The 69,503-nt window shown below is 52.8% G+C and overlaps 3 protein-coding genes across 4 annotated transcripts; 1 reads left to right on the top strand and 2 right to left on the bottom strand.

The window, feature by feature from the left end:
* Positions 1-14,328: 14,328 nt before the first annotated feature.
* On the bottom strand, positions 14,329-17,174 carry TMEM253 (transmembrane protein 253; the record flags this gene model as incomplete). The annotated part of the gene is made up of 6 exons (XM_080707391.1): positions 14,329-14,409; positions 15,720-15,866; positions 15,977-16,087; positions 16,434-16,490; positions 16,578-16,688; positions 17,067-17,174. The coding sequence occupies 6 exons, from the start codon at positions 17,172-17,174 to the stop codon at positions 14,329-14,331; spliced, it is 615 nt and encodes a 204-aa protein (XP_080563517.1).
* Positions 17,175-19,231: 2,057 nt separating this feature from the next.
* Positions 19,232-27,258, top strand: ZNF219 (zinc finger protein 219; the record flags this gene model as incomplete). Of its 2 annotated transcripts, XM_080707289.1 has the most annotated exons (5): positions 19,232-19,292; positions 24,244-24,324; positions 24,560-25,994; positions 26,276-26,407; positions 26,651-27,258. In XM_080707289.1, exons 2-5 carry the CDS (start codon positions 24,319-24,321, stop codon positions 27,256-27,258), a joined length of 2,181 nt encoding a protein of 726 aa, XP_080563415.1. In that variant the 5' UTR covers positions 19,232-19,292; positions 24,244-24,318. The 2 variants fall into 2 exon arrangements, with proteins under 2 accessions (XP_080563415.1, XP_080563414.1); XM_080707288.1 differs by lacking the exons at positions 19,232-19,292; positions 24,244-24,324 and adding an exon at positions 19,439-19,621 and having other exon boundaries at positions 24,543-25,994.
* A 1,560-nt stretch (positions 27,259-28,818) lies between these two features.
* ARHGEF40 (Rho guanine nucleotide exchange factor 40) lies at positions 28,819-58,584 on the bottom strand (the record flags this gene model as incomplete). The annotated part of the gene is given in 26 exon segments (XM_080707081.1): positions 28,819-28,860; positions 29,777-29,907; positions 30,389-30,532; positions 30,744-30,848; positions 32,438-32,615; positions 34,376-34,546; positions 35,181-35,396; positions 41,718-41,804; positions 42,114-42,348; positions 42,447-43,057; positions 43,496-43,639; positions 43,728-43,850; positions 46,671-46,797; positions 47,617-47,732; positions 47,830-47,925; positions 52,378-52,494; positions 52,628-52,705; positions 52,815-52,911; positions 53,373-53,493; positions 53,622-53,780; positions 53,879-55,127; positions 55,768-55,965; positions 58,255-58,349; positions 58,352-58,454; positions 58,457-58,548; positions 58,551-58,584. Coding segments are annotated over 26 exon segments (4,869 nt in total).
* Between the last annotated feature and the right edge of the window lie 10,919 nt (positions 58,585-69,503).

Here is a 69,503-nt window from a genome sequence, read left to right as displayed (position 1 = left end):
TTGGGGGTGGTGGCACATGCTTATAATCTCAGTACTTGGAAGGCTGAGACAGGAGAATTGCAGGTTCACAGCCATCCTCAGCTACTTAGTGAGGCCCTCTGCAACTTAGTGAGTCCCTATTTCCAAATAAAAAAATAAAAAAATAGGGCTGGGGGGGTATAGTTAGGAGGTATAATGCCTCTGGGTCCAATCTTCAGTACTGTAAAAAAAAGAAAAAAGAAAAAAAATATATATATATTATATATATGCAGAACTAGAATTCTAGAGTAGAATGCCCTGCATCCAATCTCCAGTAACACACACACACACACACACACACACACACACACACCCCAAAACAACAACAACAACAACAACAAAAACACCCTTAAAGTACTAAATATGAAAAATCGAGGGTGCCTATGGCATACTCTGGTGCTACTCCTAGGGTTTTTTTTTTTTGTGTGTGTGTGGGTTTGAGGATGGAACCCAGAGGCATTTGACCTCCGAGCTATACCCTCTGCCGTACTTTTTATTCTTTATTTATTTTGAGACAGGGTCTCACTAAATTGCACAAAAGGCCTCATCAAGGTGCTACAATCCTTGTATCTCAGCTTCCTACTTATTGGGATTATAGGCATGAGCCACCATGCCTGGCTTGTACTTCTTTTATTTTTATTTTTGCAGTACTGGGGATTGAATTAGGGGCATTCTACCTCTGAACCACACATCCAGCCCTATTTTTTGTGGTACTGGGGATGGAACCCAGGGATATTCTACCTCTGAGCTACGCTGTCAGCCCTATTTTTTTTTTTTTTCTCAGTACTGGGGATGGAACCCAGGAGCATTCTACCTCCGAGCTACACCCCAGCCCTATTTTCTTTATTTTGAAACAGGGTCTCACTAAGTTGCGGAGGGCCTCACAAGTTGCTGAGGCTGGCCAAGAACCTGTGATCCTCCTGTCTCAGCCTCCCAAGTACTGAGATCACAAGGACACATCAACAAACTCGGCAAGACTGGGTAATTCACAAATAGATATTTATTTATCATGCTCCTGGAGGCCGGATGGTCCAAAATCAAGTAGCTGGCCGGCGCAGTGTCTGGTGAGGGCCTGGCCTCTGCTTCTGAGCAGAAGCCTTGCTGCAGCATCCTGAAAAGGGGAGGAGCGCTGTGTCCTCTCCCCGCACAGAGAGCAGAAAGCACAAGAGATTGCTTTCCTCAAGGGCTTTCATAAGGGTCTAGTCTGAAAAGTTCTAAAATGACATAATCAGCTGGGAGTAGTGGGATATGATAGAAATCCTAGTATTGGGAAGACTGAGACAGGAGGATCTAAGGTTCAAGGCCAGCCTCGCCAACTTAGTGAGGCCCTCTGCAACTTAGTGAGACCGTTTCCAAATAAAGAAGAAAAATGTGGCACAGGAGCTGGGCGTAGTGGTACACACTTGTAATCCCAGCATTCGGGAGGATCGCAGTTCGTGGGGATAGCCTCAGCTATTTAGTGAGGCCCTCTGCAACTCAGTGAGACCCGGTTTCAAAATAAAGAATAAATAATAGGGCAGGGGGTGTAGCTCAGAGGTCGGATACCCCTGGGTTCCATCCCCAGACCTGAAAAAAAAAAAATGTGGCACATCCTTGTAATCCCAGTACTTGGAAGGCTGAGACAGGAGGGTCACAGGTTCAGGGCCAGCCTCAACTACTTAGTGAGGCCTTCCCCAACTTAGGGAGACCCTGTTTCCAAATAAAGAATTAAAAATAGGGCTGGGAGTGTAACTCAGATGTGGAATGCCCCTGGGTTCAATCCCAATACTAAAATAAATAAATAAAATGGGGCTGGGAGCTGGGCGTGGTGGCGCACGCTTGTAATCCCCACGCATGGGGCTAAGACAGGAGGATTGCACAGGCTCAAAGCCAGCCTCAGCTACTTAGTGAGGCTCTCAGCAACTTAGTGAGACCCTGTTTCCAAATAAAATATAAAATAGGTCTGAGGGTATAGCCCAGAGGTAAAAAGCCTCTGGAATCCACCCCCAGTACCACCAAATGAATGAATGAATGAATTAATTAATAAAATGGGGCTGGGGGTATAGCTCAGAGGTAGAATGCCCTGGGTTCAGTTCCTAGCACCACAAAAATAAATAAATAAATAAATAAGTAAATAAATAAATAAATAAATAATAAAGAAAATGACCTAATTATTGCCTAAGGCCTTATCCCTTATTTTAATCACTTTGGGGTTTCAGTTCAAACGTAGGAATTTTGGAAGAACACATACATTTAAACCATAGCAGGTTCCTTCCGACTTAGTTTGTTAATTCATTCAGCAAACATTTATCAGATATCTCTGATTTATTTATTTTATTTTATTTATTTATTTACTTTTTTGGTGGTACTGAGGGGTGGAACCCAGAGGCTTTCTACTTCCGGGCTATACTCCCAGACCTTTTTAATATTTTATTTGGAAACAGAATCTCACTAGGTTGTTTGTTGAAAGCCTCACTAAGGCTGAGGCTGGGTTTGAACCTGAGCGACCCTCCTGTCTCAGCCTCCCAAGTGCGGAGATTACAAGCGTGCGCCACCACGCCTGGCTTGATATCTCTGATTTATTTGGCCAGGTTCTGAGGTTATAAAAATGAATGGGAGCCGGGCGTGGTGGTGCACACTTGTAATCCCAGCATTTGTGAGGCTGAGTGAGATGGGAGGATCGCGGTTTGTAGCCAGCCTCAGCTACTTACTGAGGTCCTTTGCAACTCAGTGAGACCCTGTTTCCAAATAAAGAATAAAAATAAGGCTGGGGGTGTAGCTTGGAGGTAGAATGCCCCTGGGTTCTATCCTCAGTGCCGCAACAAAACAAAACAAAACAAAAAAACAAAAAGGAATTTGGGCATGGTGGCCCAGGCTTGTAATCCTACTACTTTTGAAGCTGAGACAGAAGGATTGAAAGTTCAAGGTCAGCCTCACAATTTAGCAAGGTCCTTCAGGAACTTAGTGAGACCACCATATAGGTCTGGGAGTGTAGCCAGGAGGTAGAAGGGCTTCCAGGAACCCCAGTACCACCACAAAAAAAAAAAAAAAAAAAAAAAAAATGGGCTGGGAGTGTTGCTAATAGGTAGAATGCCCCTGGGTTAAATCCAGGTATAAATAAATAAGTAAGTATAAGTAAACAAACAAACAAACAAATAAATAATAGGGCTGGGGCTGGGTGTGGATAACTCAGAAATAGAATGCCTCTGGATTCAACCTCAAAAAAAGAAACAGACATCGTTGCACATGGTTGTAATTCCAGTACTTGGAAGGCTGACAGGAGGATTGCAGGTTCAAGGACAGCTTCAAGAGGTAGAGAGACTGTCATTAACCTAGTAAAATCCTTTTAAAAATAAAAATAGCTGGGTGTGGTGGCTCATGCTTGTAATCCCAGCATTTGGGAGGCTGAGACCTGAGGATCACAGTTTGCGGACAGCCTCAGTTCCTTACTGAGGGCCTCAGCAATTTAGTGAGACCCAATTTCAAAATAAAGAATAAAAAAATAGGGCAGGGGAGGCTTCATCCCCAGACCCACAAAATAAATAAATAAATAAATAAATAAATAAATAAATAAATAAATAAATAAAATAAAACAGGGCTGGGGGTGTAGCTCAGAGGTTAGAATGCCCCTGGGTTCAATTTCCCAGGGGTAGAAGCTAGACATTAAATTCTCTGTGTGTGGGTGATTTTGTTCGAAGCACCCCCTCTTGTTACCCCTGGGTGACATGAAGCTGTAACTGTTTTCTGTATTTCTATCTTTTTAATAAACTTCTTTAAATCTTCAAAAAAAAATTCTGTGTGTGTGTGTGTGTGTGTGTGTGTGTGTGTGTGTTTGTGTTATCAGCGACGGAATCCTTTTTCAGCTGGGCATAACTTAGTGAGACCCTGTTGCAAAATAAAATAAAAAATAGGGCTGGGGGTATAGCTCAGAAGTAGAATGTCCCTGGGTTCAATCCCTAGTACCAACCCCCCAAAAAAAAAAAAACCCAAAACAAAATAAATAAACAAACAAAAAAACCCAAAAAACAAACCTTTTTCATCATATCCTTCTAGAGCTGCTTTTCAAGGTGGAGTGGGTGGGTGATTTTGCTCCCCAAGGGTCATGTGACAGTGTCTGGACACATTTTTGGCTGTCATGGAAGGGCGAGGGTGCTACTGGCATGAGATGGGAGAGGCTGGGGATCTGTGTAGCATTCTACAAAGTACAGAACACTCACGACAAAGAATTATCTGGTTCACAGATCAATGATGTCTTGGAGCCAGGCGTGGTGGCGCACGCTTGTAATCCCAGCATTTGGGAGAGTGAGACAGGAGGATGGCGGTTCGAGGACAGCCTCAGCTACTTAGTGAGGCCCTTTGCAACTCAGTGAGATCCTGTTTCAAAGTAAAGAATAAAAACAGGTCTGGAAGTATAGCTTAGAGGTAGAATGCCCCTGGGTTCCATCCCCAGTATGGCCAAAAAAAAAAAAAAAAAAAAAAGAAGAAAAAGAAGAAAAAGAAAAAAAATATCTTGGTTGATAAACGCTGTTCTAGGGACTAGAGGTACAGGAGCCACCTTATTTTACAATTTCCCAGGGCCAGTCATTCAGATTAGAGAGTATGGCTGGGTCAATTAAAACGCATCACCACTGCTGAGAAACTAATAGAATACAAATGTTGGAAGATAAATTAGGTCATTTAATTCTACTGGAAACAGTGGCCCACTTCTGTAATCCCAGGTACCTGGGAGGCTGAGGCAGGAGGATCATAAATTCAAGACCAGCCTTGGCAATTTTTTTTTTTTTTTTTTTTTGCAGTACTGGGGATGGAACCCAGGGGCATTCTACCTCCAAGCTACATCCCCAGCCCTATATTTTATTCTTTATTTTGCTACACGGTCTCATGAGTTGCAAAGGGTCTCACTAAGCAGCTGAGGCTGTTTGCTAACAGAGATTCTCCTGTCTCAGCCTCCCAAATGCTGGGATTACAAGCATGGGCCACCATGCCCAGCTCTAGCCTAGACAATTTAAGTGAGACCCTGTCTCAGAACAAAAAATAAAAAGGGATATAGATGTAGCTTGGTGGTAGAATACTTCTGGGTTCAACTCCTAATAACATTCAATCAATCAATAAATATGTTACTGGCCTGTAATCCCAGTACTTGGGAGGCTGAGACAGGAGAATGGCAGGTTTGAGACCAACCTCAGCAATTTAGCCTTCAGCAACCTAGTGAGACCCTGTCTCAAAATAAAAAATAAAGCTGGTGTGGTGATGCAGTCTTGTAATCACAGCACTTGCAGGGCTGAGACAGGAGGATCGCAAGCTTGTGGCCAGCCTCAACAATTTAGCGAAGTCCTTCACAAGTTAGACCTTGTTTCAAAACAAAAAATTAAGGGAGTATAGCTCAGAAGTAGAATGCCCCTGGGTTCAATCCCTAGTACCAGTACCACACACAAACATACAATAAATAAAATATAAGTAAATAAATAAATAAATAGGCTAGGGTGTAGTTCAGGGTTAGAATGCCCCTGGGTTCGATACTCAGTACAAGTAAATAAATAATGATAAATAAAAGTCATCTACAAACATTCAGTTGATGTTTGAATGTTTGATTCAAACACCTGTCGGTACATGAGAAAGTATATTGTACAATACACCTCTAGTGTATTCAAAGTTTGGGGACCCAACTTCAAAGAAATAGAAATGTGTTCTGTTCCTTCTCTCTTTTTGTCTAAAATTGGCCTCTTATAGCAAATAACAATTGGACCTAGTTTTACTTCTTAGGTGTACAAAGAACAGCTTCCCTTCATCATAATTATCTTTGAGGCTTATAAAGGCATAAATTCCATTTCTTTAGTAAGCCTTATGCTTTTATGAGCCAGCACCTAGAATTCCTTATCCATAAAGGGATCACATCATTACAAAGAGGCTAAACAAGTTAAATTATATTTTGGGAGCTTGGACTTGGGGAAAAACATTGTAAACAAGGAAACTTTACAATGGCAAGAGAAAATGGACAAGAATCAACAAAGAAAGCTCATTAACTCTGAACAGAATTTAGGAAAAGCTTATGATAAGAAAAATATACCAAAGATTCTGCTAACAAACGGAATCAAGAAAATTACACAACAACAAAATATCAGTGAAATTAGGCTGGAATGAAAAAGTAGGCATGGAAGCTGGGCCTGGTGGTACTTACCTGTAATCCCAGTACCTTGGAGGCTGAGACAGGAGGATCACAGATTTGAGAGCAGCCTCAGCAATTAGCAAGACTCTGTTTCAAAACAAAAAATAGAAAAGGGCTGAGGGTGTAGCTCACAAGTAGAATGCCTCTGGGCTCAATCCTCAGTACCAAGGTGGTGGTGGGGGGGAGTAGGCAAGGAAGAAAAACCATGAAGTAAACAGAAGCTGACTCCCATTAAATAAATGGTTTCTGGGGCTCAGGGTGTAGCTCAGTGGTAGAACACTTACCTAGCCTACAGCAAGGCCCTGGGTTCTATCTCCAACACAGAAAAAAAAAAAAAAAAAAAAAAGGAAAAGTAAGCTGGGCATGGTGGCATGTGCTTGTCATCTCAGTAGCTGGGAGGCTGAAACAGGAGGATCATAGTATTGAAGTCAGCTTCAGCTACTTAGTGAGGCCCTCTGTAATTTAGTGAGACCTTGTTTCACAGTAAAGAGTAAAAATAGAGCTGGGAGTGTGGCTCAGAGGTAGACTGCCCCTGGGTTCAATTACCAGTACCACAAGAAAAAGTAGGCTGGGTGTGGGTAGAACACATTTGTAATCCCAGAACTTAAAAGGCTGAGACAAGATCTGTTCACAACCAGCCTCCATAATTTTTTTTTTTTTTTTTGCAGGTCTGGGGATGGAACCCAGGGGCATTTTACCTCCAGGCTACACCCCCTGCCCTATTTTTTATTCTTTATTTTGAAACCGGGTCTCACTGAGTTGCAGAGGGCCTCACTAAGTAGCTGAGGCTGTCCGCGAACCGCGCGCGATCCTCCAGGTCTCAGCCTCCCGAATGCTGGGATTACAAGCGTGCGCCACCACGACCGGCTTCCATAATTTATCGAGACTCTCATCAATCTCGTGAGACATAGCTCTGAGGTAGAATTCCTGTGGGTTCAATCCCCGGTAACACACACACACACACACACACACACACACACACACACACACACACTACATACACAAATAAGTATAAAAAGTATTTTTAAAAGTTTATTTATTTATTTATTATTTATTTATTTATTTTGGTACTGGGGGTGGAACCCAGGGGCTTTTCTACCTCCAGGCTATACTCCCAGACCTATTTTATACTTTATTTGGAAACAGGGTCTCACTAAGTTGCTGAGAGCCTCACTAAGTAGCTGGGGCTGGCTTCAATCCTGTGCGATCCTCCTGTCTCAGCCTCCCAAGTGCGGGGATTTTGAGCATGGGCCACCACGCCCGGCAATATAAAAAAAAAAATGTAAAAATAGGGTTGTGTGTATAGCTCACAGGTAGAATGCTCCTGGGTTATATCCCTAGTACCACAGAGAGGGAGACAGAGACAGAGACAGAGAGGGGGGGAGGGGGAAGGGGAGAGGGAGAGAGAGGAGGGAGGGAGGGAGGGAGAGGGAGAGGGAGAGGGAGAGAGAGAGAGAGAGAGAGAGAGAGAGAGAGAGAGAGAGAGAGAGAGAGAGAGAGACGCAATCACGTAATACACACCAGCTCAGTAGCAATCTGTCTCTAGGCACAGCTGTTCTCGGCCTAAGGCTCTTTGAAATTACAGAAGCGGGTCCTTCCCTCCGCATTAGTACTAAGGGAAAGCAGGTTAAAACACCAAAGGCAGTCAGTCCTCCTTCCCAGAAGACTGGGCTAGGGGACGGAGGAGAAGGGGAGGGGCGCCGGCAGTTCTCCAAGTGCGCGTTACCAACGGGAAGGTTTTTAACTGTATACAAGTTATAATATGAACATTGGAGTAATTTAAACTAATTAGCACCAAGTAAAAACCTTTTCCGGCCTCCGTCCTGAGCCGAGCCGCGGCTCAGGGCCAGCCGCCCGGCAGCTCCAGGCCGACCCGCCCGGCGGCTCCGCCTCGCTCGGCTGCGGGCGCCGGGACGGCGGGTAGAGCGTGCACCGGGGGGGGGGGGGCGACCGGCGGGTAGAGCGTGCACCGGGCGGGGGGGGGGACCGGCGGGTAGAGCGTGCACCGCGGGGGGGGGGCGACCGGCGGGTAGAGCGTGCACCGGGTGGGGGGGGGGCGACCGGCGGGTAGAGCGTGCACCGGGTGGGGGGGGGGCGACCGGCGGGTAGAGCGTGCACCGGGGGGGGGGCGGCCGGCGGGTAGAGCGTGCACCGGGGGGGGGGGCCCGGCCGGCGGGTAGAGCGTGCACCGGGGGTGGGGGGCCCGGCCGGCGGGAGGGAGCCCCGGCCCGGGGAGGCCGCACGCCATTACGGAGGGAAGCGCTGAGTGCCGCGACCCCGACCCGGGCAGCCAGAGGCCGCGAGATGGCGGCAGAGGACGCAGCCCGGACGCGGAACCCGAGCCATCTTGCAAAAAGGGCAGGACGAAACGAAAAAGAGTTCGTTTGGGAAGACATCGTGAGTTGTCTGTAATCAGGTATTGAAAACAGAATAAAAGACTGAATTTCAAAGAAACGAGGCGAAGTCCATGAACACGGGGACGTTTTCAACTGCCACAGAATTCAGCTGCAGGTGACGTCGCCCATCATGACCAGATGTTTCTGCAGTGCTTAAAAGCAAGAGCCGGGCAGCTTGTAATCCCAGTTACTGGGAGGCCGAAATAGGATCACAAGTGCAAGGAGAGCCACAAAAAGTAGGGAACAGCTCATCAACCTAGCAAGACTCTGTTTTATTTTATTTTTTATGGTAATGAGGATGGAGGGGCTTTTCTACCTCCGGGCTATACTCCCAGACCTATTTTATACTTTATTTGGAAACAGGGTCTCACTAAGGTGCTGAGAGCCTCACTAAGTAGCTTTGGCTGGCTTCGAACCTGTGCGATTCTCCTGTCTCAGCCTCCCAAGTGCGCTGGGATTACAAGCTTGCGCCACCACGCCCGGCTCAAGACCCTGTTTTTTAAATTTATTATTATTATTATTATTATTATTATTATTAATTATTTCATTTATTTTGGTGGTACTGGAGTTCCTGGAAGCCCTTCTACCTCCGGGCTACACTCCCAGACCTATTTTATATTTTTGAAACAGGGTCTCTTAAGCCAGCTCTGCTGGCTTCGAACCTGCGTGATCCTCCTGTCTCAGCCTCCCAAGTGCGCTGGGATTACAAGCGTGTGCCACCACGCTTGGCTCAAGACCCTGTTTTAAATTTAAAAAATACAGTAGGGTTAGGGGTATAGCCTGGGCATAGAAGGCCCTGGGTTCCACCCCCAGTACCAAAAAGAAAAAAAAAAAAAAGTTCTTACTTTTCAGGAAAGGGTCATTTTGCTCCCCAGAGGATAGTTTGAATATCTGAAGGCATTTTTTGCTTTTTTTGTGGTACTAAGGGTTGAACCCAAGGTCATTCTACCTCCAAGCTACACTCAGCCCTATTTTTTAATGTTTATTTTGAAACAGGGGCTTGCTAGGTTGTTGAGAGTCTCACTATTGCTGAGGCTATACACATACTGGTGACCATCCTGTCTCAGCCTCCCAAGTACTGGGATTACAAGCATGCACCGCCACACAGAATTTCTGACTTCTACACAACGAGTGAAGCTATGGCGCTTCCAAGTCCAGTCCCAAAGGACAATAATCAGTGGACACATATTCATTTAAATAGAATGCGTGAAGCCGGGCGTGGTGGCGCACGCTTGTAACCCCAGCATTTGGGAAGCTGAGATAGGAGGATCTCTGTTAGCGAACAGCCTCAGCTACTTAGGCCCTCCGCAACTCAGTGAGACCCAGTTTCAAAAATGAAGAATAAAAAAATAGGGCAGGGGGTGTGGCTCAGAGGTAGAATACTCTGGGTTCCATCCCCAGTACCGCAAAAAAAGAAAAAAAAGAAAGGAAGAAAGAATGTGAGTCGTCAGTTTGTCGCAGTTCCCACCAGTCCCTATTACCTCATACCCATCTGCTTCACTCATTTAAACCATTACTTGCCTCTACAGGCAATTTATTTTTAACAGCTGAAGGACCTTACAGTTTTTGGTTTTTTTTTTTTTTGCAGGTTTGGGGCATTTGACCTCCGAGCTACACCCCCTGCCCTATTTTTTATTCTTTATTTTGAAACCGGGTCTCACTGAGTTGCAGAGGGCCTCACTAAGTAGCTGAGGCTGTCCGCGAACCGCGATCCTCCAGGTCTCAGCCTCCTGAATGCTGGGATTACAAGCCTGCGCCACCACGCCCGGTTTACTTTACAGTTTTTTTTTTTTTTTTTGGTGGTACTGGGGGTGGAACCCAGAGGCTTTCTACCTCAGGGCTATACTCCCAGACCTATTTTATATTTTATTTGGAAACGGTCTCACTAATTTGCTGAGAGCCTCACTAGTAATTGAGGCTGGCTTTGAGCCTCCTGTCTCAGCCTCCCAAGAGCAGGGATTAAAAGCGTGCGCCACCATGCCTGGCTAAGGACCTTACAGTTTTAAAGTACTTTTCCTTATGTGTTTTTTTTTTTTTTGCCTTGATTCTCCAGGAAGATAAATAGGATAAATACTATAATTATAACCTCTATTTGAGCAACATGAAGTTTAAAAAGGTTTGACCTGCTCAAGGAACAGAATCAGAATCTAGTTTTCTTGACACTGTCATTACTTTTTGAGGAAAAATTTCTATTAAGAACTTCACTGGCCAGCATGGTAGCATATACCTGCCCAGTACTTGGAAGGCTGAGACAAGGGGGATTGCAGGTTTGAGGCCAGCCTCAGCAACTTAGCAAGACAGTGTTTCAAAATAAAAACTAGTGCCAGGCTTGGTGGCGCACCCTTGTAACCCCAGCATTTGGGAGGCTGAGACAGGAGGATGGCGGTTTACGGACAGCCTCAGCTACTACTTAGTGAGGCCCTTTGCAACTCAGTGAGACCCTGTTTCAAAATAAATAATAAAAATAGAGCTAGGGGGTGTAGCTCAGAGGTAGAATGCCCCTGGGTTCCATCCCCAGAACCACAAAATAAATAAATAAACTAAATAAATTCATTTAAAAAAAACAATAAAAGGGCTGAGGTATAGGTCAGAGGATGCCTCTGGGTCCAATCCCCAATCTCTCTCTCTCTCTCTCTCTCTCTCTCTCTCTCTCTCTCTCTCTCTCTCTCTCTCTTTCTCTCTCTCTCTCTCTCTCTCTCTCTCCCCCCCCCCACCCCCTCTTCCTCTCTTTCTCTCTCTCACACAAATTTCACTTACAGGTTCATGGAACCAAACCCGAGAAACAGGAATGGGCATAACTGCTGGAAGAGATGAATTCCGCCTGCTAAACTGTTAAGAATCACCACATATGAAAACAACTAATCCTTTTTCTCTTAAAAAGTATTTCTGCTTCCTTTCACTCATGCAAAAAGAGTGCTCTTCCTGCCTCCTTGAAGTTGAGCCAGGCTCTATGACTTGCTTTGGCCAATGAACTGAGTGGAAGTAATGTGTCCTTTTGGGGACATAAAAGTTTATACTTACTTCATATTCTGAAGGGGGTATCCCTGAGCCTCCTGGTGACACCATCTTCAATGGTGAGGCTCATCAGCTTAGGTACTTGAGTCTCTTACAGTGAGCAGAGCCCCTTGCCAGCCTACTTTGGACACTTTGTATGAGAAATAAACCTTAATGGTCTTGTTTTTTTTTTTTTTTTTTTTGCGGGTCTGGAGATGGAACCCAGGGGCATTTGACCTCCGAGCTACACCCCTGCCCTATTTTTTATTCTTTCTTTCTTTCTTTCTTTCTTTCTTTCTTTCTTTCTTTCTTTCTTTCTTTCTTTTCTTTCTATTTTGGTGGTGCTGGGGTTCCTGGAAGCCCTTCTACCTCCGGGCTACACTCCCAGACCTATTTTTTTTTTTTTTTTTTGGTGGTACTGGGGTTCCTGGAAGCCCTTCTACCTCCGGGCTACACTCCCAGACCTATTTTTTACATTTTCATTTTTGGAAACAGGGTCTCCTAAGCCAGCGTGCGCGGCTGGCTTCGAACCTGCGCGATCCTCCTGTCTCTGCCTCCCAAGCGCGGGGATTACAAGCGTGCGCCCGGCTCCCAGACCTATTTTTACATTTTTTTATTTGGAAACAGGGTCTCCTAAACCAGCGTGCGTGGCTGGCTTCGAACCTGTGCGATCCTCCTGTCTCTGCCTCCTAAGCGCGGGGATTACAAGGGTGTGCCACCACGCCCGGCTTTATTCTTTATTTTGAAACCGGGTCTCACTGAGTTTCAGAGGGCCTCACTAAGTAGCTGAGGCTGTCCACGAACCACGATCCTCTGGTCTCAGCCTCTGGAATGCTGGGATTACAAGCGTGTGTCACACCCGGCTTGTTTTTTTTTTTTTTTTTTTCGGTACTGGGGATGGAACCCAGGGGTATTCTACCTTGGAGCTATACACCAGCCCTATTTATTTATTTATTTATTTATTTATTTATTTATTTATTTATTATTGTGCTACTGGGAATGGAACTGAGGGGCATTCTACCTCTGAGTTACACCCCCAGCCCTATTTTCTTTTTTATTCTTTATTTTGAAACAGGGTCTCATTGAGTTGCAGAGGGCCTCACTAAGTAGCTGAGGCTGTCCTAGAACCGAGATCCTCTGGTCTCAGCCTCCCAAATGCTGGGATTACAAGTGTGCGCCACCACCACGCCTGGCTTTCTATATGATTTCTGATGTCGTCACTAAAAGCTGGAAGCCAGAGCAAATTGTTGATATTTTTCCTCTAGCTCCCTCATCTACATCTTCTGATGTTGAAGAAAATTCTCAGCAGGAGCCCTCCATATTCTGAGAGATTGGGGGAGGAGGGAGAGTAGGCCCGAATCTTGTTTTCTCCATTCCACGGCTGATCCCAGTGCTGCCTCCACCCACTAGCACTCACACTTTGTCCTGGAGCCACTACCACCACTCCCAAGGTGTCCACAAACAAAAAGGAGCCGCAGCTGGCGCCACTGCAATGTCAAGGCAAGGCGCCAGGCTGCGCTCTACCCTCTCTGTGCCTGGGCTCGGCCGAGCCCGGAGCCGCAGCATTCTCTAGGGAAAGACGCCTTCTCAAGTGGAAACAAAAAATGAGTGTGCGGAGTGCACCCATCCCGGGCACTGTGTGAATTTGGGGTGAGTTCTCTTAGTACTCCAGCTCTGGTCAGTGTTCTGGCCGGTTAGCAAGCTGCCCGGCTGGTGCTACGGGGACTCCCAGTTTGCCTGGGCTTTTCCCCAGCCCGCCCGAGCTTGTTATCTTTGTGCACTTGCAAAGATCACAAATGGAGACGGTAGAGTGCAGCCGGAGCTTCTGCCACCCGAAGGCGGCCGGGGATCACAAGGTCCGCGGCGCTGCCCAGGGGCTGAGCCTGCGCAGTTCCGCGCCCGCCCTGGAGCTCGGCGCCCCGGCGTGCTCGGAAGAGGCGGGAAAGCGTCAGGCCGCGGCCGCGTCCTCCCGCCGGCCGGCCGGGCCCACCGCGTGCCCAGGGGCCGGTCCTCCGGGGCGCGGGCCGGGGGAGGGGAGCGGGAAGGCCCCGCTCCTGACTCATCATCGCCAGCTCCTTCTCGCGCGCGCTCCAAGTCTCAGGACTCTGAACCTGGGCGCGGCGCGGGGGGCGCGGCGGCGGGCGCGGGGCGCCGGCTCTGCCCAGCGTCGCCCCCGGCCTGCGGCGGGCGCGGGGTGCGGGCCGGCGGGCGTGCGGCCGAGCGGCGACGGCGGCTCCCTCCCCGCGGGCGCTGCGGCGCGGGGCCCGGACGCCGCCGCCCGGCCTGCTCCTCCCCGCCCCGGGCAGTGGTCGCGTCCGAGGAGGCGCTCGGCGAGGCCGCGGCGCCCCGCCGCCGGGAAGGCTCTTTATTTCCCAGCAGGTCGCGGTCGCAGGGCATGCCGGGACTGGTAGGCTCCGGAGTACGCGCCCGCCCGAGGACTGCGCCCCCTGGCGGCAGGGCCGGCGTGCGCAGGCGCCGCGCTCCGGACGCGCAGGCCGAGTGGACGGACCGCGGAGGCCGGCGGGCCCCGGAGGCGCTGGGCGAGTGGGGAAGGCGGGAGCCGCTCTCCACGGAGGACTGTGGCCCACGCTCCTTCTTCTAGCAGGGAAGGCGAGGGAGGTTTTGTTGAGTGAAAGCCGAAGGCTCTCCTCCGGAGTTCTCGGTCGTCCCAGGAGTCCGGCTGGCCCCGAGGCTGCGGGGTGGGGTGCGGGTCTAGAGAGTGCGCCCTTGGGTAGCAGGGCAGGAACACCGTCTGCTCCCCCATCGCAGACTCGCTCACTCGTTTGTACCAGTCCCTGTGCTGGCCACCATGGGCCCATTCTCCAAACTCGGAACATCCTCCACTCCGGAGAGCCCCTAAAAAGCAGACATTGTGTGAGCAAATTGTACGGAGGAGTGAGAAAGGCGAAGCCCCAGATGGAAGCAAATTTCTACTACTCCATCCTGTGTGTGTGTGTGTGGTTTTAGGGATTGAACCCAGGGGCATTCTACCTTCAAACTACACCCTCAGCCCTGTTTTCTTATTTTGAAACAGGGTCTCACTAGATTGATTAGAGTCTCTACCTTCTGAGGCTGTCCTTGGAGCCTGTGATCCTCCTGTCTCAGCCTCTCAAGTACTGGGATTACAATCATGCACCACCATACCTGCTTCTAACCTATCTTTTCTTATAGCCCTACCAATATTTTTTTTTTTTTTCTTTGCAGTACCGGGGATGGAACCCAGGGGCATTGTACCTCCGAGCTATACCCCCAGCTCTATTTTTTAGTCTTTTTATTTATTTTTCATTTTTTTTGCAGTACTGGGTATGGAACCCAGGGTCATTGTACCTCCAAGCTACACCCCCAGTCCTATTTTTTTAGGTTTTTTTTTTTTTTTATTTTGAAACAGGTCTCACTCAAACCGGGCGTGGTGGCACACGCTTGTAATCCCAGCATTTGGGAGGCTGAGACCGGAGGATCGCGGTTCGCAGACAGCCTCAGCTACTCAGTGAGGCCCTCTGCAACTCAGTGAGACCCGGTTTCAAAAAAAAAAAAAAAAAAAAAAAAACAGGGCAGGGGGTGTAGCTCAGAGGTCGAATGCCCCTGGGTTCCATCCCCAGACCTGCAAAAACAAAACAAACAAACAAACAAAAAACAGGTCTCACTCAGTTGCGAAGGGCCTCGCTAAGTAGCTGAGGCTGTCTGTGAACTTTGATCCTCCAGTCTCCGCCTCCCGAATGCTGGTATTCCAAGCGTGCATCACCATGCTTGGCCTCATATTTTTTTAGAAAAAAAAAAATTTTTTTTTTTGAAACAGGATCTTCTAAATTGCAGAGGAACTTGCTAAATTGTTGAGGATGACCTCGAACCTGTGATGATTCTGTCTTAATTTTCCAAGTACTGGGATTACAGGCATGAGCCACCAGGATGGGCTACCCTTCCAATGCATAGTTTGGCAGTTTCCTAATATTCACCCACTCTTCTATGTCAATCATTTAGAAACCCCATTCCTTCTTACCCACCAATAGGGGGGGAACATTCAAAGCCAGAAAGCCAATCAGCTTCAACTACGGCCCTCATTTCCCTCCTGCCCCATTATTTCCCCGGAAGTGCCATAGATCAGGATAGCCAGTGGGAAAATTAGCTGGCAGCCGGCTGCTCCATGCTTCCCTTCCTGCCCCTAGTACCTCCTGCAGCTCCTGGTAGTGCAGACTCTGGCTCCTGAAGCATCCTGGCTTCCTCTGTCTCAGCAAGAACAGGGCATATGCTGAAGCCAGTACTCCCGTCAGGGCGAAGGCCTCCGTGCTGAGCTCCAGTACCAGCAGGCCCGCCAGCTGCAGGTTGACAGGGTTGAGGATGCCGTGGGTGCCAGCACCTCACTTTCCCTGCCTTTCCCCCCTCTCCATCTCTTGCTTCCTTCTCCTCCCACCTCCTTCACCAGTACCTGGGAGGGGGCAGTCTGGGAAGGCCCCAAAGCTGTCTTCATCACCTCGACCACCAACACGATGAAGCCCAAGATCAGGTTGAAGGTGTTGAGTATCATCATGGCCCGCACCTGCCGGCGAGCCAGTTCAGCTGCCCGGCCTAGGGGACCAGTCCAACCTCAAGTCCCACCTGAGTCCAGCTGAAAGCAAAACTCAGCTCCTGTTTCTCTCCAAGTAGGACCGTTAGTCCTCTAACTTTCTTTTTCTCCTAGTCTTTTAGGCCAGTCAGGAACAGACACTGGGAAGATGAATCAACACTTAAAAAGCCACTTACTTCCTAGGCTGAGGAGAGAGAGAGAGAGAGAGAGAGAGAGAGAGAGAGAGAGAGAGTGTGTGTGTGTGTGTGTGTGTGTGTGTGTGTGTGTGTGTGTGTGTGTTAGGGGTGAGAGAACAGCACTGCATTGTCTTCCATCTCACCTTCCAGAGTCGGGGTGCTCTGCGAACCTCAAGGGTGACAGTGCCAGTGAGGAGACCCTGAATGGTGAGAGGGGCAAGTGTTAGACTCGGGTCCCAGGGGGCTCGCCAGGACTTCCCTTCCACCCGCCCTGTGGTGGGACTTACTGAGACTCCAGGCCCCAGTGGCAGTGCCGTGGCCATGTGACAGTTCGAGTTGAGGCAGGAAAGTGAGACAGCGAAGGGCACCGTAGCTATAGCCAGCCAGAGCTGGCTCACCTGGGGGCAGAGCAGGGTCATTTAGGGAGAAGCTGTCCAGGGACTCTCTTCCCTCCTCATAACCCTTGCCTCTTCCAGAGATCAGTAATTGAGATGACTGCACTGGGAAGGAGTCAACCAAGGCTAGCAAAGGAAGTGATATTTAAAAATTCAATACCGTTGAATGTTGTAGTTTGCTCACCTGTGTGCTTCCCCCACACGACAGAAGCTACTTGGAGATTAAGGGTCTCGCCTGGTTTCTTTCTGGTGTTACCCCCCTCCCCGATTCAGCGCTTAGCCCAGTTGCCAGCACACTGCCCACGCTCGCTGCATGTGGATGGTAGCGAACTGGGTGGAAGTAGAGGCACTGAGAACCGGGGTGGGGCAGCCTGGCCTCACCGCCAGCACCAGGAGCCGTGCGCTTTGCCTGTGCCTCGCCCAGTGCTGCAGCTTCTCCAGGCGAACACTGGGTCTGTCCTGCTCTGGCTGATCAGCTCTGTCCTCCATCACTCCCTGGACCACAAGAGCTGGGTGCTTCCTAGGTCGGAAACATTCATTTTGGGCCTTTCTCAGGAGACAGGACACATAACATCATCGCTCTAGGACACCCTTCTGGCCCCTCCCACTATCCAGGGAATTGAGGCGAGGACCCCACACCCACCTCTTCTGAGGCAGCTACTCCACAGGGATGAGGCTCAGTTGGGTCCTGGGGCTCCTCAGGAGCTTGGCGTTCAGAGCAGACTACAAACTTGTCTTGGCAGAGAAAGGCTGGCAGGACGGGTGTGGTGGGGCAAAGGTCCCCCGTGAGGCCTCAGGGTCCAGGGAGTGGGTAGACATAGCCCCGCCTCGCTGTTTCCATTTCCGGCTGCCCCCATTGCTGCCCATTCTGGGTCCACTCACCTCATCCACTGGAAGCTACTGCCCCCCAACATCACTTTCCCCATATTTCCACTTAATCTTTCTCCTTTTTTGGCGTCCTCCTTAAATTACCCACACTGCCCTAATATTGCTGTCTAGATTGCTTATTACCACTTGTGGCTTTGTCCCCAGACCAGGCAAATCTCAGTTCCCTACTTTTCCTATCTCTCCCTCTCCTGAAAGTTTCTTCCCTCTCCTTCCTGTCTTGAATAATTTCCTCTGCATTGGCTGGGAAAGCCCTGTTGCTAGTGGATGGGAAGCCCTGCTTAGTAAAGTAGGATGAGCTTTGACTCAGTGATAAACCTGCACCCACACGTGTATATAGGACATGGCCCCCAAATGGTTGATCTCAGGACGATTTCTGAAAGAAAAAGTTCTTTCCGGTGTGGCTTGAATCACAGCTCTTAACACTTTTCCAGCTGTGTGACCTTGGGCACATTGTTGTGACTTTATTTTACCTATTTGAACCTCAGCTTTTTCACTGATAAAAGGCAGCTTACAAAATGCTTCAGGGTGAGCGGTTAATAACCATTAATGGTGTGGCTGCGGTCATACTGATGTGCCTGCTGCCTGTATACTAATGGGTTTATTCAGAAGCTGAGCTGGGGACATTTATTTGTACAGCAGAAACAGCTGGGCCTGAATCTATACAGCTCAGAGATAGAAAAGGCCTATCAGTACAGAGCCTGAGGTCTGGAGACAACCACCAGACCTAAGTTCAAGCCCCAGATCTACCTGGATGACCTTGGGCAAGTTGCTTAATCTGTTTCCTTATCTATTAAGGGAAGTTAATACCTATCTCAAGGGGTTGCCTTGAGCATTTAAAGAGAAAATACATATAAGCCCAGCACCGGAGCACAGAAGTGCTCAATAAACACTAGTGGCTATTGTTATTGATGGTAGGAGAGACTGAGTCAGAAAACCCCTGGGAGTTAGTTTCAAGAAATGGAGTCCCGAGAAGCAGGTGGCCTTCCTTATAAGCCGCTTTTGCCCACAATATTGGAGTGCCATATCCACTCTTTCTAGGGGTACTGAAATTACATTTTAAAGGGATCCAGAACACTGTTGTGTCCCCACTTGAATGATTTTAACTTAATGGTGCTCTGACGTGGAGTGTTGAGCTTGCACGGAGGATACTTAAACTCGTAGGCCAGCGGGGAAAGAGACTCCTGGAGCTTGGTTTTTCTTACCTGTAAATGAGAAGTAATTATATTATGGGATTATTGCTAAGGATTGTATACTATTAAATACGTGGGCAGGCACTCAGTAAATATTGACTAAATCTGAGCATACTACTTAAAAGTGTGTGGCTGTCGTGCAATCTACAGTCTTCTGGAGGGAAGGTGCCTGCCAGCCCCCCATCTGTGCATCCCCCACGGCGCGGAGCACAGTGCTAGGTACTTGGTAAGCACTCAGTAAATATTTGTTGTATTGAAGAGCCATTAAAGTGTCTTAAAGAATGGAAACGAGAACTCGAGGGGAAGGAATGAGAATTGTTTATCAAGAACAGAAAGGACCGAGGAGCAACTTTAATAATGTTTCTTATACGGCAGACATTTACTATCTCTATAATCGCCCCTCCTCCTCCCCCAAAAGAGAGACAGAAATTGTAAGGGAGAGGCTTTGAGATAAAACCCCAGGAAGAACTTCCCGAGCCTGAGCGTGTCGGGGCAGCGCCGGCGGCGCGGCCGGCTCCTTCCCTGGTATGTCCGGGTCGGGGTGGGAGGGGCGCGGGCCTGGAGGCCGGGGAAGGACGGGATGACCTTTGCGTCCGCGCCCCCCGCCCGCCGGCCCCCGGCCCCGGCCGAGCGCGCTCCCGCCCGCCGCGCCGCCCCCCGCATGCTAATGCCGGGCCGCCTCCCGCCGCACACAATGCGGGCCGGGGCCGGGGGCGGGGGCCCGGGGAGGGGCGGGGGCCGGGCCGGGGGCGGGGGGGCCGGGGCCGGCGCATCTCCCCCGGCCCCACGTAACGCTGACGCCCGCGCCGCCGGCCCGCCGCCCGCGCCCGCCGCCCGCGCCGCCGCCGCCGCCCGCCCGTGAGTAGCCGCCGCCCCCGGCCCCCCCCCCCCCCCGGCCCGCGCCCCCTCCCCGCCCCCGCGGGGGGGCCGCGCCGGCCGGAGCAGGTGCAGGGGGCGGGCGCGGGGGAGGGGCGCCGGCGCGGCCCGGCAAACTTCGCCCAGAGCGCCTGGGGGGCGGGGTGGGGGCCGGAGCGGCGGGGGGGGGGGCGGGGGCGGCGGGGAAGGCGGCGGGCGGGCGGGGGCGCGGGCGCCTTTGTGGGGGCCGGAGGCAGGGCGCGAGGGCCCGGTGCGCGCCGTGGGGCCGCGAGCCCCGAGCCGAGCGCCCCCGGCCCAGGTAGGGCAGGTGGGGGAGGGGAGGGCGCAAACTCTCCGGAGAGGGGGCGGGGAGGGGGGTGGGGGTGCTTCCCTCTCCGCGTCCCAAACAAAGTGTCACAAAGAGCTGTGCCCGCGGCCGCGGCGAGCCGGCTGTTACTCAGCTTTTGTTCTCCTGGCCGGGGGTGGCGGAGCCCTGGCCTCCTTATCTCCCCACCCTGCCCCCATCATCCTTCCCGCTTATCTTCCCCGGGAGGGGTCTGGGGTGCTGCTGGAAGAAGCTCCCGCACGGGATCGCAGGGCCTAGCCTCCTTGCCAACCTATTTCTGGGAGGGGGTTTTCCCAGAGCCTCTCCTGCCCGCCTCCCACCTTCCAGACTCAGGACCGAGGCTCCTGTGGGCCTCAGGGCTGACTTTTCTAGGGTCAGCTCTAGTCAGGGGATTTGGGGCTGGATACGCGTCCCCCTTCCCCAAATCCAGGTCTTCCAGAACTTTCAAAATCGGGGTCAAGTTAGGACACGAGTGTTAAAAAGATTCGTGGCGGTGGGGCTGCAGCAGGTGTACCGTCCTCTCACCTCCTGCTGCGCTTAGGAGCCCGTGACGAAGCTTCCATGCCCCCAGCTCAGGGCAGTGGGAAGGGGCAAGGAGGTGTTAGCAAGAAAATCTCAAAGGTGGCAGGCCGCGGTGTAGGGTGCATTTAGAGGAGCTCCGAGCAGTGAGGTTCAGAGGGCAAGGAGCGGAGACCCTGGAAGCAGACTGTTGGCACATCTGTGTGATGAAGGTGGCCTTGATTCAGGACCACCTAAGACGCCCCCTTTCCTTTTACTCTCATCTAGTGCAGTGCTTGTCATAATTAGCAGACTCTGGAGGTGTAGGATTCTCAGCAGAGGGACAACATCAAGTGGTCGAGATGGCCAGAGACAGAGGCCTGACAAGCCCCCCAAATCCTACACCCTTGCTCCTTACGCCTTGATCCTAAAAACTTTTGAAGCACAGGGCTGGAGGGGCAGTCAGCTTAGTCCTCCATTTAGCACATGCTTTTGTGTACCTGTCTTTGTTGTGTGCAAGTGTTTTCACCAAGGCCCACCCTTCCCCACTCAACTGCGTGATGGTCCACACCCTGTCCCCTAGCTGTCCAAGCTTGGAAGAGTAATTGGCCTCTGGTTTTGGAAATAGCTCTGATCCCTACCCCTTGCCTATTCCTATAGAATCCAAATAAAAGCACGATAACCTTTGATTCCCAATGGGGTGGAAAGTAGGTCAGTGCTACTGTCTGCCCAAGTCTCCTGGGTAGTGTTTAAGGCCTGAGTATAGAAAGCTGTGGCCTTTGTCCACTGGGTGTACATGTATGACCTAGGGTCCCAGTGCCCGTTGGTGCCCTCCCCTGTGGAGATCAGACGCCTGGACTCTGGATTGGCAGGACGTGATTGAGGTGGTCTGACTCGGCCTAGCAGGCCTCATTCGGGGCCACCTCTGGGGAAGCTCTCCCTGCTGAGGAATTCAGCCTCAGCGTGGGCTTTCTTATATATCTCTGTATTTCCATCCTGGCAACTGGTGTGTACAGAGTGGGATTGTTGTTGTTTGGGGGGAGGAAGCTTTGCCTGCTCTGCTCCTGCTCTGCTCCTGCTCTTTTTCGCCTTGGGTAAGAGGCCAGCTTCTCGGGAAGTATTTTGCTTTTTATTCTCCAGGCAGTTTCAGAGGCCCTAGAATCTTCTCAGAATCAGAATATGTGCCCATAGGTTAGTCAGCTATGACCATGCAGTATTCCCAGCCTCCCCCCCCTCCCGGCCATCTGCTTCCTCTGAATATACCAGATTGGCTGTACACCAGGATGTTCCGGGAATCCCCAGGAGAGCAACAGAATGTGATGGACCCAAATACGATGCCTCAGTAACTCATTCCAGGATGAACAAACTGTAACTGTGAGGACACTCCTTATAGCTAATTAAAATTTTTCTAGTTACATCTATTTTCTAGTACCTCTGTCTATTTTCAGTGACATCTAAAAGGCCAAAATAATCCCTCTGGTACCACTTTTTTTTCCTTTTTTTCTTCCTGCTATGATTCCCAGATCGAGGGGGGAAAAAAGGCTTTTTTCAGTGTCTTATCTGAGGTGCTAAAATAGCAAAAACATGGCCCCTCCAGCACTTCATAGCTCTCTGTGGTACTGAGGTGGCCAAGGTGCCTTCTCTGGTAGCCCACTGCACTCTCCATGGTACTGAAGGAGTGACCATTTGTTTCAACGTTTCTCTGGGGTCTCCAAGAATCTTTTACTTAGAACCACAGAACTTTGGAGGGAGAAGGAATCATCAGTATAAATTTGTCCATATTTTACAGATGAGTGAAGTGAAAGTTTAGGTGATTAGTGAAGGTTGTAGAGTTATCACTGATGAGACTGGGCGTATCACTGATCAGTATGGGCCTGTACCACATACTCCTAGTCTAATTCACCTATGGGGAAATTATTTGGTGAACCTGGCTAGGCTCTTGGCCCTAGGACAGGAAGTGTGTTTGGAGAATCCAGAGGATGAGAGCATATGCCCGAATTTAGAACCACAGAAATATACACACGTTAAATGGTGGCAGAGATCATCTAGTGACCTTTGGACAAGGACGTCAATCTGTTATCACTCCCAGAGACCAGATTCTCCATGTAACAGGTACCTGCCCCATCATGGAGTCTTAACCACATCCATTAACTGTTAAAATTTAAGGAAGTCATGGACTCCCAGAGCCTCCTCTCTGCTGATAAGCAAGGCTGATTCCTGTCCCAGTTCTCATCTATTAAAGATCTATAAGGAAAAGAATGCTTGCTGAGTCCTTGAGTCCTTTTTTTTTTTCCCCTCAGTAACCCATTTCATTTAATACTGCCTATTGTAAGGAAGTTAGTTCTTTATATTTCAACTATTCTTTTTTCTTTTGAGGGGGTTGAACTCAGGGGTATTCTCTTTCTGAGCTACACCCCTTTTCTGTTTTTTATTTTGAAGCAGGGTCTCACTAATAATTTTGAAGCAGATTCTCAACATAAGAGAATCTTATGTTGCTGAGGCTGGTCTCAAACCTATGATCCTCCTTTCCCAGGCTCCCAAGCCACTAGGCCCAGCTTATTCTTCCTATCTTGGGTTAGAAAGGTTAGGTACACATTCATCCAGCCATGACCAGATACAGTTTTATATGGGGGCAGGAAGGTAGACCAGATGACTTCTGGTTATCCTCTCAGGCCTATTTCCATGAATTTTAATTCTGGGTTGCCTCTGAGTCCTGAAGCTGATGTCCTCTGTAGCTCAGAATCAGCACCCCCCTCCCATCCTCTTCCTCTCAGTGCTCTCCTTCCCCAGCCCAGCGTGCCTCAGGCCTGGGGAATTTTAGCTGGAGAATTTTAACCCCTTCCTGCTCAGAGCCTGCATGGAGCCCCTATCTGTGCAGATGGCCCAGCCCCGCCCCCCGTCCCTCACTCCAGCCTCTTGAGCTCAGAGCCAGTGTAATCCTCCTCTTGTGTGAGGAAGCCTCTCCCCTGCAGAGAGGAGGAAAGCTTGCCTCGGAACAGCCCTGGACAAAGGGGCTGAGATGCCCCATCACACTGCAGGCTCCAAGGTTTGAAACAGGGGATGAATCCTGGACGGTATTTGCCGTTTTTAACCCCTTCCCCAGACTGGCAGTGCCCCTTAACTTCACTCCTCCCCCAACTCTCTTCCTTCCCTCTCTGGCTCTCTCCCCCTTCATGCCCCTCCCCCTCTGTCTGTCTCCAGACTCTGCTGCTGCTGGGAGGTGTTTCTCTCCCATGCATGAATGAGTCTCTGTAATGAATGGAAATGAATGGATCAGGAATCCAGGCGGAGGGAGGGAGAAGGAGGGGGAAAGACCGAGAGGCAGGAGAGGCAGGGTAGGGGCCGAAGCAAGGATTGTGGAACCTGGGAGGATGTTTGGCTGGCTGGTCAGTGAGGGCCTGAGAGTGACTGGTCCGGTTTGGATCACTGGGGCACATGGCAGGATCTCCCCATCTGCTTGCCAAGCTGTGCAGCCCCGCTCCAATGGAAGAGGGATGTATGGCGATGGTGTCCCCCACTGCCAGGGGGTGAGGTGGCCGCGGCTCTGCACCAGGCGTTAAAGTGTGTAACTCGGAGGAAGAAGTCTGGGTTTTCAGGAGCCTTTGGGGGTTTGGCAGATCAAGGGTACAGTTTTTTAGGACAGCAAACCCCCACGCCTCAGGATGCAAGTAGGAAGAAGGGAAAGGTTTCAGGAATACAAGGTGGGAAGAGTCTGGGCTTGGGGCATCTCCACTGCTGAAAATCATCTTTCCTCCAAATCTCTCTTGCTTTAGAGCCTCAGCACCTGTTGCCTTGGTTAGCAGCTTTTCTTCCTCTTCCCTGTACTCCCCAGAACCAAAGAATGTGAAGGGGGTCCATGGAGGTGAGTGGAGCTCTAGCCTGAACCTACAGATTCCCAAACCGGTACTTCCCCTCCCCTCTCTCGACCTTTTATTGTAAATTACCTCCCTGGCCCCAACATCCAATTCCTGCCCACACCCAACCTCCGGAGGTGAGTGGTATCCCCGAGTTCCTGGGTCAGGCCCCAACCCACCCTGTTCTGGCCTTCCCCCCAAGCTTGCCTTGCACCCTTTGCTCTAGTGCGTCCTCTTCCACAGGGCTCACGTCCCCGTGTCCCCAGCGGCCACTTAGCGCCTTCACCACCAGCCTTCGACGGCGAGCTGGACCTGCAGCGCTACTCCAACGGGCCGGGCGTGAGCGCGGGGTCGCCCGGGATGGGAGCAGTGGGCTGGTCTGAGAGCCGTGCAGGTGAACGCCGCTTCCCCTGCCCTGTATGTGGGAAGCGCTTCCGCTTCAACTCCATCCTGGCCTTGCACTTGCGAGCGCACCCGGGCGCCCAGGCCTTCCAGTGCCCACATTGTGGCCACCGCGCAGCGCAGCGGGCTCTGCTGCGCTCGCACCTGCGAACGCACCAGCCTGAGCGCCCACGCAGCCCCGCCGCGCGCCTGCTGCTGGAGTTGGAGGAACGTGCGCTGCTGCGTGAAGCCCAGCAGGGACGAGCCCGAAGCTCGGGGGGCATGCAGGCCACACCTGCCACTGAGGGCCTGGTGCGGCCTCAGGCTCCTTCCTCGTCTGCCTTCCATTGCCCCTTCTGCAAAGGCAAGTTTCGCACCTCCGCAGAGCGGGAACGCCACCTGCACATCCTGCACAGGCCTTGGAAGTGCAGCTTGTGCAGTTTCGGCTCCAGCCAGGAGGAGGAGCTGCTGCACCACAGCCTGACGGTCCACGGGGCTCCTGAGCGCCCCCTGGCGGCCACCTCTGCCACGCCCCCGACCCCGACCCCGCCTCAGCCTCAGCCGCAGCCGCAGCCTCCACCCCAACCAGAACCCAGATCAGCCCCAGAGCCTGAGCCGGAACGTGAGGCAACCCCTGCCCCTGCCCCTGCCGCTCCAGAAGAGCCCCCAGCACCTCCAGAGTTCCGCTGCCAAGTGTGCGGCCAGAGCTTTACACAGTCCTGGTTTCTCAAGGGCCACATGCGCAAGCACAAGGCCTCCTTCGATCATGCGTGTCCCGTGTGTGGCCGCTGCTTCAAGGAGCCCTGGTTCCTTAAGAACCACATGAAGGTGCATGCCAGCAAGCTGGGCCCTCTGCGTGCCCCGGGACCCGCCTCTGGGCCTGCTCGGCCCCCCCAGCCTCCTGACCTGGGCCTATTGGCCTATGAGCCGCTGGGCCCTGCCCTCCTCTTGGCCCCGGCGCCCACCCCAGCGGAGCGGAGGGAGCCCCCGAGCCTCTTGGGCTACCTGAGCCTGCGCGCTGGCGAATCCCGGCCCAACGGTGAAGGAGCTGAGCCCGGGGCCGGGCGAAACTTCGGGGGCTTCCGCCCGCTGCCCTCGGCCCTCCCTGCGCGTGCTCGGCGGCAACGCACAGAGGAACCCGAGGAAGAGGAGGTCGTGGAGCCTGAGGAGGAGAGCTGGGCCCGGGGCAGGTCGCTGGGCCCTCTGGCTTCCCTGCACCCGCGCCCCAGCGAGGGCCCTGGACACTCTGGGCCTGCCGCCGCGGGGGCCCAGGCCCGGTCGACAGCCCCTACGCAGGGTACGTAGGCACTGTGCGCCCCAGGTGTCCACGTGGCAGCTCCTCTGCTGCCACTCTGCAGCTTCCTTCTGAAAAGGACCCTTTTCTCCCCTTTTTAATTCCCCCCCTGGAAGCTTTGCCACTTTCAGAGGGCACTAACTCCTTAACTCACATTAAGCTCAGGTTTTTAGGTTCCCAAACCTGCTGTTTCCCCCCTGGGGTCCTATGGGGGGTGTGGAGGTGTGTGACCTGAACAGGGCAAAACAAAACCTCTTACACCTTCCCCCTAATGTTTATTGCAGAAGAAAATGGGCTGATGGTTGGAGGGACCCGGTCTGAAGGGGGCCGGGGGGCCACCGGCAAGGATTGTCCCTTCTGTGGAAAATCCTTCCGCTCAGCGCATCACCTCAAAGTGCACCTGCGAGTGCACACAGGTAAGGGGCAGCCTCCTGTGTGGGGAGGGGCTGAGGGCAGGCCCCTTCAGCAGCCCTTGTTCAGATGAGATCTGTTGGGAAGCGCTCACATTAGAGCCAGTGGGCGAGGCAGTGGTGGCCCCTGGCCCTGGGACCGAAGGCTGTAAATGGGACAGTGTGAGCAGGGTAGGGTGTGTGCGCAGTGACTCTAACCCCGTGAGTGCAGTGACTCCAACCCCGTGACACCCCGCCCATTCTCTCCAGGTGAGCGCCCCTACAAGTGTCCACACTGTGACTATGCGGGCACCCAGTCCGGCTCTCTCAAATACCATCTGCAGCGGCACCACCGGGAGCAAAGGAGTGGCGCAGGCCCAGGTCCACCCCCAGAGCCACCCCCCTCTGCCCAGCGGGGCTCAGCCCCATCCTCAGGAGGCGGCAAGCAGGCTCAGCAGCCTGTGACCTGGGTGGAAGGTGCCGCGAGCCCCCGGCCTCCTTCCAGCAGCGGAGGTCAGGGCTCCCGTCGGAAGCCCGCCAGCCCCGGGAGGACCCTGCGCAATGGGCGAGGCGGTGAGGCCGAACCCCTGGACCTGTCCCTGCGGGCGGGGCCGGGAGGCGAGGCCGGGCCAGGGGGTGCCCTCCACCGCTGCCTCTTTTGCCCCTTCGCCACTGGAGCCCCTGAGCTCATGGCCTTGCACCTTCAGGTGCACCACAGCCGTCGGGCTAGGGGCCGCCGGCCGCCCCAGGCTGACGCCTCTCCTCCGTATGGCCGAGCACCATCAGGAGACACCCCTCCCAGTCCTTCACTGGATGGGGAGGAGGGCCCTGGGCTGTCCAGATCTGGAGAAGCAGGGCTGGGGGGGCAAGAACGGTAGGGAACCCTCTTAGGGTGATTTAGCTTAGTGAGCTTACCCCGCAGGAGTGGGGGAGCGCTAGAGGTAGTTGGGTAGAGCAGCCAGCAGGGGGCAGAGTGGGACCCATATCCCAGCCCCAGGCAGACCAGAGGTGGAGGGGAAGCAGCAGCGGTGAAGGAGGGCGGGCAGGCGGTACCCACCCAGCCCAGGGGAGTCACAGTGCCTTAGAAGTGGCAGAGGTGAGGGTCAAAGAACGGGGTCCCAGGGCTGGCAGAGGGTGGGGCTCCTGCTGAGGGGCTGCTCTGCCAGCTTTTGCTGGTCCATAGGCGTGAGAGTTTATTTTTGTACAAGGGGTGGGGGTGGGGGCACTGTACCCTTCTAGCCCCATCGGGGGCCCTGTAGACGTTGCTATTTTTGGTACGATTCCTGTCATTCCTGTCTCAGTTGTGTCCCCAATAAACAGGTGTCTTGTGGCACAGGGCTTGGTGTCTGTTTGCTCATGTCCTGCTCCCCTCCTTCTTGGGCCTTCTAAGAAACAGTCACCATTTCAGGCATGTAATGACCAAATTGCTGGGTGAGAATCTTGGACTTTAATCCCAGACTTCAGATTCAGGATCTTTGGGGCCTAAGACCTGGCATTTGACAAGCAGCCTGGAGGGTTCCTGGGCCCTCCCTGCGGGAGCTCACTGGAGAACTGCTAGCCGTGCTGGACCCCAGCTTAGGCCAGCTCAGCCGCAAGAAGTGGGTGTGCAGTCTAGGGAGCGGGAACTTCAGAGACTTCTTGGAGCCCCTGGGAGCCTCCGTGGAGGAGACACTTCCCTCAGGGCCTTGCACCTTCAGCTTTGGGCCAATAACGTCTACTAGTAGAGGGCCTTGACTTTTGTGTGTTCTAGTTAATGGTTGAGGGGAAGTGCTGAAGTTAGTTGATAGACCTTACTCCAGAGGACAGCTGTGGGTCATGGGAGGCAAAGCATGAGTAAATATATTTAATATAACAATAGCATTATAATAACAGTAATTACATATATAAAGTCTGCAAGTTCCCACCCCACTCTCCTACAACTGTTTGCACAGCTCCATTTCCCATGACACCTCAGAACAGAGTCACCAGGAGCTCCAGCTGGCCTGGCAGAGCTGAGTCTTCTCTGGGAGAGCCAGGGGATAAGGGAGAAGAGACAGGCTGTCAGCAGGGCAGGAGGGTCCTGTGCAGTGGCCTGGGATGGGGAAAGACTAGAGGAGGGTGGTTTCCCCTCCTCCAGGGCAGGAAGGCAAGCAAGTGGCCACTCTTCCTGCAGGACAAGGCACCAAGCAGAGGGGAGCTAGAGACAGCAGTGGCAGGGATGCTCTGGTCCTGAGCCCTCTGTCCAGGAATCAGAGGGACCATGTTCCACTGCCATCCCAGCCCAAAACGTGCTGAGAGGAGGGGCTGCAGCCAAGTTCTGCATCTTCTCTAGAAGCCAGAAGAGAAGAGGGAGATGGATTAGGAGCGGGAGGAAGCTGACTCCCATGCAGCTAAGGTTAGGAAGGTACTAGCAAGAGGGAGGCATGCTGGATGTGGGGGCCAGAGGCCACTCACCGAGGTCACAGCGGTGTGGTGGGGTCGCTCAGGGCTCGGGCATGAGTCTGAGGGCAGAGAAACTGCTGTGAACTCAGAGACATCTCCTGGCCCTATGCAGATTTCTTCCCTATGCCTTGTTTTTTTTTTTTTCCCTCTGGGGATGGAACCCAGAGGCATTCTAGCTCCGAGCTATACCCCCAGCCCTATTTTTTATTCTTTATTTTGAAACAAGGTCTCACTAAGTTGCAGAAGGCCTCACTAAGTAGCTGAGGATGTCTGCAAACTGCTATCCTCTTGTCTCAGCTTCCCTGGGATTATAGGACCCTTTTTTTTTTCTTTGTGGTACTGGGGATAAAACCCAGAGGTTTTCTGCCCCCAAGCTATACTCCCAGACCTATTTTTTTTTTTATATATATTTTATTTGGAATCAGGGTCTCAGTTGCTGAGAGCCTCACTAAGTAGCTGAGGCTGGCTTCGAACCTGCGCAATCCTCCTGTCTCAGCCTCCCAAGTGCTGGGATTACAAGCATGCACCACCACATCCAGCTCTAGGCCTGTTTTTTACTAAAAGATCCTTTTTCTCCTCTGGCCTTGATGCCTCTTAGCCAAGCCTGGGGTAGGGGAGAAAGGCAGACTGGACACTGGAAGCAGAAGATCGCTGGTTCAGCCGGGCGTGGTGGCACATGCATGTAATCCTAGCATATGGGAGGCTGAGACCAGAGGATCGCGGTTTGCGGACAGCCTCAGTTGCTTAGTGAGGCCCTCTGCAACTTAGTGAGACCCTGTTTCAAAATAAAGAATAAAAAAAAAAACAGGGCAGGGGGTATAGCTTGGAGGTCGAATGCCCCTGAGTTCCATCCCCAGACCTGCCCCTCCCCCCAAAAAATCACTGGTTCACTGTGCCCTCTAAGGCGTTCATGTTCAGAAATGCCCGCCTACATAAAGTGACCCCCCCTTCCCCAACCTTACTTCTAGGACTTACCTGCCTAGATAGCCCAAAGATCCCTCCACTGGCCAGGGTGGGAGTGCTGCTCCCAGGGTGGGTGGTCTGCAGGCTGGGGCTGTTCCTTGGTCCTGGGGACACATCTCCAGAAGAGTCAAGTGTTTCTGGGGCTAGAAGGGAAGCCAGGGTGAGAGCATAGCATAGATCCCCTGCAGGTTACCTTAAGCAAACCAAGCTGTTCTGTCAGCGAAAAAAGCTGAATAGCAACAGGAGGCTGTGAGTCGCCATAGCAACCCAGTTGCAAGAGAAGCCCCCCCTACCAAGAGGCAGGAAACTGTCAGCAGCACCATTAGAGCAACCAGGGAAGAAGCGGACCAGGAGGGTACAACAGGAAGCTGAGGCAGTTTCCATAGAAACCCACAGAGAGCTAGAGAGAAAGGTACAGAGGAAGTGCTTCTTAGCAACAGGCTGCTGTAAGCATCATCCTAGCAACCAGATGGAAGGCTCTTTTAGCAATGGGGAAGCTGTACATAGTTGTCATGGCAACTGGGCTACTTGGCTAGAAAAAGGAATTGCTCAGCAGCAGGCAGCCTGAACATCACCACGACGACAACCCAGCTGTTGGGAGCCACCCCTTGAGAGGTGCCTCACCCAGGGAAATTTGCTTGACGTCCAGATCCCAGGCCTCCTCCTCGACGCGGGCAGGTAGGGAGCAGGCTCCCGGTGAGAGGCCGGGGAGGGAGGGGCCGGCATGCTCAAAGGATGAGACGGCCACGGAGGCCCGGGTGCGGGCGGCTGCAGAGAGTGGGAGTGGGGGGGGTGCCCGTGTGGGAAAGCCCTCCTGGCTCCCTGAACCACTCTCAGTCTCATAGAGGGCCTTCCATCAGTCCCACAGGCTTTGGGAAGAGGCCCACTTGTGACCCTGGCTCCACCATGCCTCCCAATTGTTCTTGCATGGTGAGTCAAGGTCTGACTCTGGGGACAACCCCAGCATCGTGTCCCTCACCTCTTCCAGTGAGCAGGGCACTCAGCGTCCGCTCCCCAAGGGCCTTGATGTCCAGGAATGGTTTATTCCCGATGCCCATGGAGACCATCTGCTGCACTCGGAGTTCTAGGGAACAGAGGCCCTGTTAGCAACCTCCTGCCGCCTCCTCTCAGCTCCAGCTCTCGCGGGTCGTGATGGCTGACCCTTCATTTTGCTCCTTCCCAGCTCTCCTTCCTCCCTCTTCCTCCTTTGGTATGTACCAGCATGCCCGGCTCTTCCTCTGCTATTGCTTATTACTCTTCCTGTTGACTGCCACGACAGGCCCGGCCATGTAGTACTGACTTGCTCCTCACATTTATGTCTCCTCTCCCATATGTTGCATCCTGCCCATTTTGCATCCTGGCTGCCCAGTTTTTCTTCTAATGCTCAGCTTCCCCGTATCTTGGGCACCAAGAGCAAACTCACAATTTTACAGTTAAAAAAGTGCCTCCTTATGTATCACTTTAATTAATCCTTATCAACCGGAGACACAGCTCAGTAGGAGACTACTTGTCTAGCATGGTGAGGTCAAGTCCCTGGGTTCAATCCCCCTGTGCCACAAAGACAAAAAACTTCCCTGTTATACTAAGATGAAGATACTGAAATTTCACTTTTCAGATTAGTAGAGTAAGGTTCAGAGAATCGAGTCAAATCAACAACCACCCCAAAACCAAAACAGCAAACAAACCCAAACCCCCAGGTCATAGAGCAAGTAAGACGGCTTCTCAATCCCCAATCCTGCTGGCAGTTCCTTGTTTTCTTTTCTTTTTTCTTTTTTTTTTTCCTTTGCAGAACTGTAGATTGAACCTAGGTGCACTCTACCTCCAAGCTACACCCCCATCCCGATTTTTTAATCCTTTATTTTAAAACAGGGTCTCACTAAGTTGCAGAGGGCCTCACTAAGTAGCTGAGGCTGGCTGTGAACCTGTGATCCTCCCGTCTTAGCCTCCCGAATGCTGGGATTACAAGTGTGCGCCATGCTCGGCTTTCCTTGTTTTCTTTTGCTCAGCCATTTGCTCTCACTTCCTGAAACTTACTAGCTTTCTCTTTCCTTTTTTGTACCTTACTTTGACCTCAACAGTGTCTCTTAAGACAGTTTTTAAAACTTCTCTGAAGTCACTCTTTTTTTTTTGGTACTGGGAATTTTGTGTTTGCGTATGCGTGTGTTTGCGTGTGTGTGTTTAAGGGGGTGTTCTTGGGGTGAAACTCAGGGGCTACCTCTAACCCCTAGCCCTCTGTTTTATTTTTTATTTGGAAACAGAGTCTTGGTACGTTTCTGAGAGCCTCAAAGAGTTGCTGAAGCTGACTTCAAACTCATGATTCTCCCGTCTCAGCCTCCCAGGTAGTGGGATTACAGGCATGCCCCACCACTCCTGGCTGGCACTGACGATTGTACCAGGGCCATTTTACCTCTGAGCTACAACCCTCACCAACCCTATTTTATTGTTTATTTGGAAACAGGGTCTAAGTTTCTGAGAGCCTTGCTCAGTTGCTGAGGCTAACTTCAAGCCTGCAATCCTCCTGTCTTAGCCTCCCAAATACTGGGATCACAGGTGTGTGCTCCATGAAGTCATCCTTATTTCTTCATCCTGTTTTCCCAGGCAGTCTCCGTACTCTCCGGAACACCCCCCAAAGCCTTTCGATTCCACGCACACTCCCTCAGCTGTGCCCAGTACCCTTGTTGTGGGCTGCCTGTCTCCACAGCAGCTGGGCGATGGAACTTGTCCATTTGAGCTTGACCTCTGGCGAGGTTGCCTGCAGAGTATAGGCCTCTCGTGCCCGGCGCCGCCGAAACCACAGTTCGAAACACAGTCCGCTGTCCCCGATGTTTTCTGTCAGTCCCATGTCGGCAGTCTGAGGAAGAGCAGAGGGAGTGGGTGAGGACACGTGTCCTGGCTAGGAGGTATCACATGGGCAGCACTACACTCAGCCTGGCATCGGGTAGATGTTCGGTCAACATTTGCCCAGCACCTCCCACGTGACAAGTGCGCTATGCCTCATCTTCATAACAACTGTACTTCACAGGAGGGGAAAGAGGCCCAGACACGTGAAATACCTCACCCAATTATCATAGATTATTAAAGAGTAAGGATTTGAACCCATGCTATGTTATTCTGAATCTACGCATTTTGTCCACACTACGTTCACCCCGGCAGAGCTGGAACTAGCGTAGGGGGATAGAGTTTAGAAACATACATTTAAGTCGGGCGTGGTGGCGCACGCTTGTAATCCCCGCGCTTGGGAGGCTGAGACAGGAGGATCGCACGGGTTCGAAGCCAGCCTCAGCTATTTAGTGAGGCTTTCAGGAACTTAGTGAGACCCTGTTTCTAAATAAAATATAAAAAAGGTCTGGGAGTACAACCCGGAGGTAGAAAGCCTCTGGGTTCCACCCCCAGTACCACACACACACAAAAAGAAACATACATTTATTAATTTATTATTTATTTGTTTATTTTTTGTGGTTCTGGGGATTGAACTCAGGGGTATTCTACCTCCAAGATATACCCCTAGACCTATTTTTTTTCCCTCCCTCCCTTCCTTCCTTCCTTTCTTTCTCCAGGGATGGAACCCAGGGGCTTTTGACCTCTGAGCTACACCCCCTGCCCTATTTTTTTTCTTTATTTTGAAACCGGATCTCACTGAGTTGCAGAGGGCCTCACTAAGTAGCTGAGGCTGTCTGCGAACCACGATCCTCTGGTCTCAGCCTCCTGAATGCTGGGATTACAAGCATGCGCCACCACGTCCAGCTTTATTCTTTATTTTTGAAACGGGGTCTGGGTCTCACTAAGTTGCGGAGGGCCTCACTAAGCAGTTAAGGGTGGCCACAAGCTGTGATCCTCCGTCTCAGCCTCCTGAATGCTAGGATTATAAGCGTGCGCAACCACACCCACATCTGGCTTATTTTTGTGTGTGGTACTTGGGATTGAATCCAAGGGTGTTCTGTTCTGAGCTACACCCCTACCCTATTTTACTTTTTAAAATTTGAAACAGGGTGTCAGTTGCTGAAGGCCTCACTAAGTTGTTGAGGCTGGACATAAGCATGCGATCCTCCTGTCTCAGCCTCTCAAGTACTGGGATGACAGGCCTGTGCCACTGTGCCTGGCCAGAAACCAGGCTATACAGTGCGGGATCACTGCACTGCCTGTTCGAGGACCATAGGCTGCTCTCGACATTTATCTGGCTAGTTCCCTAAAGCAAGCCCCCTCCTTCTTGGGTTCAGTAAACTATATATAGTCATCTCTATAACTATATATACTTGATTAAATTAATATAAATTAATTTATATATAGCGTCCTTTTCTCCTCATACCCCAGGAACCATCTCTCACTCAAAAGGTATGAGTCCTTAAGGAAAAGGTTCTCTTCCATTCTGGCTTAGAATGCCTCCTAGGTCCATTCTAATAGTTTTTATGACAGTCCATGAACTATCATGGAGTAGACCAATGGCAAAGCCCGTCATCCTGTGACACCCTAACTTGACAGTTGCAGGCCAAAGCCTACTCTAGACGATGCAGCTTCTGAATCTGGGTTGGGGTTGAACTTCTAGAACATTCTGAGTTCTCAAGTACAATCAGTTCCCATCCCCTCCATCCGCCTCAACTCCAGGCAAGGTACCTTAAAAGCCTGCTTGTAAACGAAGGTCTCAGAGGCCCCCTCGGAGCCCTTGAGTTTGCTGAACAGAAGGAGGTGCTCGAAGAGAAAGACATGGCGAAGGCACTTCTTCCGGCCACAGATGACAGTGAAGGGGTCCCGATGCAAGAGCTGTCCCTGTTCCTTCAGGTCTATCTGGGGAAAGAAAAAGAAAGGCGGCTGGGCTCAGGGGCCCTTTGTATTTCATGGGGAGTGAAAGTAGACTTCTAGAGCAAGGGAGTCTGATACACCAGTTCCCAGCAGAGGCAGGCCAGGCGCAGGGCCATCCACCGGTCACCACACACAGCATGCGTGGCCTGGCGGCACAGCCCTGCCTCTCCAGGCGGGAAGGCACATGGTATAGTAGGCTCTCAGCCTCCCCTGCAGAAGCCTTTGCACAATGGAGGCCCAGGAAGAGAACTGGCAAAGAACAAGAACAGGTATTTCTCACTGGAAGTAAGATTCCAGCCTGTTCTGGTGTCTCAGGGCGGGTAAAGTACTAGGTAAAGGAGAATATGGTACATGTCCAGGTGTTGGATGCAGGCGGAAGGATGGAGCCGAGAGGGAAGGATGAGAGCAGGAGAACACAGGCAGATGAAGGCATGGGAACCGGGCAGGACATCGCTTCTTGATTTACAGATGAGGAAACTGAGGGCTGGTTCAGTGGCTCAGCAAAGGTTGGTTAGAAATGAGAGACTCAGACCTCAAGTCTGGCTCTTTGTCACCTGCCAACTGCCTCTGAGGCCACAGGGCCAGGTGTGGGCAGAAGCGGCTGGAGCCGGGGCCTTACCTCACAGCCTCGCACCGCCTCCACGGCCAGCAGGTCTCGGCCACGGGCCTCTTGTTCACGGAGCAGCTGCACAGCAGCCCCGAGGGCCTGGCGCTCGGAACTCAGCTCCGGCCCAGCTTCCCGCAAGAGCTCCTCCAGGAGCCGCCCATACCGAGCCAGCTGCTCCAGAGGCTGCTGCAGGGCCCGGGGCAGGTAGGGGCCACCCTCCAACAAGCCCTGCGGTAAAGAGGGAGGAGAGGAAGGGTTGGAGCCTGTGGAGGCCAAACTCTGGGAGAGGTGGGTGGTGGGCTGGGCCCTGGCTTCTGGGGTGTATAAAGCCCAGATACTAGCAAAGGAGAAGGCAGGCATGGGGCCCATAGGAGAGCAACCATTCTCTGTAACTTAAGGGAGATGGCAAAGAAAACCAGGTACTGACCCCTGAGATTCCCTGGCTTTTAGCTTTTTTTTTTTTTTTTTTTTTTTTTTTTTTTTTTTTTTTTTTTTTTTTTTTTTTTTATTTTTTTTTTCATTTATTTTATTTATTTTTTTTAATTAATTTATTTTTTAAATTGGTGCATTGTAGTCATATATCAATCACATTGGAGTACAAGACTTGAGAGGATATACAAGCACACATCATCCAATTAGCCCTCCTCCAGCCACCGTCCCATTCCCTCCCCCTCCCTCCATCCCACACTTCTTTGGTGATTTACTTTGATATATTTGTTTATGTACCTCCTGCATTTTAAAGAGGCTCCGTCCTCCAGTATTACATACCCTCTGATTGATCACATTAGTTGCTTCACTATAGGGCCCTTTCTATAGCTCAACCTCTTCCTGTTGCCCTTTTCCTCCTAGTTATTGCTGATTAAGAGAAGCGTCTGATTTATATTTTCTGCGATATTTCTCTGTGCATGCTGCGTTGCAAGTACCAATCCCACTCTTGATGGTCCCAGTAGTGGCCTGGCTACTCAGTGGACTGATCCAGACCTCGCTGGCTCACGCAGCGGCCTTGCCTCATGGGAGGACCCAGTTCTGGTCTCGCTGGCCCCTGAACCGGTCAAACCCCTAAGCTGGCTTTGGTACCAACCTTGGAGGCCGCAGGAGTGAACTTGCCTCACGCCAGGCTCCGATGCTGGCCATTGGCCCCTGCACCGGTCTAACCCCTTGGCAGGATTCCAATCCCGGCCTTGGAGGCCCCAACACTGGTAATGCCTCACGGCAGGCTCCGATGCCGGCCTCACTGGCCCCAGCACCGGCCTAACCCCTTGACAGGCTCTTAAACTGGCCTCAGAGGCCCCAGTACCGGCCTTGCCTCATGGCAGGCTCCGATGCCGGCCTCGCTGGCCCCAGCAGCGGCCTAACCCCTCGGCAGGCTCCGATCCCAGCCTCGGAGGCCCCAGCACTGGTCATGCCTCAAGGCAGTCTCCGATGCCGGCCTCGCTGGCCCCAGCACCGGCCTAACCCCTTGGCAGGCTCTTATCCTGGCCTCGGAGGCCCCAGTACTGGCCTTGCCTCACGGCAGGCTCCGATGCCGGCCTCGCTGGCCCCAGCACTGGCCTAACCCCTCGGCATGCTCCGATCCCGGCCTCGGAGGCCCCAGCACTGGTCATGCCTCACGGCAGGCTCCGATGCCGGCCTCGTTGGCCCCAGCACCGGCCTAACCCCTCGGCAAGCTCTTATCCTGGCCTCGGAGGCCCCAGTACCGGCCTTGCCTCAAGGCAGGCTCCGATGCCGGCCTCGCTGGCCCCAGCAGCGGCCTAACCCCTCGGCAGGCTCCGATCCCGGCCTCGGAGGCCCCAGCACTGGTCATGCCTCAAGGAAGGCTCCGATGCCGGCCTCGCTGGCCCCAGCACCGGCCTAACCCCTTGGCAGGCTCTTATCCTGGCCTCGGAGGCCCCAGTACTGGCCTTGCCTCACGGCAGGCTCCGATGCCGGCCTCGCTGGCCCCAGCACCGGCCTAACCCCTCGGCAGGCTCTTGTCCTGGCCTCGGAGGCCCCAGTACCGGCCTTGCCTCAAGGCAGGCTCCGATGCCGGCCTCGCTGGCCCCAGCAGCGGCCTAACCCCTCGGCAGGCTCCGATCCCGGCCTCGGAGGCCCCAGCACTGGTCATGCCTCAAGGAAGGCTCCGATGCCGGCCTCGCTGGCCCCAGCACCGGCCTAACCCCTTGGCAGGCTCTTATCCTGGCCTCGGAGGCCCCAGTACCGGCCTTGCCTCACGGCAGGCTCCGATGCCGGCCTCGCTGGCCCCAGCACCGGCCTAGCCCCTTGGCAGGCTCTTATCCTGGCCTCGGAGGCCCCAGTACCGGCCTTGCCTCACGGCAGGCTCCGATGCCGGCCTCGCTGACCCCAGCACCGGCCTAACCCCTCGGCATGCTCCGATCCCGGCCTCGGAGGCCCCAGCACTGGTCATGCCTCACGGCAGGCTCCGCTGCCGGCCTCGTTGGCCCCAGCACCGGCCTAACCCCTCGGCAAGCTCTTATCCTGGCCTCGGAGGCCCCAGTACCGGCCTTGCCTCACGGCAGGCTCCGATGCCGGCCTCGCTGGCCCCAGCACCGACCTAACCCCTCGGCAGGCTCTTATCCTGGCCTCGAGGCCCCAGTACCGGCCTTGCCTCAAGGCAGGCTCCGCTGCCGGCCTCGTTGGCCCCAGCAGCGGCCTAACCCCTCGGCATTTCCGATCCCGGCCTCGGAGGCCCCAGCACTGGTCATGCCTCAAGGCAGGCTCCGATGCCGGCCTCGCTGGCCCCAGCACCGGCCTAACCCCTTGGCAGGCTCTTATCCTGGCCTCGGAGGCCCCAGTACTGGCCTTGCCTCACGGCAGGCTCCGATGCCGGCCTCGCTGGCCCCAGCACCGGCCTAACCCCTCGGCATGCTCCGATCCTGGCCTCGGAGGCCCCAGCACTGGTCATGCCTCACGGCAGGCTCCGCTACCGGCCTCGTTGGCCCCAGCACCGGCCTAACCCCTCGGCAAGCTCTTATCCTGGCCTCGGAGGCCCCAGTACCGGCCTTGCCTCACGGCAGGCTCTGATGCCGGCCTCGCTGGCCCCAGCACCGGCCTAACCCCTCAGCAGGCTCTTATCCTGGCCTAGAGGCCCCAGTACCGGCCTTGCCTCAAGGCAGGCTCCGATGCCGGCCTCACTGGCCCCAGCACTGGCCTAACCCCTCGGCAGGCTCTTATCCAGGCCTCGGAGGCCCCAGTACCGGCCTTGCCTCACGGCAGGCTTTGATGCCGGCCTCGCTGGCCCCAGCAGCGGCCTAACCCCTCGGCAGGCTCCGATCCCAGCCTCGGATGCCCCAGCACTGGTCATGCCTCAAGGCAGGCTCCGATGCCGGCCTCGCTGGCCCCAGCACCGGCCTAGCCCCTTGGCAGGCTCTTATCCTGGCCTCGGAGGCCCCAGTACCGGCCTTGCCTCACGGCAGGCTCCGATGCCGGCCTCGCTGGCCCCAGCACCGGCCTAACCCCTCGGCATGCTCCGATCCCGGCCTCGGAGGCCCCAGCACTGGTCATGCCTCACGGCAGGCTCCGCTGCCGGCCTCGTTGGCCCCAGCACCGGCCTAACCCCTCGGCAAGCTCTTATCCTAGCCTCGGAGGCCCCAGTACCGGCCTTGCCTCACGGCAGGCTCCGATGCCGGCCTCGCTGACCCCAGCACCGGCCTAACCCCTCAGCAGGCTCTTATCCTGGCCTAGAGGCCCCAGTACCGGCCTTGCCTCAAGGCAGGCTCCGATGCCGGCCTCACTGGCCCCAGCACTGGCCTAACCCCTCGGCAGGCTCTTATCCAGGCCTCGGAGGCCCCAGTACCGGCCTTGCCTCACGGCAGGCTCCGATGCCGGCCTCGCTGGCCCCAGCAGCGGCCTAACCCCTCGGCAGGCTCCGATCCCAGCCTCGGAGGCCCCAGCACTGGTCATGCCTCAAGGCAGGCTCCGATGCCGGCCTCGCTGGCCCCAGCACCGGCCTAGCCCCTTGGCAGGCTCTTATCCTGGCCTCGGAGGCCCCAGTACCGGCCTTGCCTCACGGCAGGCTCCGATGCCGGCCTCGCTGGCCCCAGCACCGGCCTAACCCCTCGGCATGCTCCGATCCCGGCCTCGGAGGCCCCAGCACTGGTCATGCCTCACGGCAGGCTCTGCTGCCGGCCTCGTTGGCCCCAGCACAGGCCTAACCCCTCGGCAAGCTCTTATCCTGGCCTCGGAGGCCCCAGTACCGGCCGTGCCTCACGGCAGGCTCCGATGCCGGCCTCGCTGGCCCCAGCACCGGCCTAACCCCTCGGCAGGCTCTTATCCTGGCCTCGAGGCCCCAGTACCGGCCTTGCCTCAAGGCAGGCTCCGATGCCGACCTCGCTGGCCCCAGCACCGGCCTATCCCCTCAGCAGGCTCTTATCCTGGCCTCGGAGGCCCCAGTACCGGCCTTGCCTCACGGCAGGCTCCGATGCCGGCCTCACTGGCCCCAGCAGCGGCCTAACCCCTCGGCAGGCTCCGATCCCGGCCTCAGAGGCCCCAGTACCGGCCTTGCCTCAAGGCAGGCTCCGATGCCGGCCTCGCTGGCCCCAGCAGCGGCCTAACCCCTCGGCAGGCTCCGATCCCGGCCTCGGAGGCCCCAGCACTGGTCATGCCTCAAGGCAGGCTCCGATGCCGGCCTCGCTGGCCCCAGCACCGGCCTAACCCCTCAGCAGGCTCTTATCCTGGCCTCGGAGGCCCCAGCACCGGCCTAACCCCTCGGCAGGCTCTTATCCTGGCCTCGGAGGCCCAAGTACCGGCCTTGCCTCATGGCAGGCTCTGATGCCAGCCTCGCTGGCCCCAGCACCGGCCTAACCCCTCAGCAGGCTCCGGTCCCATCCTCGGGGGCCCCAACACTGGCCTTGCCTCACGGCAGGCTCCGATGCCGGCCTCGCTGACCCCAGCATCGGCCTAACCCCTCAGCATGTTCCGGACCCGACCTCGGAGGCCCTAGCACAAGCCTTGCATCATGGCAGGCTCCAATGCCGGCCTCGCTGGCCCCAGCATCGGTCTAACCCCTCTGCAGGTTACAATCCCGCCACGGAGGCCTCAGTAGTGGCCCTGCCTCACAGCAAGCTCCGATGTCGGCCACTGGCCCCGGCGCCCGCCTAACCCCTCAGCAGGTTCCGATCACTGTCTCTGTGGTTAGTATTTCAAAGGTTCCAGTTGTAATGTATCAGATCTCTGCCTCCCCCGAATATTGGCCACTGGCATTGCCACTGCCTCCACCGTTTCAAATCCTTCCCAGGCTCTTTTTCCACTCTGAATGTTGTCCAGTGTTCCTAAGCATGCGTGATGGTAGCATTCGACATTTGGTGTAATTTCTCCAAAAAAATAAAGTTGGTAAGATCCGGTTTCTGCTTCTCCTGAATACAAGTCTCTACCACCATTGCGAAGAATTCTTTCAACACCGCATTTCTCCTTGGTCTCCGCTAAACTCTCTCCTTATATGTGATGTCTGAGATTCTTAACAATATAGAGAAATAGCAGTCCTCTTTCACGGCGAATTTTTCCATAAGTTCCAGTGCATTTAGATAAGTTTTGTCTGCATCTCCAGTGTCCTGGCATCCATAACGGCTTTCTTACCACCTCTCCGATATTTTTCTTTATCTTTTTCTGTTCTGGGCCCGGTTTCTCCAGGGGTCTGGCGTGCTACTCGCAGTTCGGCCGGGACCCAGAGTCCCGCGATCCGGGCCCCAGCTGGCGTGCCCTGTGCTAGACCCCCGCCCAGAACCCAGCGTCTTACTGGGCCTTGTTTCTCCAGGGGTCTGGCGTGCTACTCGCAGTTCGGCCTGGGGCCCAGAGTCCCGCGACCCGGGCCCCATCTGGCGTGCCCAGCCCGCGACCCCTGCCCAGAACCCAGCGTCTTACTGGGTCTGGTTTCTCCAGGGGTCTGGCGTGCTACGCGCAGTTCGGCAGGGGCCCAGAGTCCCGCGACCCGGGCCCCATCTGGCGTGCCCAGCCCGCGACCCCCGCCCAGAACCCAGCGTCTTACTGGGCCTTGTTTCTCCAGGGGTCTGGCGTGCTACTCGCAGTTCGGCCTGGGGCCCAGAGTCCCGCGACCCGGGCCCCATCTGGCGTGCCCAGCCCGCGACCCCTGCCCAGAACCCTGCGTCTTACTGGGTCTGGTTTCTCCAGGGGTCTGGCGTGCTACGCGCAGTTCGGCAGGGGCCCAGAGTCCCGCGACCCGGGCCCCATCTGGCGTGCCCAGCCCCGGCTTTTAGCTTTTGAAGACACTTACTCATCTTTTGATGCGAGGTGTTTTGATCCTCAGAGTGCGCTATGAGTTAGAGTGAATGCTGCCCTCGGGTACCAGATGTAGAAACAGAGGCCCAGGAGGAAGCAAGAGTCTTGCCCAGGCCCCACCTCAGGAAAGCCGGGTTCCTGATGGGAACCAGGCTCACGTGGCTCCTAGGCCAGGGCTTGCCCACCCTCAGCAATTCTGGGAGGTAACTGGTAGCAGACATGGCTGGGTCCATCTAGGTCAGCTCTTTCTCCCTGAGGGATTTTGAGGTGTTCTTAGGTCTTCCCAGCTCCTTTTACGAGGGCTGGAGTAAACTTTACCTTGGCTGGTGGGCTGAGTGCAGCCAGACCATTCTCCAGTTTGTGTCGGTGCTTCACGTACTGGGCGTAGAGGCTGAACTGGTCTCCCTGTACCAACGAGAGGTAAGGCATCCTGGTGAGGAGGCATCCTGGTGAGGCCCTGCAGACCCCACCCCAGCCATGCTCACTGCAGAGGGCCAGGGCGCTAGGGAGCACCCCGCTGCCAGGAGCGAAGGGCTCCCTGCTGAGAGAGTGAAGTCAAGGGAGCACCTGAGGACAGGGACACAGAGGCCGAGTGGGGTCAGAGAACAGCACTGGGCCTGAGCCCCGGGCCACTCAAGAGGGCAGGGAGACAGGTGGCGGGTCTGGAGCACGGGATGGGAGAAGACTTGGGAAAAGCCAGCGAGGATCACTCACGTGGCGAAGGAAGCAGGCCCCAATGCGCAGCGGGTGGGCGGCGCAGCCCTGAAGCTCCTGCAAAAAGTGTGTCCGGTGGAAGCTGCGAAGTCTCTCCCGGGCACTCAGGATGGCAGCCCAGGTGCCCCGAAGCTCGGGGGTCAGCTCGGGCCCAGGGGGTGGCACGGGCTCACTCAGGGTGGTCACATACTCCTGTTCACAGGCAATCAGCTCAGACACGAGACGCTGCTGGGCGCTGCAGGCAAAACCGGAGCGGCAGAGGAAGCGTCACTGGCATGGAAGGGAGCCCCCCGCCACGGTTGTGTCTTTTCCTGCGGGGCAGCTGGGTCTCACCTGATGCTTCGCTTGCGCTCCATCCGGGGGGTTCCTACCCCCCACGGCCCTTCTGGCCCCCCAGCCCGGCCCAGAAGCACATGTTCCCGTGGCGAGCAGGTTCTGTCTACCACCTCGGTACTAGTGACCTCCAGGCCTCGGATTAGCACGGGCCTGGGGGGCCTGCCATCTGCTTCTGTGGCCCGTTCGGGGCCTTCCTCCTCGCAGTCCTCCCCGCATGGGGCCAGGGAGCAGTGAGATGGGGCTGCACGTGGCCCAGGACTGCTGGGGAGCAGCAGGGAGCCGAGGCTGGGAGAGGGGCTGTGGGAGCCCCGCTGCGCCCCTGCACTGCTGGCACTGTCTGCCCGGCGCCGCCGCTGGCCTCGAGGGCTGGCCTCCTCTCCCAGCTGTTGCTGAATCCTTCTTTCCAGCTCTTGGCAGCGGGCCCGGCAGCGGCCCCATTCCCGCAGGGCTGCTGGGCTGCCCAGGTCCAGGGCCAGGGCCCGCATCTCCTGGAAGGTGCCGGCGCTGGGCTCCGGGGCCCGCCGCAGGGCGAGGGCTGCCAGCACGGCCTCCCGACCTGACCCTGCGCCTGCCAACCTCGCAGAGCCCTCGTCCACCCACTCGTTTGCCTGCAGAGCCAAAGGGGAAGATGGAAGAGAGAAAGGTGAGGGTCCGTCCCACTCCCAAAGGCACAGTGGCTCTTGTGTCCTCTGCCTCCCTGTCCTCTCACTGTCCCAGAATCACTGTCTAACCCTGTCCAGTGAAGATGACACGGAGACAGGGGAGCCTAGGCAAAAGGAGAGCTAACGCGTCCTAAGTGCAGGCTGCGTTCTACATGCTCATACACATCCTAATGCAATCCTCACGGCCGCCCTCGGAGGGCACACTCAGGCTTAGTATCTTGTCTCTGGTCATGCAGCACTTTGGTGGCTGAGCTAAAAGTCACAGTCAAAGAGATGGATGGGCTCCTGAGTCCCTGCTGTTAACCACGGCCTCATCAGCCTCTCCAGGCTGAAGACAGGAATGGTGGGCGGAAGGAAGACAGGAGGAGGCGGCTCTGTACGCACCTGCTGGAAGAAGCGCTGCAGCCTCAGGGCCCGATGGAGGTTGCTCTCAATCTGCTCCAGCCGTTGCTCAAAGATATCCAGAACTTTCTGGGAGGCACTGCTCTCCTCCAGAGCCAGGGCCTCTCGTGCCTGGGCCAGGCGTGTCTGGAGAAGGAAGGCTGCACTTGGTTCTCACGCTCAGGTGGTCTCCCGGGCTCGGGTGGTCTCCCGCAGGTCCCCTCCCCCTTCTCACCTGCACCTCAGCTGTGAAAGCCCTGAATCGCAGCTCCACCTCCTGCAGGGCAGACAGGGAGTCCCCGGGCAAGGCGAAGCTGTCCAGCTGCTCCTCTGCTGGGCCCGAGAGCCAGTCCAACACCTACAGCAGGAGGGCGGGAGAGCCGGGGTGAGAGGAGGCCCTGGAGTGGAAGGCAAGGACAGAGGGTGACCCAGCTCCTCCACCACCCATGTTATCTCATCTGCAATGTGGGGTTGCTAAGGAATGACAAGGTTCCACAAGGGTCAAGTGAGAAACTGGGCAGGGTCTTTAGTAAAGTGCCAGTAAAGGGCTAGTTAGGAGGGTCAGAGCCCCAGGGACAGGCCTGGAGAGCGAGACAGAAGTAATTTGTGTGAACCAAAGGCAAGATGAAGGCCATTGGGATAGCTGAGGGCCAGGAGAAATCTCATACTCCCTGTGCCCTGGCAATTGTAGGGTCCTGGCACCATGCCTGGAGAGTGTGATTGTGTATCCAGGTCTAGTGGCCTGTAATGGACTATAGGAACTCTTATGCTGGTTTTTTTTTTTTTTTTTTTTTTTTGCGGGTCTGGGGATAGAACCCAGGTGCATTCAAACTCTGAGCTACACTTTCTGCCCTATTTTTTATTTTTATTTTGGTGGTACTGGGGTTCCTGGAAGCCCTTCTCCCTCCGGGCTACACTCCCAGACCTTTTTATTTATTTATTTGGAAACAGGGTCTCTTAAGCCAGCGAGGCTGACTACAAACCTGCGCGATCCTCCTGTCTCCGCCTCCCAAGCGCAGGGATTACAAGCGTGCGCCACCACGCCCGGCTTTATTCTTTATTTTGAAACAGGGTCTCACCGAGTTGCAGAGGGCCTCTCTAAGTAGCTGAGGCTGTCCACGAACCGCGATTTTCCAGTCTCGGCCTCCCAAATGCTGGGATTACAAGTGTGCGCCACCATGCCCGGCTCCTCTCATGCTAATTCTGAGATGTGAGACCAAAGAAATGGTAAAAGCTGGGCTTGTGGTACATGCTTGTAATCCCAGCATTCAGGAGGCTGAAGCTTCTTAGTGAGGCCCTTTGAAACTCAGTGAGACCCTGTTTCAAAATAAAGAATGAAAAAAAAAAATAGGGCTGGGATTGTAGCTAGGAGGTAGAATGCCCCTGGGTTCCCCTCCAATACATAATAATAATAATAATAATAAAGAAATGGTAATTATTTTCTCTGAAGAAAAGCTGGACGCTGGGTGGGGCTGGCTGAGGACAAGACGTCTGAGAATGTCCCTAATGGCCAGTGCCAACGACAACCACTTTTATAGAGGCCTTTGCCTCACTGCAGACGAGATGTCACCCGAGGTTCTGCCAATCAGGGTGGTAGGACGGAGCTGGGTCTCTGCCTGTCCTTGCCTTTCTATTGGAACACCTCCTCACATCACCCCAACTCATTGGATTATCCCACCCACCTGTGTGTATCACTATCCCCATTCTATAGAGAAGGATGTGAGGATTCAGAAAAACTTCACAAGTTGTCCAGCACTTTAACACAAGAACTCCAGCTGAGCACTTTAACCTACAAATCCTGTTTGTAAATTATATTGGAACAGAGGAAGCCAAAATGCAGCAATCCCAGGAATCAGAAACCGTGGTGACCCAAGACTGACCCCGAGAGAGACTTCCCCTGATGCCCACAGGCAGGCCCACGAGATGTGCACGCATGCATGGGGCTAAGGAGGAACAACCAGGCCTGCCTGCCTGCCTGCCTGCCTTTTCTCTCCCTCCCTCCCCTCCCCCCATCTTTGTCTTGTCATTGAAGATTGAACCCAGAGGGATTCTACCTCCATGCTACACCCTCAGACTGATTTTTATTTCTTATTTGGAAACAGGGTCTCACTAGGTTGCTGAGGGCAACCTCAGCTAATTTGCTGAAGCTGGCTTTGAACCTGTGATCCTCCTGTCTCAGCCTTCCAAATACTGGGATTATAAGCATGTGCCATTACACTCAGCTTTTTTTCTTTTTTGATACTCAGGATTGTATCCAGCACTCTTTTACATTTATTTATTTATTTATTTATTTATTTATTTATTGTGGTACTGGGGGTGGAACCCAGAGGCTTTCTACCTCCAGGCTATACTCCCAGACCTATTTTATATTTTATTTGGAAACAGGGTCTCACTAAGTTGCTGAGAGCCTCACTCAGTAGCTGAGGCTTCGAACCTGTGCAATCCTCCAGTCTCAGCCTCCCAAGCGCGGGGATTACAAGCGTGCACCACCATGCTCGACAGTTTCACTTTTATTTTGAAACAGTCTTGCTAGGTTGACTTGCTGAGGGTGTCCTCAAACCTGTGATCCTCCTGTCTTAGCCTCCCAGGTATTGGGATTACAAGCATGTGCCACTGTGCCTGGCTCAACCAGATTTCAAAGCCCTGTCTACCCCTCTCAATGGGGTGGAGAGCAAATCCCTATGGAGCTCTTAACCCCAAGATAGAAGAATCAAGGTTCAGAGAAGCCAGGATCATTCCTGAATCTTCCCCACAGAGAAGCCTGTGGTTCCTCCCAGGGGCTCATAATGTCTCTCCTTCCAAGGTGGAGGGAGATGGCACCCTTTCAGCCTTAGATTTGGGGAATGGCACTGAACAGATGCTGGGGCAGCATTTGTGGCAGTGTTGCTAAGAAGCTGGTATGGAGAGATATTTATTACTTTTCGCTAAGGAGGTAGGCACGCTCGTCAATCAGCTCTTTCCAGAATCCTCTAGAACACCCCCTGACCACCTCTGAGGGTCCTGATTGGAGGAGAGAGCTGGCTTCAGTCCTCAGCTGGTGCTGAGATGCTCCCGCCCTCTTGTAGGAACAGCCTCTGGAGCAGAGGGTGGGGCGCTCAGCCCAGCCAGGTGAGAGACCGCGGAGAATGCTAAGCATCCACAGAGAAGGGGGTGGCGAGGAAGGCGGGTCCCAGCTCACCTGCTGGAGCTGGTGCAGGCGCTGCCTTCGCTCCTGCTGCTGCACGTGCAGGTTGGAGAGGCGCACCAGCTGGTGAATGGCTTCGTCCACTGCCTGATACAGCGTGGCCGGGCCCGGGCCCTCCAGCCTAGGGAAGGAGGGGCAGGTGAGCCTCTACCCCTGTCAAGTCCCGCAATTCTGTCTTTGCATTTGTAAGGACAAAACCATGAGACTACACAGCACTGTGGGTCAGGCTATAGGGCACGCTCAGACTGCCTGCACTTGAGTCCTAACTCTCCCACTACTAAATTAGCCTGGCCAAGACAGTGCACATTTTTTTATTTTCTTTTTTCTTTTTTCTTTTTTTTGGTGGAAAAAAGAAGCCCTGGAAGCCCTTCTACTTCCAGGCTATACTCCCAGACCTATTTTATACTTTTTTATTTTTTGGAAACAGGGTCTCTTAAGTCAGCGAGGCTGGCTTTGAACCTGCGCGATCCTCCTGTCTCCGATCCTCCTGTCTCCGCCTCCCAAGCGCGGGGATTACAAGCGTGCGCCACCACGCCCGGCTCTTTTCTTTTTTTGTACTGGAGATTGGACCTAGGGGCATTCTATTTCTGAGCTACCTCTCCAGCCTGTTTTACTATTTATTTTGAACCAGGGTATCCTTAAGTTGCTCAGGCTGGCCTCCAACCTGCAATCCTTTTATCTCGGCCTCCCAAGTACTAGGATTACAAATGTATGTCATGGTGCCTGATGATAGTGAAACACTTTTGATCCTCCAAACGTCCTTGTCTGTAATCATAACAGGCACACAGGGATGTTGTGAAGGTTGTGATACAGTAAGTGTAAAAGCAAGAAATCTTGCCCAGATACGTGGGCAGGAGGACTGTCTGGCAGCTCGGTTCCCGGGCAGCCCTCTGCCGGTCTCCCGCCCACCCCCAGCCGCCTCTGCACACATCTCTCATACTTGCTGCTGTGGGTGGAGCGCAGCCTCATTAGGATGGCGCCCCCGTCCCTCTGCAGCGCCGTCAGGCGAGGGTCTGCCAGCACCTTCTGCAGGGGGTCAGGCATGCTGCCGGCCTCCTGGGGACAGGGAGCAATTGACAGTTGGGGTTCCATGAGAGACGGCTCCCTCCAGCCCATCCCATCGCATCCTCAGTTGCCCCATCTCATTTCATACTTCTGCCTCCAGCTCCAGGGCTCCCTCCAGCTCCTGAGTGGCCTGCTGTACAGCGCTCAGCACACCCCGGCACAGGCGGCACAGCCTCGTCACTTCCTGGAAGCCACAAGCAGACGTGGAGTTGAGGGTCAGAGTTTGAGATAAGAAACCCAAACCCTGGGGTTAGGGTGGGTGCCACAGAATGGTAAGTGGAAGAAATGTTGGTTCAGCTTCTGACTCTGCTGCTTGCTAAAACCGAATCACATTGGGCAGGTCCAAAAGCTCTGAACCCCATTTTCCTCAACTGTAAAGTTAGGATAGAAATTATTTGAAACAGTATCTTGCTAAATTGCTGAGGGTGGCCTCCAATCTGCTATCCTCCTGTTTCAGCCTCCCAAGTACTCGGATTGCAGGAGTGTGCTATCACGCCTGGCTAGGATCTTGTGGGTTTTATTTATTTTTTGTGGTACTGGCAGTGGAATCCAGGGGCTTTTCTACCTCCGGGCTATACTCCCAAACCTATTTTTTATACTTTATTTGGAAACAGGGTCTCACTAAGTTGCTGAGAGCCTCACTCAGTAGCTGAGGCTGGCTTTTAACCTGTGCAATCCTCCTGTCTCAGCCTCCCAAGCGCTGGGATTACAAGCCTGCGCCACCATGCTCAGCCCTCTTGTGAGTTTCAAAGAGCTGATACCAAGCAGGCATGGCAGTGGTACATGCCTGTAATCCTAAGTACTCAAGAGGCTAAGACAAGAGGCTCACAGGTTTGAGGCCAGCCTCAGTAATTTAGCCAGGTTCTCTGAAACTTGAGATCCTAATTCAAAATAAAAAATAAAATAAGAGCCGGGCGTGGTGGCACATGCTTGTGATCCCAGCATTCGGGAGGCTGAGACAGGAGGATCGCAGTTTGCGGACAGCTTCAGCTACTTGGTGAGGCCCTTTTCAACTCAGTGAGACTGTTCAAAATAAAGAATAAAGGAGCTGGGTGTGGTGACACAGGCTTGTAATCCCAGCGCTTGGGAGGCTGAGACAGGAGGATTGCACAGGTTAAAAGCCAGCCTCAGCTACTTAGTGAGACCCTGTTTCCAAATAAAGTATAAAATAGGTCTGGGAGGATAGCCCAGAGGTAGAAAAGCCCCTGGGTCCCACCCCCAGTACCACCCCCAAACAAACAAACAAACAAACAAACAAACAAAAACTAGGCCTGGGGGTGTAGCTCGGAGGTAGAACGACCCTGGGTTCTACCCCCAGTACCACAAAAATAAATAAATAAATAAATAAATAAATAAATAAATAAATAAATAAAGTTGGAGGTATAGCTCAGAGGTAGGTAGAACATCCTCCCTGGGATCAATCGCCAGTAACATACACACACATACACACACCAGCCAGCCAGCCTTTAGCATGGGCCTGGCACATTTTATAACTTGGTAAATGTGAGTTTCCTTTTTATAGGGTGAAGACTATGTCTTCACCCTATAAAACTCTTTTTGCTACCTCTTTAGACCCACTACCCTTTTCTTCCTTCTTTCCCTCTTTCTTTCCCTCTTTCTTTCTTTCTTTCCGTGGTATTAGAGACTGAAGCCAAGGTACTCTACCACTGAACCACATCCCAACCCTTTTTTATTTCGAGACAGGGTCTCTTGCTAAGTTGCTCAGCTGGCCTGAAGCCTGTGATCCTCCTGCCTCAGCTCCCCAAGTAGCTGGGATTACAGGTGCATACCACAAGGGCTCAGGTCCCCTTCCCCCTTGATGCACAGCTCAGAGACCAGACTCCCACTCATACTCAGCTCACTCACGCTCATGCCTCTTCCTGAATACTCACAGCACTTAGATTCACAGCATCACAGAACATAAATGCTGGAAGGACCTTTGGAAATCATGCAAAGCAACTTAAGAGATCTTGTTTCAAAATAAAGAATAAGCTAGGTGTGGTAGTGCACCCTTGTGATCCCAGCATTTGGGAGGCTGAGACAGGAGATCTGGGTTCATGGCCAGCCTCAGCTACTTAGTGAGGCCCTTTGCAACTCAGTGAGACCCTGTTTCAAAATAAAGATAAAAAATAGGGCTGGGGTGTCACTCAGAGGCAGAATGCCCCTGAGTTCCATCCCCAGTACTGCAAAAATAAATAAATAAATAAATAAATACATAAATAAAATAACAAAAGAAAAAAGAACAAGCCAGGTCTGGTGGTGCTTGTAATCCCAGTACTTGGGAGGCTGAGACAGGAGCATCACAGCTTCAAAGCCAGCTCCAGCAAATTAGGAAGGCTCTCAGCAACCTAGTGAGAACTTGTTTCCAAATAAGAAATAAAATTTTAGCCAGGCATGGTGGCACATGCTTGTAATCCCAGCATTCGGGAGGCTGAGACCAGAGGATCTGGGGGATGTGGTTCGCTGACAGCCTCAGCTACTTAGTGAGGCCCTCTGTAACTCAGTGAGTCCCAGTTTTAAAATAAAGAATAAAAAATAGGACAGGGGGTGTAGCTCGGAGGTCGAATGCCTCTGGGTTCTATCCCCAGACCTGCAAAAAAAGAAAAGGAAAAAAAAAAGAGAAAAAAAAAAAAAAAAGAAAAAAAGAAATAAGCCGGGCGTGGTGGCGCACGCTTGTAATCCCTGCGCTCGGGAGGTGGAGACAGGAGGGTCGTGCTGGTTCAAAGCCAACCGCGCTGGCTTAAGAGACCGTGTTTCCAAAAATAAAAAAAGTATAAAATAGGTCTGGGAGTATAGCCCAGAGGTAGAAGGGCTTCCAGGAACCCAAGTACCACAAAAACAAAAACAAAAACAAAAAAACAAAAAGAGAAATAAAATTGGGCTTGGGGCGTAGCTTGGGGATAGAATGCCTTTCATCCCCAGTGCCAAAAGAAAGAAAGAAAGAAAAAGAAAAGAAAGAAATCATATTGTGATCACTGTACTTTGTGGGGGAAGACCTAGAGGCTGGGATACTGGTACAGGGAACAGGTACAGGAATAGCACCATTTGAGGAAGTAAATAAACTTTTCCAAGGTCGTAAGGAATAAAAACCAACTTTCTGACTTAGCACCTTCTGGAAGCCCAATGACACTATCTTGCATTTTTGTCTAGTTGTTTAATGACTTAATCACCCACCAAAAACCATGTTATTTGGTGTCATTTAAAGAATTTAATAAGCCAGGCATAGTGGTGCACACCCATAATCCCAGTGCTTGCGAGGCTGAGACAGAAAGATCACAGCTTCGAGTCCAGCCTCAGCTACTTAGTGATGCCCTCTGTGACTCAGGGAGACCCTGTTTCAAAATAAAGAATAAAAAATAGGGCTGGGGTCTAATTCAGAGGTAAAATGACCCTGGGATCCATCCCCAGTACTGAATAAAACCAAAATAATTTAAAAAATCCAGAAACTAAAAAGGGCTGGGGGGTGTAGGTCAGAGGTAGAATGCCCTTGGTTCAATTACCAGTTAAAAAATAAAATAATTAAGCTGGGTGTGGTGGTGCACACTTGTAATCCCAGGACTTGGGAGGCTGAGACAGGAGGATAGCAGGTCGGCAGCTAGCCTCAGCTACTTAGTGAGGCCCTCTGCAACTTAGTGAGACTCTGTTTCAAAATAAAGAATAAATAAGGCGGGGGTGGGGGGCCCACAATTGTAATCCCAGCATTTGGGAGTGGAGACTGGAGGATTGTGGTTGGCGGACAGCCTCAGCTACCTAGCGAGGCACTTCACAATTCAGTGAGACCCTGTTTCAAAAATAAAAGGACTGCCGGGGGTGGTGGTGCATGCTTGTAATCTCAGCATTTGGGAGGCTGGGATTGGAGGATCATGGTTCGAGGACAGCCTTAGCTACTCAGTGAGGCTCTCTGCAACTTAGTCAGACCCTGTTTCAAAATAAAGAATAAAAAAATAGGGAAGGGGATGTAGCTCGAAGGTCAAATGCCCCTGGGTTCCATCCCCAGAACTGCAAAAAAAAAAAAAAAAAAAAAAAAAAAGAAAGGAAGAAAGAAAGAAAGAAAGGAAAAAAAAGAGAAAGGACTGAGTAGGTATAGCAGAACACCCCTGGGTTCAGTCTCCAGTACCGCGTAAATAAATATGTACATAAATAAATAAGTAAATAAATGAATTTAACATACCCCACCATCTCTTTCCAATGATGGCACGGTGCACATTATTTTGCTCATGGTTTATGAGCCATAAATAGTAGCTGAATTGAAAAGTAAAGAGAGCCGGGCATGGTGGCGCTCGCTTGTAATCCCAGCCTTCGGGAGGCTGAGACCTGAGGACCAAGGTTCGCGGACAGTCTCAGCTACTCAGTGAGGCCCTCTGCAACTCAGTGAGACCCTTTCAAAATAAAGAATAAAAAATAGGGCAGGGGGTGTAGCTTGGAGGTCGAATGCCCCTGGGTTCCATCCCCAGACTGAAAAAAAAAAAAAAAAAAAAAAAAAAGAAAAAGAAGAAGAAACAAAACTAAAAGAAAAGAATGGCAACCACTTTTTCCCCAGGCCCATAGCTGTGTCTTGGTTCTGCCTTCTCTCCTACGATGTCCTCTGCTGGGTCATTCCTGATTCCCAAGCATAGGTGGTAAAGGGAAAACTTACCTGATGTATCTCCACCCAGTGGCTGGGAGAGGTGGCCCTGTGACCTCCTAAGTCCCACTGCAGCTCCTCTGGCTTGGCCACTTTTTTCAGATCATTCTGTGTCAGCAACTCAGCGCCCTGTAGACATGTGAAGACAGGCTGTTTCTGCCTGGGCAGCCAGGGAGTTAAGAGACCAGCCTGGGGCACCTGCCAGCCTCTTCTCCTCTCTCCACTACTGATGAGGAGCCAAGTGTGACCAAGGGGCTCAAACCTGAAATCCACAGAGTTCACTTGGAGGGTCGCCCTGGGTGAGAATCAGCAGCCGTTGAATGAGAGGGTCTCCTGAGTCCTAAGAGCACAGAAGAGAAACTCTACAGTGTGAGGACTGGGCGGCCTGGGATGGTCACTAGGGAAGAGTCAGGACCTAGGGGAAGTGGCTGCCTCGAGGGGTTGGTTACCTGAAGTTGATTCAGGGCAGGAATGAGTGCTGGAGGCAGAGGGGGTGCCTTTCGAAGGTCAAGAAGGACAGACAACCCCACTGATTGTAGATCAGGCCTGTGGAGGAGGAAGAACCAAGGAGGCTGCAGTGTGTGTATGGGGAAGATGGCAGAGAGGGCAGGGCAGAGGCTCAGGCCTCAGGAGAAGTTAGTTCCTGGTATGTTTGGAGAGCAATGGGCAAAGAGCCAGTCTGGGATGTGTGTCTGAGAGGTGGTGACCAGCAACCAGGGGTCTACATTCCTGGATACTGGGTCAATGGATTAAGGTCTGAGAAGTTTAGAATTCCGCATTCTGGAACGGTGTGAACAATGCCAGCTGGTTGAATGGTGTCTAATAGGTGCTCGGTGAATAATAAGTGAACCAAGGTCCTAAAAACCTAGGTGGTATTGTAGGATGCTGAAGTCAGTATCAGTGACATCAGTGATTTGGGGGATCAGCGGAGATATCCTGGGAGTCAGGGTCAGAGGTCAGGTCCTCACGACTCAGGAGGTGAGTGTCCAGGGTCCCAGTGTTGTTACCTGAGCAGTGAGTGGAGGTAACGCAGCGTGGAGCTCAGTGTTTCTTGGGAGGGTGGGGGCTCCTGGGAAGGGCACGGTGGCGTTATGGTCAGCAGAGCGCGCCCGCTCTGGTCCACCCCTCCTGAAGACACAAAACAGCCAGGCTATCATGGCTGGGAGCAGCCCACCCTGCCTCCCTCCCACTCCCAAGCCCAGTCGACTGCTTCTCTTTCCCCGAGTCCCTCTCCCTTTGTGCAAAGGCCCACTCACCAGTCAGGACAAGGAATCCAGACGCCATCAAGTCCCAGGCTACATCAGGGCCATCAGAGATGGAGACCGGAGGGGCCTCTTCTGGGACGCTGCCCCCCTTTACTTCCTGCTCTGTCTCCAGGGCTTGTGTTGGGGGGTCAGACGGGATCCCCGCTGGGTCTGTGGATCCTGCAGATATAAGTAGAGCTATGGGCCTGACCCGAGGCTGGGTCTGGCTGCTCTGCTCCCCCCACCCCCGGGCCCCTGGATCATCTCACCTGCAGCACTTGCTGGGCTCGACCCGGCCTGCTCTCTCTCTCCAGCCCCCTCTTCCGTAGGCACACAGTCTTCTGAGGGCGGGGGCTCCTTCTCATCTGTGGGCGTGAGCTCCTCCTTCAGTTCAGAGTCTAGTTTTCCAGAGCCTCCGATTGCCTCCTTCTCCAGGCAGGATTCTAGAAGCTCCTGTTCATTTGGTGAGGGTGGATTGGCAAGGGCTTCCTGGCGGCTGGCCTCTTCCTTGTCCCCAGGGCTGAGAGGGGCACTGTCCCCTCCTCGGTTAAGAGCGCCTCGGCCTGCAGCTCGCTTCTTCCGCCTGTTTCCTTTGCCAGTTCTCCGAGGGGTACCGGGTGGTCCTTCAGGGCCCTGGCCTGCTCCTCCAGCCTCAGCTGGCCGCGGAGGGGTGGCCTCAGAGGCTTCACCCAGGGCCTCTGCCGGGGGCTCAGGTGCCTCCAGGACTGCGGCCTCTGGGACGGCTTCGGCTCCCGGGGGAGACCCAGGAGAGGCTCTGGTGCTGCTCCCCTCGCCAGGCGGGCGTGCTCCGCCGTCCTGGTCTCGGGCTCCAGGGCCCTTCTGGTGCATCCATGCCCGGTGTCTGCGGTGCCGGCCCTTCCCTCCAGCACTCTTGCGGGTGGGCACTGTTCGGGTCCTGGAGAGGCCCGAAGAGCCCTCAGCATCTGTGGGGCTGCCCCTCGTCGGCAGGGTCACCTCCAGTAGCTCTACGTACTCACCCTCTGGGCCTTCAGCAGGAGCGTTGTGCCCATCCCCAGGACTCCGGGTGCCCAGCACCTCTTCAGGGAGCGGAGGGCTGGGGAGCCCTGGTGGGGGTCCAGATGGCAGTTCTGGGGGCAGCGTACTTGGCTGATGTCCAACCATGAGGCCCTCCTTATGCACAAATTGTGGGCAGATGAGTTCGGCCCAGGGCAGCCGCTGAACCCCTGAGGGCGCAGACAGGAGGCAGGTGCTGAGGCGCCCTGTAGGCCGGTCCTTGTTGATGCCTTGCAACCACTCAGGTGTGAACAGGTAGGCACAAGCCTCATTGGGCACGGGCAGCTCCTGGACCCGTCCGCCCCCTGGGGCCAGACACTTGAGAGCCAGACGGGGTGCTTGGGCTGCGGAGGGCACCACTTGCAGGTAGAAGTCTCCTGGGCGCAGCAGCTGCCAGGGCAGAGCTGCTAGCTGCACCACCACCTGCTCGTGCAGGCAGAGTGGCCAGCCCTCGTGCAAGAAGAGGAATCCGCTGTACTGGGCCTGGGGAGAGAGGTTGGGAGGCAGTGCTCAGGCCTCTGCTGAAGAAACCAGCAGGGGGACAGTCAGAGTGGGGTGCACCCTGGGCAGGCACTAGCTTTATGCCTCAGTGGGGTATATTCCCAGGGGAGCAGAAAAGGAGTGGTTGGGGAAGAGATTGGGACAGATCAGTCTTCTGGTGGTAGGAAGCTTCTCTGGAAGTTGGTTCCATATGTGGGAGGGCAAGAACTGTGTCATTACAAAGACATGGTCAGCACATGCTATTGTCTTGGGGGAAGCAAAGACTCTTAGGTCTTTATAGCTGAAGAAATAAAGGACCTCTGCTGAGTCATGTCTGGGGAGTTGGTATTTTGAATAATTCTCTGAGGAGGAAATGTCTGGAATTGGGTCTGGAAAGCCAGGGTCTTTGGGAGTCAATGTCTCTTAGGGGCCCAAATTTGGTAAAGATGAGGTGCAGGTATGTGTGTTAGCATCTGAGTGGTGAGTACATTCCAGGGTCAAGGTTGGTGGGAGGTCAGCAAATGAAGCCTCTGTGCTATCTGTACCAGGGGAAGCTGCCTGGGTGTGGGGAAATCGGCCTGGCTAGTTGAGAGGGAGGCAGTGGATCTCAGGGGAGGCAGAACACAGATGCACAGCCACTCACACAAGCTTCCTGCTGGACCTTGGCAAGCAGGTGTTTGGCTGGTACCAGGAAGTCCAGCGTGTACCTCAGCGCGTCCTCCCGATACGTCCTCTCCACCACCTGGAACACCTGACCCAACAGGGTGGGGGCCGTGGCTTCAAACGGTGGGTATAAGGCAGCGAGTGTGCTCTGCACACAGTCTTCCACTGGCTCAGGCTCCTGGGGGAGATAAGACCAGGCTGCAGACTCCTAGATAGCACCCAAGCATAATCTCCAGGGCTCTCCTTGTACCATGTGCACACAAAATGAAGCTCAGGAAATGTTGGCTGGATGAGCCAATAATGGCAACCGGGCTGGGCCAGTCAGAGGGCACACAAGAGCCTAACAGGACTTCACACTCAAGCTCCCAGGTTGCCTCCCAAGATCCAGGGAGAATTTGTTGGGAATGTCTCTGATCAGGGATGTTCCTGGTGCTTGAGAATCGGGGGTGATTGCACAGGCCCCCCCTTGGGAGGCAGGAGACAGGCTCCTGGATGGTCAGGGCACTGAACGGATGGTCACAAACTCTGAAGGGGCTCTGGGGGTCTGCCACACCGTCATCATACAAATAGTTTCCTCCCAAGGCCCATCATCCAGGGCCCCCCATCCTAAGTGGAGGTGAGGCCATCCACAAGCAGTTTCATCCCAGAAATGGTCTTGGTGGAAAAAAGAGTGATGGGAAAAGCTGTGGCTCTCAGGACTTTATAGTACTGGACTCTTCCAGAGCGGCTCTAAAGCAACCATCCACTCCCAGAGCCTGTGGGATGGGGTTACAAAAGAACTGGGTGGGGGCATTTCAAAGAAGAAAAGGGCACAAAGGATCATGTGTGGAAGGGAGGAGGAGGCCTTGATGGTATGCATTCCAGCAGAAGTCTTTTCTGATTCCTGGGGACCTCTCGGCCAACCTGGACCTGGAGTCGCCATCTCAAGTCAGAGCCCAGCCAGCCCCTCCAGCCTCGCTAAGTGAATCAAAGGACCGTCTTTCTCCATCCCACACCTTAAACCACAGCCCCTCGGGCTATTCCTTTGCAAGCTTCTCTTTCAAGAGGGCCTTTGAAGTTTCTTTTATCAGATTTCTTGGCTGTAAAAGGGGGAGGGGTGCTATTTACCGGGCAGTATTTACCTAGTTTTCTGCCCGCCCCGATGTCCTGCATTTGCTCCGAAGACAAAACAGCTATTTTACTGAGTCCTTCCAATTGGAGTAGCGCGCTAGAGTCTGAAAAGCTTGGGCAGCTACTCCACAAGTCGACCCTCAGTGCGTCAGCGAGCAGGCCCGGCCCCAAGGCGTGGGTGAGCAGACAGACCCCAAGTGTTCCCGGGACGCGGGCGCCGAGCGCGTGGGTGGGGGTACGGTGCCGCGGAGTAGGGGTGCGGCCGAGTGGGCCGGCGACTCCAAGGCCGGGAGGGGCGAGCCGGCGCCGGAGCTGCGAGGCAGCTGCAACCCATTAGGGGCGGTGAGCTCATGGCTGAGCGAGTCTCAGCCACAGGAAACGGCAGCGGCAGGCGGGGAGGAGGGGTCTGGGGCGGGAGGCGGCGGGCGGGAGCCCAGACACCCGGCCTCCCACCGGCGGGGCCCAAAGACCAGACCAGAGAGACTGAGTCAGCCCTCCCTGGCCCAGTTCCTCTTTCTTCTCGCTCCAACCTCTCTACCAGGGGGTGGCCGTCCCTTGGTGGAGGAGCGCGGCCCCTGGGGCTCCGGCCCCTCCTCCGCTGCCTGCGGGAGCGCCCCCGGGCAGGGCCTCCCCTCCGCTCCGCAGAGCGCCCCCTCGGCTCACCCCACCCCCGGCAGCGGGCGCGCTCCACGGCAGCGCCCAGTCTTGCAGTGGTTCTGCAGAGTACTTCTGAAAGTTCTCAGCACTGTGCTCACTCCTGTTGACGTGGGCGCCCGTGCCCTGGGGCGCTGCTCCCAGGTCCCCATCTCGGCGGGGCCGGTGCTGCCCTGGGCGGCAGCAGCGCTTCTGTCCCTGCAGCGCGCGCTCCGTCCTTTCCCCTCCGTCGCGGTCAGCTCCGGCGGCGTCACACCCCCGGTACTCCCCTCTCCGCCCTGTCCACTACCCCAAAGCAGCCCTTTTCTCCGCGGGAGTTTCCCTCTTCGGCCAAGCCCCTGGCCCTGGCCCAGCCACCGCTGCGGCCGGTCCCCCAGGGCCGGATGGGTGGGCCGGCTCACCGGGCTGGGGAGGGACGGGGATGGAAAATGGTGGTTCCAGGCAGGTCAGTTCTCACGACCCGAGGTAGTGCCCCTTCCAGGGCCGCGGCAGGACCCAGCCGCGGGGCTCCGCCGCGGTCAGGAGCGGAGATGGGGGGTCCCGCCCGAGGCGCGGGTCTGGACGGAGGAGGGCGGGGTGTGGGCGAGGGGAGACCCGGAGCGGGGGCGGGGGGCGGCGGGCAGCGCTGGACGGCGGGGGAGGGGCGGGCGCGGGCTGGGGGCTGCGCGGTGGCCGGAGGGCTCGGGGCCGGCGCGGGACTCACCATGGCCTGGCGCTCCGCGGGCCGGCGGGCGGGGGCCGGCGCTCCTCCGCCTCCCTCCCGCCGCCGCGGCTCTCGGCTCTGGCCGGGGACAGCGCGGCCGCGGTGGCGGCTCGGCCGCCGCGCTCCAGGCCGCGGGGCCCCGCCAGGGAGGGCCGAGACGGCCGCCGCCCCGCCCCGCCCCGCCCCGCCCCCGGCGCCGCCCGCCCGCCCGGCGCGGGACCCCCGCCGCGCCCCCCGCCCGCCCGCCGCGCCCCCCGCCCCCCCGTGGGCAGCCGCCACCCTGACCCTCGGAGGCCCGCCCGGCCGAGGACGCCCCCATCTTCCCGACATCGCCCGGCTCTCTAAGGGATCAGTTTAGTTCTGCTCGCGACACCCCAAGTCAGGGGAGTGCGCGGATCCCCCTTAGTCTCATCCTGGGACTGGGGTCGTCCGGCGGCCCGAAGCCTCTTAAGCGGACTTAAGAGCCTCTGCTCGATTGTCAGACTTTGGAAGGACCCGGGGCTCAGACGACACCTCTTGCTCCCTTTAGGTAGAGCGGAGGGCCGGGAATCAAGGGGCTCTCCCAACCTCTCGGGGGTTTGCCCGCCCGCCCTTCCCATCTCCTTCCCGGGCCTCCAGGCGACGACAATGGGCCCTTCTGTGCTGTGCAGGGGATGCGGGGGCGTACGGAGTTATGGAGAGGGGAAGGCTTAGGATGGGGCGGGTTTCAGGATCCTTCTGCAGATCCTGCACTTGGGGGACTTTTTCTGAGTTCTCCCCTGGCTGGCCACCGCATCCCTGACTCTAGAAGAGGAAAAGCACCAGCTCCCGGGTCGGACCCACGATTCGAGGCTGGACGCCAGACCCTTCCTTCCTGGGCAGTAGTGTGCCCCACGGCCGCCAGGGTTCCTGACGATGGGGACAAGAATCTGACTCAGCAGACAAAGGGGACTAAGCCAGAAAGTTGCGGCCCCACCCATTCTGCTCACGCGGAAGAGCCTTGAGCATCCTCCACCGGGCAGTGAAGGCCAGCCTGCCCGGGAAGCCCGGCAGCACGGTGGCCTTTCCAAAGGGCGGGCGCTGGGGAGGGGACCTGAAAGCCAGAGAGTCCCCCGAGATGGGCATGAAGGCTTTTGCCATTGCAGCTGTGTGTGGGTGGGGTGTTCAGGAAACATCCCTCATAGAATGCAGTTCCGAAGAGGCCGAGAGGCCAGAGGCTTTGGGCAGTTGTTGGAGCAGCAGGAGAGAAGGCCGGGTGACAGGCCTTTCTTTCACCCACCTCTTAGGATGCTAAGCGCCCTGTCTACACTGGCTGGGTCTGGAAAGGAGAGGAGGAACTGTTATCCTTCTTGGACGTGTTGAGAGCCCTCGGCTCCAGAGAGTCCAAAAACAGTCTAAAGCAGCAAACCTGAGGGCCCTTCTCCCGCAGAGTAGAGCTGGAGATGGAGCTCTGTCCACATTGTGGGACCCTCCAGTCAGGGCGATTCCCCAGCTTCCTGGTAATCAGTGCCCTGAAGCTAACAGTGAGATTTTGCTACCCCCTGGTGTCCACTTGGTAAAGACTGCCCAGTAACTGGAGGAGCCAGCACTTGGGAAATGCCCACAGGGGATGTTTTATGAACCGTATTCATCACCCATCTCCAACCAGCTTGCGCATTTTCCACGTGGAGAGAGTGTGAACCTTCCCTTCTCTCCTCTTACATTGCATCTAACTTCCCTTATACCGAAGTGATTTGGGAGCCCTTGATACAGTCAAGGCTCCCACAACTAAGTAGAAGACTATAAAGCTGGCCTTGGAGGTCCACAAGCTCCAGGAAAAAAGGGGTAGATTATTGTCCTACCCTGCCCCCCAAAAAAGGGTGCCTTTAACAGTTTTTGTTTCTTTTGTGGTACTGGGGGTTGAACCTAGGGGGAGTCTCTCTCTGAATCACATCCCCAGCCCGATTTTTCTCCCCCTCCTCCTCCTTCTTCCTCTTCATACTGGGGATGGAACCCAGGAGTATTCTACCTCTGAGCTACACCCTCAGTCCTATTTTTTTATTCTTTAGTTTGAAACAGGGTCGCACTGAGTTGCAAGATCCTCAATAAGTAGCTGAGGCTGTCCACAAACCATGATCCTCCTGTCTCCGCCTCCCAAATGCTGGGACTACAAGCATGCGCCACCACACCCAGCTCTATTTTTCTTATTATTTTGAACAGAGTCTCAAAAAATTGCCCAGGTTGCCTTTGAATCTGTGATTTTCCTGTCTTGGCCTCCCAAGAACTGAGGTGTGTGTGTGTGTGTGTGTGTGTGTGTGTGTGTGTGTGTGTGTTACTGGGGATTGAACCCAGGGGCATTCTACCTCTGAGCTATACCCCTAGCCCTAATTTATTTTATTTTATATTTTTGTGGTACTGGGGGTGGAACCCAGGGGCTTTTCTACCTCCGGGCTATACTCCCAGACCTATTTAATACTTTATTTGGAAACAGGGTCTCACTAAGTTGTTGAGAGCCTCACTCAGTAGCTGAGGCTTTGAACCTGTGCAATCTTCTCGTCTCAGTCTCCCAAGTTGTGGGGGTTATAAGCATGCACCATTACAGCTGGCTACTTTTCACCATTTTTAAAAGCCAATTTCAGATTCTTTATCAAGCATCTGTTTTATGGATGAAATTATGGTTTATTGAAATTAATTAAGCCAGGCATGGTGGTGCACGCTTGTAATCTCAGCATTTGGGAGGCTGAGACCGGAGAATCACAGTTCGCGTACAGCCTCAGCTACTTAGTGAGGCCCTCTGCAACTTAGTGAGACCCTGTTTCAAAATAAAGACTAAAAAATAGGGCAGAGGGTGTAGCTCAGAGGTTCCATCCCCAGACCCGCAAAAGAAAGAGAGAAAGAAAGAAAGAAAGGAAGGAAGAAAGAAGGAAAGAAAGAAGTTAAGTAACTGGCTCTAAGTTATCTCAGAGCAAGTTATCTAAGATAGTTATCTGTCTTATCTAAGTTAAGTAGCTTGCTGTAACTTGGGCATCTTTACAGTTACAGGCTTCCACTGAGCTGTCAAAGTCCATAGAGGAAGATGTGTGTGTGTACGTGAGGTATTGGGATGGAACCCCAGAACATTCTACCTCTGAGATACACCCCTGGACCTATTTTATTTTTAAATGAGGTCTCACTAAATTGTGGAGGGAGCAGCCAGGTGTGGTGACTCACTCTTGTAATCCCAGCATTCAGGAGGCTGACACAGGAGGATTGTGGTTCCCGGCCAGCCTCAGGTACATAGTGAGGCCCTTTGCCACTCAGTGAGACCCTGTTTCAAAATAAAGAATAAAAAGTATGGCTGGGAGTGTAGCTCAGAGGTAGAATGCTCCTGGGTTTCATCCCCAGTACCACAAGGGAAAAAAAAAAGAATAAAAAATAGGACTGGGGGTGTAGCTCAGAGGTAGAATGTTCCTGGGTTCCATCCCCAGTACCTCAAATAAATAAGTAAGTAAGTAAATAAATAATAAAAAGTGAGAGCCGGACGTGGTGGCACACGCTTGTAATTCCAGCATTTGGGAGGCTGAGACAGAGGGATCGAGATTCGCGGACAGCCTCAGCTACTTAATGAGGCCCTTTGCAACTTGGTGAGACCCTGTTTCAAAATAAAAAATAAAAAACTGGGCTAGGGGTGTAGCTCAAAGGTAGAATGCCCCTCGGTTTCATCCCCAGTATTGCAAAAATAAAAAAATAAATAATAAAAAGGGAGCAAGGCGTGGTGCATCCTTGTAATCCTAGTACTTGGGAGGCTGAGACAGGAGGATTGCAGGTTTGAAGCTAGCCTTGGCAATTAGTGAGGTCCTCCGAAACTTAGTGAAACACTGTTTTTAATATAAGAAACAAAATTGGGCTGGGGGTATAACTTGGAAGTAAAATGCCTCTGGGTTCAATCCCCAGTACCCAAAAAACAAAAACAAAAACAAACAAACAAAAAAAAACAAAAAACAAAAAACAAAAAAAGCTGGAGGTGCTCACAGGTAGAATGTTCCTGGGGTTCAATTCCTGCCAAAAAATAAAATAATAAAGGAAAAAGAATAAAGAAGGGGAAATTTTAGGGATAGGCTTGAGAGAACATGTTCTTGTTAGCTATGCCTTTCAAGGAAATGGGGGGCAAAACCTTAGTTATTTTGGATAAGAAACTACAGAGCCAGATGTGGTGGCACACACCTGTAATCCCATGAACTGGGACAGAGGCTGAGACAGAGTATTACAGGTTTAAGACCAGCAAGCTATAATTTACCAAGACTGTTTCAAAATAAAAAATGAAATAAAGCTAAAGGTATAACTCAGAGATAAAGTAACCTTGAATTTATCCCTGATACCACAAAAACAAAACAAAACAAAACAAAAAACCCCAAAAAACCCTGCAGAATATATCAGTATATGTCAATTGTCAATTATGGTTATTGGAGGTTTTTTGGTACTGGAAAACATCTTGCCTTTGCCAGTGCAGGTGCATTGCTCGCTGTACTCGCCTGCCAGTTCCACTCCAGTCTCCTGAGAAACCGTTTTCAAGCCGGGCATGGTGGCCCACGCTGTAATCCCAGCATTTGGGAGGCAGAGACAGGAGGACCACGGTTCGAGGACATCCTTAGCTACCATTTGGTGAGGCCCTTTGTAACTCACTGAGACCCTGTTTTAAAATAAAGAATAAAAAATAGTACTGGGGATGTATCTCAGAGGTAGAATGCCCCTGCCTGGGTTCCATCCTCAGTACTGAAAATAAATAAATAAATAAATAAATAAATAAATAATAATAAATAAAAATGTCTGATTCGGGGCTTGGGGATATAGCTCAGTGATAGAGGACTTACTTACCCAGATTGTATGAGGCCCTGGGTTCCATCCCCAGCACCACAAAATAACAAATAAGTTAGTAAATTCAAAAAAATCTAAATCAGATCTTGTCACTCTCTTCTTCTAAGGGCTCCCCCTTGCCCCTTTCCTGCCTCTCCCTCCAGCCCATCTCTCCTGCTCCCTGATGCGAGCTCCTAGTGACCTGCGGCCACAGTGGCCTCCCGTCCTTCAAGCACAGCTGTTCAGTCCTAATTCTGCAGTTTTGCTTTCTTCCTTCTGCCTGGAGTCTTTTGTTCACGATTCGTCCTTTGGGTCTGAAGTAAAGAGTTGCTGTCTCGTAGGTTTTCCCTGAACACGCATCCAAAGTGGCCTGTGGTTCATTCTCTTTTATTTCTTTACAGTATTTATCTCTGATCATATATTTATTTGTGTATTTTATGATTCATGATAAACTCACCCTTTACCACAGGTAATCGAAGAATAAGCTTTATGAAACCAAGAACCTTATCTGTTTGCCCACTGCTCTTCCCTAGCTAGTGTCTGACCAGCTCCACAAACATAAATATACAATTAATTTTTGGGAGGCTGAGATAGGAGGATTGAAAGTTTTTTTTGTTTTGTTTTGTTTTTGGTGGTACTGGGGGTGGAACCCAGGGGCTTTCTACCTCTGGGTTATACTACCAGACCTATTTTTATACTTTATTTGGAAACAGGTTCTCACTAAGTTGCTGAGAACCTCACTAAATAGCTGAGGCTGGCTTCTAACCTGCGTGATCCTCCTGTCTCAGCCTCCTAAACGCAGGGATTACAAGAGTGCACCACCATGCCCGGCTCTATTTTTTATACTTTATTTGGAAACAGCGTCTCACTAAGTTGCTGAGAGCCTCCCTAAGTAGCTGAGGCTGGCTTCGAACCTGTGTGATCCTTCTGTCTCAGACTCACAGGCGCTGGGATTACAAGCGTGCACCACCACGTCCGGTTTAGGATTGAAAGTTTAAGGCCAGCATGTGGACATTTAGTGAGATCCTGTTTCAATTTTTTTTTTTTTTTTTCGGTACTGGGGATGGAACCCAGGGGCATTCTACCTCTGAGCTACACCCCAGCCCTATTTTTTATTCTATATTTTGAAACAGGGTTTCACCAAGTTGCAAAGGGCCTCACTAAGTAGCTGAGGCTGTTCGCAAACCACGATCCTCCTGTCTCAGTCTCCCAAATGCTGGGATTACAAGTGTGCCACCACGCCCGGCCTTTGTTTCAAAGTTTAAAACAATAAATAAATAGAAAGGGTTGGGGTGTAGCCTAGAAATAGAATATTCCTGAGCTCAATCCCCAGTCACCCCCACTCCGCCCCTACAGACACAGTCTCATTCCAGGTGAAGGCTCTAAGGGGAGCAAAGAGCCCCAAGGACCAGAAATGGGAGTGGGAACAACAGGGGCAAAATGTGCAGGAGCGGGAGGTAGAAATTTGGAGTGAACGTCGGGCGTGGTGGCGCACGCTTGTAATCCCAGCATTCGGGAGACTGAGACAAGAGGATCACGGTTCGCGGCCAGCCTCAGCTACTTAGTGAGGCCCTCTGCAACTCAGTGAGACCCTGTTTCAAAATAAAGAATAAAAAATAGGGCAGGGGGTATAGCTCAGAGGTAGAATGCCCCTGGGTTCCATCCCCAGTGCTGCAGTAAATAAATAAATAAATAAAACTAGGGCTGGGGGGTGTAACTTGAAGGTAGAATGCTCCTGGGTTCAATCCCTAGTACTGAAAAAAAAAAAAAAAAAAAAAAAAAAAAAAAGAAGAAGAAATTTGAAGTGAACTGCTTAGTTGCCTATCTTCCTGGACTCAGCCCTCACACTTCTTCTTTGTTCACTGGAGGAGATTTGCAAATGGAAGGTACACAGGGCAGAATTAAAATCAAGTGGGACCCAGGCGTGGTGACACTCGATCATAATCCCAGTACTTGGGAGGCTGAGATGGAAGGATTGCAGGTATGAGGTCAGTTTCCACAACTTAGACCCTGTTTCAAAGGAAAACATAAAAAAGGGCTGGCGTGTAGCTCAGAGGTGTTACAACCCTGGGTTCAATCTACAGCGCCATAAGCAAAAACAGAACAGCAAGTAGGAAGATCTGGATCAGATGGACGTTGTTTGTGCTGTGCAGCTGGAGGAAGCGGCTTCATCGGGGCACTCATTAGGTAAAAACTTGGACTCATATACTTGTAAAATATTTTATGCTTCCTTCTCCTCCTCCTCCCCTTCCTCCTCCTCCTCCTTGTGGTACTAGGGATGGAACCCAAGGGCATTCTACCTCTGAGCTACACCCCCCCCAGCCTTATTTTTTATTCTTTATTTTGAAACAGGGTCTCATTGAGTTGCAAAGGGCCTCACTAAGTAACTGAGGCTGGCTGTGAACTGCGATCCTCCTGTCTCAGCCTCCCAAATGCTGGGATTACAAGCGTGGGCTACCACGCCCGGCTGAGACTTGCTAAATTTCTGAAGCCAAGTCTCAAACCTGCAATTCTTCTTTCTCAGCTCCTCAAGTACTGGGATTACAGGTATGCCCCACCAGGCCTGTTTTTTTTTTTTGAAACAGGGTCTCACTAAGTTGCTGAGGGTCTAACTAAATTTCAGAGGCTGTCCCTGAACCTGTGGTCCTCCTGTCTCAGCCTCCCAATTATTGGAATTAGAGGCATGCACTACCAAGCCTGGCTTATGTATTGTTTTCTTCATGTAGCATTGCATATACATTTTAATGCATCAGGGTAAATTTTGCATGTATTCTCTTCACTGAAAGTGTCAAGCAAAGCCGGATGTGGTGGTACGTGCTTGAAACCCCAGCATTCGGGAGGCTGAGACGGGAGGATCGTGGTTCGCGGACAGCCTCAGCTACTTAGTGAGGCCCTCTGCAACTCATTGAGACCCTGTTTCAAGATAAAGAGTAAAAAATAGTACAGTGGGTGAAGGTTGGAGGTCGAATGCCCCTGGGTTCCATCCCCAGACCCACAGAAAGAAAGAAAGAAAGAAAGAAAGAAAGAAAGAAAGAAAGAAAGAGAAAGCAAGCATCAAGTAGTTGTCCAAATCATTTGTCTGTGCTCTAAATTTTAGGGAGTTTGTATTATATTAAACTATCCTCTGAGCCAGGTATATCCCAGTACTTGGGAGGCTGAGACAGGAGGATTGCAGGTTTGAGACCAGGGTCAGCAACTTACTTAGAGAGGCCCATCAAAACTTAGTGAGACCTTGTTAAAAAAAAAAAAAAATCAGGCTGGGGTTATAGCTCCGAAGTGAAATACCCCTGGCTTCAATTCCTACATTAAAAAAAAAAAAAAAAAAAAAAAAAAAAAATATATATATATATATATATATATATATATATATATATATATAAACTTTTCCCTGTTACACAAAAGGAATAAACAAATTTGTGCAGATTTCCTACTTACTTTGAGTTATTCCCATTTGGTGTATTTGAAAATGGAATTACTGGGTCAAACAGTAGGAGCCATTTTATAGCTCTTATTACTGCCAAATGAGGCAATATTTGGAAGGCATGGGTCATGAAACTCTTAAAATATTTAAAAGGTTGTGAAGATGAACTGGACTTGCTCTGAGAGGCTCAAAGTGTTGCGGCATCAGGGAATCGCTGCAGCTATAGAAGTGTACTCGTATTCTATGTGATTTTTTTTTTTTTTCCAATCTGGGGATGGAACCCAGGGGTGTTCGACCTCTGAGCTAAACCCCAGCCCTATTTTTTAATTCTTTATTTGGAAACAGGGTCTCACTGAGTTGCAGAGTACCTCACTAAGTAGCTGAGGCTGGCCATGAACTGTGATCCTCCTGTCTCAGCCTCCCAAAAGCTGGAATTACAAGCGTGTGTCACCACGCCAGGTTTCAGTGAGAGAATTTTAAAGGAAGTTATTGCATAAGCTTTTCAGATTTGCAATCTGTGTAATTTCCTAGCTCTATTCCTTTGCTCCAAAAATAAGTGTGAAATGGATATTTATTAAGATGTAACAAGCTGGGCGTGGTGGCACAGGTTTGTAATCCCAGCATTTGGGAGGCTGAGATAGGATGATTGCAGTTTACTGACAGCCTCAGCTACTTAGTGAGGCTCTTTGAAACTCAGTGAGACTCTGTTTCAAAATAAAGAATAAAAATTAGGGCTAGGGGTGTAGCTTGGAGGTAGAATGCCCCTGGATTCCATCCCCAGTACCGTCAAAAAAAAAAAAAAAAAAAAAGTAACAACAACCCCAAGCCCTCATTGGCAGAGACCCCAGAACCAGAGTCTCCTGGGACGGTCAGTATGGGAATTAGGACTGACTGATCTCCCCTCCCCCTAGTCTTCACAACAGCCAACCAGGTGGGTCAGGGTTTGTTTGCAATTTCTTGACATCTTTACTGTGCTTCTGGTCCACCTCCAGGTCGCTGCTCACCTTGTGCCTACTCATATGATTTGTATTACAAGACCTTGTACCCCCTCTTTCTTTCGTACTAGAGGCTGAACCAGAGGCTTTCTATTTTTTTTTTTTTTTTGGGGGGGTCTGGGGATCAGACTCAGTGGCGTTCGACTTCTGAGCTACACCCCCTGCCTGATTTTCTATTATTTATTTTGAAACAGGGTCTCACTGAGTTGCAGAGAGCCTCACTAAGTAGCTGAGGCTGTCTGTGAATGGCGATCCTCCAGTCTCAGCCTCCCGTACGCTGGGATTACAAATGTGCGCCGCCACGCCCAGCTGGCATTGTACTTCTGAGCTACACCCCCAGCACTATATTTTTTAGTTTGAAACAGGGTCTTGCTAAGTTGCTGAGGGGCCTTGCTAAATTGCTAAGGCTGTGAGGCTGTCCTTGAACCTGCAATCCTCTTGTCTCAGTCTCCCAAGTACTGGGAGGATTACAGGTGTGGACCAACATGCCTAGAGGTTTTTGTTTGTTTGTTTGTTTGTTTGTTTGTTTGTTTGTTTGTTTGTTTTGGGTACTGGGGATGGAACTCAGGGGCATTCTACTTCCAAGCTCCCAGCCCTATTTTTTTATTCTTTATTTTGAAACAGGGTCTCAGTGAGTGGAGTCACTAAGTAGTAATGAGGCTGTCCGCAAACTCGGATCCTCATGTCTCAGCCTCCCAAATGCTGGGATTACAAGTGTGTGCCACCATGCCCGGCTTGGAGGTTTTTAAAAATTATTTTTATTGGTGATACTGGGGATTGAACCCAGGGATGCTCTTTTACTGAGCTACATATATCCCTGGCCCTTTTCATATGTGTGTTTTGAGATAGTCTCATTAAATTGCTGTGGCTGGTCTCTTACTATTTTTTTGTTGTTGTTGTTTGTTTTTTTTTTTTTTTGGTACCAGATACTGAACCCAGGGACATTCTAGCTCTGAGCTCCACCCCCAGCCCTTTTTATTTTTTCTTTTTTGGAAACAGGGTCTCACTAAGTTTCAGAGGGCCTCACTAAGTAGCTGAGGCTGGCTGGGAACCTGTGATCTTCCTGTCTCAGCCTTCCAAGTACTGGGATTACAAGCGTGCGCCACCATACCCGGCTTTTGGCCCCGCTTTTGATGCTCCTGTCTCAGCTTCTCAAGTAGCTGGGATTACAGGTGTGCGCCACCTTGCCCTGTGTTCCAAAGCTAATGAAAAAGTTCCATTTTAAATCATGCACATTTGCCGGGTGTGGTGGCGCACGCTTGTAATCCCTGCGCTTGGGAGGCTGAGACAGGAGGATCACACAAGTTCAAAGCCAGCCTCAGCTACTGAGTGAGGCTCTCAGCAATTTAGTGAGACCCTGTTTCCAAATAAAGTATAAAATAGGTCTGGGAGTATAGCCTGTAGGTAAAAACCCCTGGGTTCCATCCCCAGTACCACACACACACACACACACACACACACAAAAAAAAAAAAAAAAAAAAAGCTTGCACATTTAAAATTAGAGTTACAAGTCTAATTTGTTATATTAATAGAGTAAGTTCTCTCTTTCTGGTCCTGGGATCACACCCAGGGCCTCCTATATACTAGGCAAGAGTTCTACTGCTGATTGACATCCTCAGCCCCTAAATTTTCTTGAACAATAAATACCTAAAACACCAAATATGTACAGATTCCTTAAACACACTAATGCTATGTGGTCAGTTCTTTTAAATATCTCTGTCTCTAATACTAAATAATCTGTATGTTAAATCATACTTACCCACCAGGAAGAAACAGTGTGATCCCAAATAGCTGGGGAGCCCCTTTCTGACTGAGATTTTGGAAATGCGTTCTCAGTGGCCCAGAGAACATACTTGGAAGGGATCTCTCGCGAGACTCTGGAGTAGCCCTTCTCACGCCCCAAGTGCCCCCACTGAACCCGATTTCATGGGTGCAGTGTCACCGCTTTCCAAATGGACCAGTTTTACACCCCAGGGCTCCTAGGTTCAAATTACACTCCATCAAATTCTTCAGCCTACACACGGAAGTCAGAAACTCCTACC

The sequence above is a fragment of the Muscardinus avellanarius genome (genome assembly GCF_963383645.1).
Source record: "Muscardinus avellanarius genome assembly, chromosome: 12".
NCBI lineage: Eukaryota > Metazoa > Chordata > Mammalia > Rodentia > Gliridae > Muscardinus > Muscardinus avellanarius.
Note: the sequence above shows the minus strand (reverse complement) of the source record. Positions and strands in the feature narration are given on the sequence as shown.